The following is a 72,089-nucleotide window of genomic DNA, read 5'->3' on the forward strand; positions in this document are numbered from 1 at the left end:
TTTTTGTTCTTTTACCATTGTGTCATTCTTTGATTCATCTCTTCTATTATCATATCATAGGAATGCCCCAGCACTTCTTTGTCTTACGGTGACGTTGACACAAAAGTCCCCTGGTTGGTGGTTGAAAACAAGGGTGGTATTTTTAAATGTATATCATTCAGAGAGAGTAAGATTTCAGGTGTACAAATGTTTTTCTAAGCAATCTGTCACAACAATCTTCCCTTCATCATCTTGCCAACAGGATGGACATATTTAAAGATCAAAAGACTACGGTAATCAGAAAACACAACAGGAGAGAGGTTTGCGTCTGTAGACATAGGTAAGCTAGCTAAAGCCGCATGATCTGTTTTCATCTGATAGCATTGTGCTTCACAATCAGGTTATAAAAGGTTATAATCTCACACAGATTTAGAAGGACATGCTGTTTGATTAGCATGAACAAGTCAACACATTACGTTTTAGAGTTGTTCTTTTAAGTCCTTTGAAGTTAGTTTGTCTATTCAGAACCAAAGGAAACGGGCTTTTAAAATTGTATAATAAAGTCTTGTTTGCATTTAATACTACTCCACTGTATATTGTGTGGGGATTATCCACCACCATCTCACCCGTGTATTTTCTTACTTTCTATCATGGTCTGTATCTCCTTCCTATTTTGTTGGAACTTGATCTGTTCCTGTGAAACCATTTAAACTAATACCAAACGGCCTTCATTTGTAAGAGTTTCATTGAGAGTCTCTAGTAATTTTCTTTATAAGGGAAGCTGGATATGTCTGCGCAAGCATGTTATGTAATACTCATGGCAAAAAAAGGGGACAAAACAACCTACTCAGCATTCTGTGCAGGAATGAACAACACAGCTGATTGTGTGTATGAGGAAAAGTCAGGCAGGAAACTTTTTCCTTTAATAGTGCTAAAGCGTTTATAAAGCAGTTCATGTCGCCATTATTTAGTAAGTCCATTTACACAAAGCCTTTATGGCACAGGGCCCTAATATAGAGATGATGGATATGGTTTGACACAGAGGGGGGGGGGCGGCTAGCGGAGCGTGGATAAAAGGCAGGAGTGTTTCCCCCGCATGAGGATCAGCGGAAGACGGGAGCAGGTAGTGGCTTGTGCGCAGGACGCCCTGGGAGTCAACCAGGAGTCGAGAATCTCTCGGAGCACGGCTCCTGCCAAAAAACGCCGGAATCTTGGCGACCGCACACAACAGCTGTCGCTCACACAAGACCTGAGTTCACCAGGGTCAAACCTGACGTGGGGGAGAAGAGAGGGGGGGTAATCGCCACTGACAAAAATGCCATCAGCTCACAGTAGTGCATTAGAAGTTAAAGGCTATATGTTATCTGTGTGCTAAAACACACACAAACGTACACCCACATAAAACACGGAAGTAAATAATGCAGGCACACACAAATGCATAGCCTCAAAGCCTAACAAGGTGGCTAGGATGTAGCCCAACAGATAATGAGATTAAATGAGTGATAGTCTCCCTTGGCATTTATAATTGACGATTAGCTGATTAAGATATATAAGGGCTTAATGGGGCCAGGGCTATTTATATCTCACTACTACTGCTGGGTTTGGGCCATGTGTAGCCTTAATGCACCTCGTGAACCCTTCTCTTGTTTGCATTGCACTGTTCAAGGAGTGTCCAAACTCTGGTGATGAGTGTTGTGACAGATGGGTGGCAAACTCAAAGTCCCAGCGCTTCAAATTATCATTTCAAAAAAGAGAAAAAGACACATTGTATCAACATGGAATTCACTCACCACTTCTGAACGGAAAAGCATAATATTAAAGGTGCTCTAAGCGATGCTGGGTAACGTCACTTCTGTTGACTTTCAAACAAAACAGAGAGCTAGCTCGCTACTTCCTCCCCCTCTCTCCCGTGCTGCTCCCATGCAATTGAAACTCTCCTAAACGCGCATCTTGTCTGTGATTTGCTGGAACAGTTTGTTATGTGTTTATGGGCTAGGTTTGCCCAGGTTGTTTTTGTTGCCGTTTTTGGAGCCTGGGCTGTCCACAGAGATCGCGTTTTTTTACGGTGTATTCAGGCGACAGACAGCTAGCGGTCGGTTAGGTGATGTTTGCAGTAAGTGACATAAAATGTTTTAGCCTAAAAAACGTGTGGCATCACTTAGAGCACCTTTAAATATACCATGGTCAGAAGCATCTACAATGGCTGTCAAGCATTTCAAATTTGTATCAGATGTATTTGGAGAAACACATGCTATAGTACCTAGAGTTTTGTTGATTTATATGTTAAAATACAGTTTATTTATATATAAAATGACAGTGTATTTTATATATTTTATATTGCAGTTATATGAACCATGAAATGTACAGGGGTTGTGATCCACTGGAAAATGAATGATATTAGGCATCATCAAAGTGGCCTGATTAAAAGGGAGCTTGTGCTGAAGTCTGTGAGCACTATGTATGGAAAGGCCCCAAGCTACAGGATCCCTGGTGCCTTTCGCCCTACATTTTGATAGCTGAAGTCATGACTTGATTTAGGTTGAGAGGCTAACACTGGGACCAGTTACTCAACCTTGGCCCCAAACTAGGTCTACAAGCTCGTTGGCTGGGGGATTAGAGGATACTATTTTTGGTGTTCAGGGGCATTTCAGGTCACAGCCATCGAAAGATATGCATCCTTGTCCACAAGCGGAAATTGTCCAAGATGTGTTTTGTGCTTTGGTGCGGCAAAAGCAGTTAGCAGTATACCATAAGCCTCGTATTCAATACACGAGACTCAAGTGTGGTGTTGAAGTGTTGAAAAAAACAAACTTCTCGGTAGGTTTTCCTTAAACTCTCATCGTCACATTTTGAGTCACATGAGGCCTCAGTAACCACTTGTCAAACCGATACTACTGTTATGAGTGTACGCCGCGTCGCTGTGCTCTAGATGCGTGCACACTGTCCATTCAGAACGTGAACTCTTGAATGCCTCATCCCCATATAGCCTTTACCACACTAACAGACAGCAGACAGTCATTAAGAAAGTAGGGACCTTGAGGGGAAAAGAGTGATTTTTTTCCACAAACTTCATAATCCATAAGGAACCAGTCTGCATGGAGTCTAATCCTTATTATGACTTCATAAAATGTATAGCCCCACTTTGCTGCACAGACTACACTCTGTTCCATAAACAGACGGCAACTCACCCCACCCCACCCCACCCCACCCCCAGCCCAGCCTCACTCTTGCTGGGCAGACAGGGCTAGTGTCATCACAAAGGCCTCTTTATGATGATAAATTATGATTAGTCACAAGTCCAGAAAGACTAACCAGAGGGTCTTGGCAAGAGGCGAAGCAGCCAAGCAGCCTCCGTATAGCAGTCCGGCTCCTCTCCCCGAGACCAATTTGTGAATGAAGTTCTCTTCCTTTTATGGCATGTGTGAGGTTTAATTTGTCTCACTGTAAGGAGGAACAGCAGTAGCCTACTTCTTCAAAGTGTGTGAGGGAGTTTCAGTGCAAAGTTGTCTTAGAGCTGTTTTAAAAGAAAACGTGGTGAAAGTTTCTTTTAGCTTCTCCTGGGGTAGTTCATGTTTCTTTGACTGGAGTTTGGTTTATTATGCACACTGCAGGATCCGTTTCATCAGCTTTCATTACTGCATATTACAGAAAATAGTCTCATATAAATACTTTCATTATTATTATAAGTCTAGTTCATTTAACCTGCATAACCACAATGTGATGAATTCAGAATAACCTGATACTGAGGTTGAAATAGCATAAAACTGTTTAAAAACGCAGTTAGTTCCCTCTCTGACACAAGCCACATCATTTCTTCCCTTGTGGTGCAGTTTAATAAAGAAAGGCTCATGTATGCATGAAATAGTTTTCTGCTGCAGATATGGGGAACTGACAAGAGAGCATCAGGGGTCGTTAAATGACATGTTAGCAAGCTGCAGACGCTTCTGCAGGAAAACTCTTTTATTGTCACCCTTTTGCCTTCATGTTGTGTTCCGGTCAAAAATGGCCGCTTAGTTTTTCAAGTCAGCCTTTAAAAATCTTTTCTGTCATCATGAGGATTCGATATCTTTTCCTCTACCTACTTGAATGGATAAAATAAATGATAGTAAGATTCACAAACTTTTTAAAAATAATTTAACATTCTTAAATGTGTGTCTCCAGTCATGAATAGCCAGCCTTTAAAATGAAAGTCTACGACAATAGTAATGTGAGAATAAGTGTTAAAGTCACACTTAATGCAGTCACTTGGCATTTGAGGTTGGTGTGCCTTTGTCACACTCCTTTTTGACCAAAGACACAAGTGTGATTTTCTAAAACCAGTATAGCAGTATCTTGTTAGTTCTTAAATACATTGTTAAATACACAAACTAATGATCTTGAGATTTAGATATACACAAGTACACATTTGACAGCCTATTTTTGTGAATGTCCCTTATTATGAATAAAAATGAATGGTAGGCTACAAAAATGGTTAAAAATGAGGCTTCAAACCAGAAGTAATGACTTATTACCAAATATGGTAAAAAGATGATTATCTGCTACTATACCGCTGCGTCGACGTTTCTTCCGTGATTTGGGAAAAGCCTGTAAAAGTCCTGGCAGGAAGCAAGCATAAGGATGTAGTTCCAGGAATGCACTAATATTTTGTTCGTAGTCCAGTTTGCAATGATTAGTAGTTAACACTAAGTTGTAAACACTTCGGAAAAAACTGGATTTAAAACAGGATATACCAAAAAACGTTGATGTGATCGCTTCATGCAAGGACTTTTACCGTTTTTTCCAAATCACGGAAGAAACGTTGACGCAGCGGTATAGTAGCAGATAATCAGGCAAGTCTTATTTAAATAAACTTCTGGTGCACTTACAAACTTTCTAATGCCTCGTTATTGGACTAAAGGTCATAGTTGTACTACTGCAGAAGTTTCGTACCATTCAGGGCATTATTAGTGGGGTACTTTACGAGATAAAAGTTGGTTCCATCATGACTGCAGAACGTCATTAGTTTCTGACAGCGCTACTCGACCAGGGTTCGACCAAGGGAAAAAAGGTTCTGGGAGGGTGTTTGGCTCGGGGTCATGGTGCAAAGGACCCTAGGGTGAAATTACTCCGAACTATCGCTTTAACCGTTGTTACATACACATGCACTAAAGATTAGTTAGGGTGAGGAAACATATTTTATAAACCACTTCCTAATACTATAATTCATGATTAACTCAGGAGTTACAGTACAAGTGGTTAGTTGAGGACATTTTATGCCTTGCAACAAATGAGTTATAAAGTTTACATTTGCATTATAAGTGGTTGTTTCATTATTTATTAAGTATAAATCATGTACTTACAAACATATTTTTTGGATAGGCTTATATACTATGAACAAACCATGTATAACTGTGTGAACAAATGCTTTACTGATGATAAATTATGTATGAACAAGAAATTACTAATGATGAACAAACCATTAACTAATAAGTAACAAATGCTTAATAAATGATGAATTGTATGTAGTTATTATAAAGTGTTACCTTCATTTTTAATACATTCTTTTCATTCTATTTTGCTTAAAATGATTCTATCAATGATAATAAATCGAAACAGTGTATCACTAGCCTATGTACTTTCTAAAGGCCTTACAGTTTCTAATGCTGCAATGACTCAGACAGACATGCACCGCTTCCCAAGCCTGACACCATGGAGTGGATATTTAGTTAGATACAAAGAGCTCAGAAAGGGAGAGAAAGTGAGCGGAAAGCAGAAATTCCAAACAATCAAGATTGTCACCCTTCTCTATTGTATACATACATCACACTTGTGACTTGTGTCAATAAAACTGCTTTCATGACAAGCAGTTTTGAGAGTTTGCCCTATACGACAGGCAGTAGGTCATTTTAGCTTTGATAGCATGATAAATGTTTGTATTCATAGTGACTGTTGTTCAAAGACTTGAAAGCTACCTTCGTTGATTTTGGAGAAACCTTTGGCTCTCTAAATATTTAAGTTTCAATTAACATGCTGCCATGTTGTCTGGGGTCATTATCAGCTCCTGAGAGTGCAGCCCCAGCCCTTTCCAAACCAAACGACACTGACTCATGGCAGATAAGGAAAACTCTTTTGTCACTTTGTCCATTATGTCTACTTTTATAACTTCCTTTCAGACTTGCACTTCCAATGCATTGATACTGGCATGGTGGATTTTTGTAAAATGGTAATGTAAAAAAAAAACATCACCATATCACATTACTGTTCACAATTCCTCTGTTCGGTTGTTAATTCAACCCAGCATTCACTGAACTATCCTATAGCCTTGCTGCAATACAGAATTTCCCCCTGACACATTGAAAGTCATCATTTAACTTCTATACACACCAAAAGATGTTATTCTTGCAAAACCATACCCGAACACAAACCTCATTCACATACCTCCTCAGCTCAGACTGCTTGGAGTTTATATTAAGTTCTTCTTATGCCACCAGGAGAGTTGGGCACAGACATGATGAATGAGCCTGCTTAGACCAAACGATCCAGCCTTTCTGTGGGAAGGCCCACACTGTCACACTGTATCAAAAGCTATAGGGATCGGTAATAAGAATTATGCACCCTCGTCCTACAGGATCAAAGTGTGCAGGTGATAGCCTGCCGTGGGATATCCCTCTGGTTGTTTTAGATATACTTCAGCCCTTAAGCAAATACTTCTCAGGCCCCACGCTAAATCAAAGCTTTGTTCGGGCCGATATTTGACTTGGTGATAACACTAGACCAGTTGAGAAGTCGTCGGGGGCGAAGTCCTGTGCTATGGCTGCATGTTTCATGTAGCCAGACGGTTTGTGTGGCCCTGACTCCCAGGAAAACGTTAAGCTTGTTGCAATCCTCATCGCACCTCCCGCCCCCTCCATCCCCAACCTCCAAGGCCACGCATGGGAATGAGGCCAGGAGGCCCAGTCCACTGACCACACCCACCCAGCACTATCCTGATGCGGCCTCTCCCAACTAATCCTTATGCTATCAGAGAACAGGAAGGAGGGATATGGAGGGAGAAGGAGAGAGAGAGAGAGAGAGAGAGAGAGGGTGGGTGGGAGAGAGGGATAATGAAAACAAAGAGAGAGGTGAGGAAAAGCTTGAGGAGAAGAAAGAGAGAGATGGAAGATATAAGTGAGAGAGAAACTGAGGAGGAGGAGGAGGAGGGAAAATGACAAAGAAAAAGGAGAAAAGGGAGGCAGAGGTAATGCAAGAAAGCGTGAAAAAGAGAGGGGGCGAGAGAGAGAGAGAGAGACAGAGAGAGAGAGATTGCTCTGTGTGGATAAACAGACATGAGGTGATGGTATGAGGGGGAGAGACTGGAGAGGGAGTGGGGGTGTTGTGCAGCCAGACAGGTGGAGGGGAGGGATTGAGAGAGGGCTGCCGGACGCTGACACCTGTTTCATGTCACCGCACCGCCCGCGCCTGCTCTTGGAAGGGAAGTGGAAATGAAGGAGGATTTTCAATTTCCTGTGACCTGGGCGATTTCCTGTGACCTGGGGCCTCTGTGGCGGATGTGAGAGAGAGCGAGGGCGTGGAGTGGTGGAACATCCTCCGTCACACACGTCCAGGCCTCAGTCGGTCATCCTCCATCAATGCTTCGCTCTTCCCTCCCTTTTCTCTCCTCCCTCTCTCCTTTTCTCTCCTCCCTCTCTCCTTTTCTCTCCACTATTTGTCTGTCTGCCACATCATGACAAATGAGGCCTCAATGCCATAAACACCAGTACCCACCTGGCTGTGGTTTTTTAAAGGGGCACGTTTATGCCCACACATTACGCCTAGGGGCACGTCACACATTACGCCTTTAAGCACTGCTGTTAAAGTTCTGAGAGCCTGCTGACAACAGGTGGCTAATTTGAGGTGTGGGTGAGCTTTGCTGAATCTCCTCGTGATTTTGGTGTCCATGCGTGTGTGTGTGTGCATGTCTGTGTGTCCATGCGTGTGTGTGTGTGCATGTCTGTGTGCGCATGTCTGTGTGTGCAAGAGAGAGACAGTGAGCATGCATCTCTTCAATCACACATGTACTCCATGACCCTAACTTTGAACCTAGCAGTACTCGGTCCAGTTGATAGCTGACCACCTGTAACTGGCAGGAGAGGCCATGTTGGCTTACCAGACAGGCCATTTCCTCTGTTTTTCCACTCTGATGGCTTTATAAGGGGAAACGAGAGATACAAGGAGGAGCTGTGTTGACAGAGCAGGGGAGCTGCATCACATCCGCTGTGGATTGTGTGCTTGCATTTGTGGTCTCTGTACAGGTAATGATGTTGCTTCTCATGAAAGGTCTTCAAAGAATAATGGGTGTGAACTCCTGTGTATTTCTAAGGTGTGAACAGAAAGAGAGAGAGAGAGAGAGAGAGAGAGAGAAAGAGAGAGAGCAAATTGATAACTTCTTTATAGGGTAATGAAGAACAGCAACCAAGCTGCTCCAGCATAAATAAAAAAAGACATTTTGTACAACTGATCTATCTTGGAATTATTCTGAAACCCTGTTAATAAAGTTCTGGTGTATGTTACGTGCTAACATAGCGCTCCATGAATTTGATGGGAATTCCAAAGACAAACCATTTAATAAGACTTTCCTTATGGATGCTCTCTTGCCTTATTCTTGTCAGTTGCTGGCATGGTACAGCATGTTCCACCAAAACGAGTTTGACAAGTGGGGCATGACTCAATCCAAACATGGGCCTCCGAACTCAAACTGCCAACCAGACAGGAAACCCAAGTGAGATAAACCTCTCTGCATCATAGCCAGTTTAGTGTTTTGTTAACACCATCAGCTGCACCTTACCCATCCATACACACAAACACATATAAAGGCGCACACACATACACACACACAGGCACACACACACACACATAGGCAAACACACACACACACACACATACTGTAGGCACACACACACACACACCTTACCCTCCCACACACACACGCACACTTTGATCTCTATCAGATGTTCTCAAGGAAGTAAATAGACACCCACACATCTGGCCTTATCTCCTTGTTCGTTTGTTTACATAACTCCAGCCATTCTTTGTGCCCTGCTCCGCATATCAGAAGGTGATCATCTGCTCATCACTCCTTTTCGTCAAGGGGAGGATTTTCAGGACAGCTCTGTGAGAAACAGGAAACGGCCAATTTTTGTGCCAATCAATATAGAGCCTGTGCTGGAAAACCGCTGGCATGTCTAATGATTGAGACTTAAAGAAAGTCTGTAGCGTCACGTCGTGACTGGAAAAATACCGTCTCTGTGAGAAGGCTTACAGTAAGTCTGAAACCCCTCCTTCTAGTACCCCACCCAAAAAAAGCAAAAGAGAAAAAAGGAAAAAAAAAAACCTGATGACAATCATATACGTCTAGTTTCACTTTCATCAGTGTTCTAACTGTTGGGGACAACCCCACTCTCTGACCAGAAGTGCCCCGCCTGGTCAGAGCTTTCAATTAATTTGAATACTCAGTGATGGTATAGAGGAAGAGCTGAAGGGAGGATCCCTGTGACTAAAAGCTGCCTGTTATGCACAGTTGAAACTCAGAACAAGAGTAAGCTGTGGGTTTAACAGACATCTTATCTGGACTATGTGATTAAAAGAACAAGAATGTGCTTGTGCCTTGAGAGTACATCTCCAAGGCTGTGCTTATGTATACTGTCTACAAGTGGTGTGTGTGTACTGAAACCACTGATGATATACAGTATGTATGTAAAAATGTGTGTGTGTTTGTCTTTTGGTAAGTGTGTGTTCATGTATGTGCATGTCCGTGAGTGTCTGTGTAACTGTATACTTTGAAGCAGATGCCACGTTAGTGTGTCATACATATTTGAAACACTCCTTCCTGCACACGGCCACACACCGCCCTCACCATGCAGGCTCTTAAGGAGGACGTGGAGCCTCAACACCTCCAGTTGACCAGAGCAGCGGAGGTATGCGCGGCAGCGGCCGGCCTCTGCTGGGAAAGCCCGTCACCCACTTTTCCCAGTATGAGTATCAGGTGGCGGGCCCTCCGATGCCCACGCGGCCCCTGCGGCCCCAGGGAGGATGGGTGTAGGATGGGTGTCGCTCATTGAGAAAATCACTCAGCACGCTCCGGGGCCCCCGCCTCCCCTACAGCACCGCCGGCCGCCTCGCGCAGGGTGTGGGAACGTCAGCAGGGAATTCCTGAGCACTCCAGGAGGGAGCGGAGGAGGAGAAGCTGTTGTTACAAGACCTGCCGGTTGTTTATTTAAGTCTTAATGGGCCCAGTAGATGAGGGCGGCAGAGAGACAGAGAAAGAGAGAGAGAGAGAAACAGAGAGAGAGAGAGAGAAAGAGCAAAGGACGGAATTAAGGTATGTGTGTGGCTGTGTGTTTTTGTGTTTGCTTGTGTGCGTGCATGTGAAAACTGAAGAGAGAAGACATGCTGATGGAGAGATAGAGTGACGGTATAGATCAGCACAGATAACAACAGCGACGCTGAGGAAAAAGTTAATAAGACAGACAGAGATCTACCAAAGACAAGACAAAAAAAAATCTGATGTATCAGGTTGAGTAAGCGAACACGGCCCTGGTGAGCACAAGCTGAAAGTGAAAACCGTGTGTGGTTAGTGGCATGATTCACTCATAACCATACTGATGGATAGCCTCCGTGCTGCTAGCACAGGCTCCTGCCACCGCTGTAGAAATGCATGTATAACAAGCCCTCTTGAGAATGCGGTGATGGTGATGGTATGTGATGGCTATACTCATGTGTATGATGTGAGTGAAAGTGAACACAAGTTAAAATTCACTTGTCAAAGTCCAAAAATCCTTATTCACTGATAAAATGTGAGCATCAACATGCATTTGTTTTTGTGCACCAGTAAATAATCGCAAGTAGACCTTCATTCATATGCACCCATTTTTTGGTAAGTAGCTTATTTGTGTGTGTGTGTGTGTGTGCGTACATTAGTGTGTTTCTTTGTGTCACTGTGTGTGAATGAGGGTGTGCATGCTTGCCTGCCCGCATGTGTGTGTGTGATGTCCTGTTCTGCCTGGCAGCTAGTGAGAGTAGAAGAGCGGTAATGAATAAGCTCAGACTGCCCGCAGCAGCAGCAGTAAGAAGCACGCAAATAAATGATGACAAAGCGTGACAGAGGATTTACTTGAGTGCTCTGTGTGAGAGTATGCATGCATGCATGTGACATGAAGGGGGGGGGGGGGGCATTTCCCCAGACTCCAAGTGTGTGTATGTTTGAAGATGTGAGACAGACAGATCAAGTGGGTAGACTGATATGTGTCGGGGATGCATACGTGAATGACAGATGAAGTTTTGTGTGTGAGTGTGTTCCACAATGTACTGACAGTCATGGCTATCTGCATTTCATGTGCAGCACAAGGGCACGTGCTGACAGATGAGCTCGGACAGCCACTGAGACAGACACAGGAATGCATGGCGTCCCAGACATTTCCATGAGAAAAAGGAGAATGTCAAGGGCAGAAGCTTTATCTTTTTTTTTTGTGAGACCGCACACTGATATATTCACATATGTATGAATGTGAACACAAACATTTACATATGTGTGTACGCATACTGTATGTGCATGTATATCTAAATAAGAACAAACACACAAAAAATCTGAAAGGTCATCATTTGTTCTCATTTGTTGCTTCACAATACATCCCCTTTTTACATCCTGAAAATGCGTTTTCCTGAAAGCTCTAGTTACTCTTTACTGGAAGATTCCGCTTTGCTTCTAGCAAACTTGGACAATATCACGCAATACTGCCTGATCTAAACAATAAACATTGCCATTGTGCAATTTTAGCCTAGCAAAATGCATTAGACTGCATGGAAATGCATATATCACATATGGTATGTCAGCAAACTGAATATATATATAGAGAGAGTATAGTATTCCTGGTAAGCAATCTAAATGTGGTGATAAAAAAAACACATTGTGGTCACACAAGAGGTTATTATCATGTTCCATGGAAGAAGCAAGAACTCTAACAGCAAAGATAAATGATTATCACATTACCATGACAGATTCTCATAGTGATTACAGATCTATGTGATGGCTTTAGCTGTTACTTAACTACACATTATTAGTCATAGCTTTCGCACGGTCATTTCGCATGGTATGAATGACAGGTAACAAATCTCACTGTCACTACATCCACATTGAGGCCTGGGGGCCACAATTAAGATACTGAAGACAGGCATGGCGGTTATATGTTTGAAGACTTGTAAGTGTGCGGTGGATTAATTTAATGCAAATGTCAGCCTCCCTGTGACTTATATGCAAAACAGTCTCCTAAACTGCTCACGTTTAAACAGAAAAGAAAAAATAACATGGGAAAGAGGGACAGTAGCTCCTTTCCCACCATCATAGGTTGTTATGCAGAGGATGGTGAGGACCTGTGGCTTCTTGTCTACACGGCCTCTGTGGGTACAGAGTGTCTCTGCTCTTGGCTGCCGTTATTTGGGTTCTACCAAGCGGTCCAGACAACACAAGCAGTCAGTGAGTCAGACTTCCTTTCCACATCTCTTCCCTTTATTCAGATACAAAATGTTTTGTAGTTTCATTGCCAAAAGAATTTAAACAACATTCTCTTGGAGCTTCTAGTAAGCCACATGGACACCACACAAAAATTAAACAACACATTTAAAACATATTAACACACTGTCAAAATGTTCTCAGTGGTATGATTTAGTTAACCACCTCAGAAGCACTCAGAAGCAAAAAAGTAAGATATAATCGATTCAGTGCATTTGTAAGTTAGCACATATGACTTCCAGAATGTGTCATAGTAAGTTTAATCATACTCAGAGTTTTACTCAGAGTTTCATGTCTTGTGACCACTCGGCAATGTGGATGAATACCTCAGTAGAAATGTTACTATTCTGATGACCTCCAGTTGAATCGCACCAAAAAAGTCTGAAAAAATGCAGGAGACCACAATATCAATGTTGCACAGGGCCAACTTTCTGAAACCATAATTGTTCAGCCTAACTGACGTCTTTTCATTCTGAATCACAGCTGAGGACATTTTCTTTGGCCGCACGCTCCAAGGAACGTTATGACGAGCGTGGCAGGAAGTGGAAATGTATCATCCCCAGAACCAGTGTTTCTACCATCTGTTTTCACTGCCTCTGCAGGACATCTGAAAGACCGCTTGGATACTAACTTATATAATTCCAGATCCCGATTTGGTTTCTCAGCGGAAGAATGTACACTTTGGATAAATACTACTACGGAGCCCTTGAAGGGGGAGGCCAGAAGTTATTTCGAATAGGTCTCGGAACCAGCGAGTACATTTCAGTTCTGACATACGATGTGATGAAGATGGGAGGCCATGATGGAGTGTTTCCATAAGCCCTGTCTGCCTGTGCTCACCATTAGCATTCCCTAGCTGTGACGCGCTCTACTTAAAGAGGTGTCCTTACAGCCTGCTGCTGCTGCTCAGGAGCTCTCCCTTTCACTTCATACCATTATCTCCCGTTTGACCAGATGGCCCTGTGACAGACACACCACATCGCCTACTGCTATGTCCTTTCGCCTGAACAGCTGCTCAGCTGAGTGTTGTGGATATGATTGTAGCATTTTAAAACCACAGCAAAAAAATAAAAAATAGGTTCATAGTGTACGGTACAGATGGGGCCCTCCTGTCCGGGGTGGGTCTTAGCATCAACCACAGGATTGAAAAAGAAAGGAGGAACTAGACAGAGTGTGAAACTAGAGCTCTGAAAAAAAAAAAAAAACAGTTGTCGCTCACTAAAAACAAGTAGTGCCAGGCCAAGAGGAGACTACACCAGCCTGCTCATTAACTCATTAGCAGCCTGTGTTCCTCTGCTGTTTCGTTTTTCATCAAAATGTTCCGCTCTACCTGCAGACACACTCAATGTAGATTTGGTGGGATCAACAGTTTGAGGTCCATTACTTAGTCATTATAAAATAGCGGCACACCAACGTCTAGACTTAATCTAAGCCAAGTCAGTATTATGTTGACAGAGTAAAGTGCGGGGCGGTGGTGGGTTGGTGGCTATCACTGCAAACTTTTCAAGACAGGATTTCCTGTCAAAGAAAACATCAACAGATAAAATTTGCAGTAAATCCGTGTTGTGTATCAAATATCCTTTATGGAGGAAATCACTCTGCAGAAAAGTGTGATCATCACTTTCACTTTTGATTTCACCCCCAGGTGATTTTTCTAGCATCTGTCTGACCAAGTCAACTCGAATATTTAGATTAAGAATATTTCATGAAGAAACAAATTTAGGAAAAGGATTTCTCTCGCTCTAATGCACAATCTTTACTTTTATTGATGTTACGAATGCACAGCCTTTACTTTTGTTGATGTTATTTTTGTAAATCAAAATAAAGAATGTGCTCTTGAGCTTACTTTGCCACATGATTGACAATGTAGAGTTCAACCTGCCCCTTAGCACTTTCTGGTATGAAATATTCTGTGGTATGAATACAATCTGCTCTTTTTGTCAGAGCAGCTAATTGTGTTTTTAAAAGGATGGGTTCCCATGGTATGCCACAAGCTCACTTAATTGCTACCTAGGGTGGCCTTGTCACCTGTCAAGAAGGGAACAAGTGTTTGTTAATGAAAGCTCTGGATAATTGTGTTTTATGGGCTTTGTATACACACACGCTGCACACAATAACATCATTCTCCCTTCGGTCATAGTGGCTTAGACCGAGTCCAGTTCGGTTTGTCCTTTCCTGTCCTTGCATGGTCTTCAATTGGCACTCTCCTGTCTGTCAAAACTCAGCAGGAGGTGCTCAGGTGCTCAGCGATCCACCTGAAACAAATCACAGAAGAGGACCGAAACATAAGCAAGCATACGAGCGTAGCAGTGCAATAAAAACACATCCAAAACCGACATTACTGGGTTTTTTTAATTTGAAATGAGTTCAGAAGAGGACAGAAAGCGCGTAGGAGATGCTTTATGTAGCGTCACGCCTCACCCTTTCTTCTTTAATTGAGCACTAAAATGTCTCACGGGGGCTGAGGCAGAACCGAGCGTGTCGTGTCACGATAGAGCGATACAGAACTGCTTCAACAGGTTCTAAAGAGAACAAGATTATCAAACAGTTGAGTTTGTAACTTTCTCTCTATGCTCAAATAATACAGCACAGAAAGGGAAGAAGGAGCTAAATAGGAAAGCAATTAAATGTGAATCCCAACATTGCGTCCTTTTGTAGCAAAACTATCCCTGGGTTTTGTTGGACTGGAGCCAAGTCCTCAGAGGCGGAAATCTTTCTCAAACATTCCCGTGAGGTGAGCTCATTCTCCCACCAAGTTCCGATCATCGCGAGCCTTTAAGGACTACATGCCAGAAGCACATTTCTGTTCTGTGACTGAGACACGTCTCTGAAGATTTGGTAATGATAAAAGAATGAAAACGTGGACAAAGTCTCCAAATCAATGAAAAATAGTTACTTGAATGTAAAGATGTCTGAATTATGCAAATCATGTTTCTAAAAAAGAACAGCAATATGGAAGTCAAAATGAAGGACTACAGCAAAAAGGTCATGACCTTTCAGCACCTGGAGTCCATTCATGAATAAATGCACATGATTCATAAATGCCGAATTACTCTCTTCTTTGTAATTCATTACCAATGTACATTTTGGAGCTTGCATCGTTTACCATTTTAGAAAACAAATTGGCCATTGTTATAAATGCTTCACATTCTTTTTCCTTTCCCTCTTGTGTGGGAGGTATTCAAAGGCGATTGAAGCTCACTCGTTGAAAAGAGTATTTTCTCACCTCCTACACGCTGAACGGATTCAGCAGGCTAATCAGTGAAAAGCGAGGGTGAAAGAAATTTTGTGTGAATGTCCGTGCACTTACAAAAATCACTCTTGCATTCTGCATTCCGCATCAACCAAAGACCCGGCCTCTTTTCTCAGTCAGCTGAAACTGTTGTAAGCCTTTGGGGCTGGCATAAATACTCTTAATGTGAATGCCACTCAGACTTGACTCCGCGACTCCCACTACTCCGTAAAACCTTCTTTTCAACAGGCCGGGGTCAGATGGCTTCTATCGGAGGCTTAAGACCGCATTATTCCAGTGAATACCGCACACTCTGTTCGCTTCACACACTGGATGTAAGAGAGGTTGTTCAGTTGCAAATGCTCCCGAAGAAAAGGACTACGCTCTCATGGTTTTGCTGGGGTCTCAACTACGCACTGCATGCTCTGACTACATGCATTACTTTCACAACACTCCATGTAGTACCCAACACCAAGAGGAACACATCCGGGTTTTTTTACAGGTTCCATACTGTTTGACAGGATTGGTCTATTATTCTGCAAAAATGGGAAAGAGAATGGAACTTAACCAGTGGGGGAACTACACATTGGTGGGCTAAGCCTACTGTACCACATTCCTGCTGACGTATTACTGGACGTGGACTAGAGCCACACCACACGTGTTGGGCCCTGGGGCCCTGGGGCTGACTGCCACAGTCACAAACGCGGCAGCAGCACGTCAGCCTGCGGGGCTATTCGGGTGGATGACAGGGTTTAGCACTAAGCGTGTGAGAAGGGGAGAGGCCACAGTTTTTTAAAAAAGGAGAAAAGACTCAAGGCTCTATTTCTGGGTGTGGGTCGGCATTTGAACATCGTGCACAAGTTCACACAGCTGCCTCCATGTGTGTGTGACACTCATGTCAAGATTCTATGGCTTTTTTCTTTTTTTCTTTGAGGAAACTAGGGGGTGTTTCTTGAGCGCTAAAAATATATACCTGACACAAAAGGGGATATTCAATCTATTCAGACGAAAAGTAGCACTTGTATTGTTCAAGAGGGTTTCGCCCCAAAAATGTGTTTTCCATCCCCAAAACAGCCCTTTGGTCTTTAATGTGTGACACAGTCTTCACGGTTGATTGAAAATGGGGAATCCCGCAGTGTATGATGTTGTTTCACAGTATGTGGGCCTACGCTCCCTGGGGAGTAAAAATACTGAGATTGAAATAAAAATATGACAGTGAACTGACAGAGACAAGAGTGCAGACAGCACAGCAGACAGCATTATCAAAGCACGTAATACAGGACACTTCCTTCCATGAGAGATGATTTCAGACACCAGTTTGAGCCACAGGTTTGTTTTGACCAATTTACTATGCAATGAATCAAAATAAACTCTCCCATTTTAGTGTCTGACATAAGCCTCGGTTTGACAATCATGAGCATGCAGTTTAATTACACGTCTGCTTTCACACATGATTTGGCTTGGCCTTTTTTCCCCTAGCTTAACAACTCTTCAACTCCTCAATAGGTTTCAAATCCTTGCCACTCTGGGCAGTTTAGTTTCCCGTTTCTTGTTATATTTCTCTGGGCTGAACTTAACCCTGAAAGAAAACCTGGGCTTTCCAAGAACTTATGATTGCCAGAGTGGTAAACAGTAGTGTATGGGGTTGAATTCTGTTTCGATAATGATATGACAGTTTAAGTCCCCAATTACACCTGGATATTTGAATTGTAATTTTTCAACCTGTTACAATATCCTTGACCTTGAAAGTTTACCTTGCATAACATTTTGTTTAGGTTGCATAAAATACAGGTCACTTGTTAGACCACATGCTAGAACCACATTGGTCAAGTCCAACCCATATGTGGCTATTCCAAGCCTGCCCTTACGAGGGCAGTCCAGTCCAGTCAGGTCCAAGTTAGCTTGGTTGGGGGGGGGTCTAGTGGGTAGTGGGTTCATAACTCTCTGGGATGTTCCAGAAGGGATAGGAAGTCTCACTAATCTGGTTGCAGCCCGTTTGCTGAGAGCCGTGTCAGCTCCCCGTGACGTGTTGTTACTAAACCCATTGAACGCCTGGTGCCTTCGCACAGAAACGTGATATGGGAGGAATGTCCCCGCCTCTCCGCTCCAATGGAGGGCTGAACGGCTGTAACGGAGCACCATCAATGATCTGCAGACTCTCATTCATTGACAACTGACATGACGGAGCTGTTTAACAACCCCAAGCTCAGGCCATTAGGGAAACGATAATCCCATCACAGGTCATGCCACACAGGAGATTTCACAAATTTGCAAACCCTTTTACACAAGCCAAAACCATCAATTTAGGTGACACAAAGTGACAAGCTCCAATATGGATGAAATATATGCCAGCTACAGCATTCACAGCTCAAAAATGTAAAACCATAAATTTGACATCTGATCTGACTGATCTGTCATTAGTCCACACACAAAGTCCATATGAGTCCAGGGTAAAATATGGGTCATAAGCCAGGTGAGGGAGATATTCTAGTGGAGAGTTGAGTTTATTTTTAAATGGAGTCTGCCTTTCTCCCAGTCACTGGGACACTGGGTTAGCAGACCTGGCAGATACTCAAAGCAGTCCAGCCTTCTGCGGAGGTCTGACAACATCTCGGCCACACACGCACACACACACTTACTCTCACACACTCACACATCCTAGTCAACCTACCCACCCACCCACCTTAAAACTGTTGCTCCTGCCTCGGAGGTCACAGCCTGACCCTATTTCACTCAGAGGCAACAGGACGATGCCATCACTTCACACTGAAGCAGAGCTGGCCTTTGAAGCCAGTGGCCTGGGCCGTCTCCAGGGGACAGCTCTTTCCTGGAGAGGCCAGCGATCATTAGCGGCGCTGGCTCACTGACAAGCTGCCGGCAGCTGCTGCAGGAGCCGTGTTGAGTGCCATAGGGGCCAGAGGGGAGCATGATGATGGAGGACTCCTGAAAGCCAGTCAGAGGACCTCCACCCTGCCACCCTGAAGCAACCTCACTAAAGCACAGCTCAGTGGCTTACAGCTGTTCTCTGGGACTTACAGCATGGAATGAGAGAGCAGATCTGGCCCTAGGTTACAATAACTGTAAAAAGACAGCGGAGCATCAAAGACTCAAATACAAAAAAAAAGATCTGCAAAATTACAGGCAAAGCATGTCAGATCAGATCCGTGCATCTGTAAAAACTCTCTGTCATTCACCTCACTGTTGACACACTGTTGAGTGTACACGTCCATGCTTTTACAGTCATTGTTGTAAAGTGATGACAATTAATTAAGGGGGCTAAGTGCAATGATTACCACAAGCCATATGATCATGTAGCTTGGCATTTTGTTAATGTAATTTGTGAGAACAGATCTGACATGAGGCAATGTTAGTCAAAAGTGGTAAAAGAGAGGTCTGCCTCCATAAGTTCATGACTGCTGGTTTGGCCCTCTTGACACTTCCTTTGCTGGTCACTGATAGGTAGGTGGTCAGGGCAACCTATTATTTTGATAATTGTGCTATGTCAGACAATGGTGAGTATAAATGATTTGGAGAATGGTTATTAGAGGGTAAAAGATAATTGAGTAGGTTGTCCTTGCAAAAAAAAAAGCATTAGAAGGCAACACAGGGTAGCTGGAGGTAGCTGGTCTGAGTGTGAGGAGCTACACAGTGAGGAGCTACACAGCTACTCTGCCATTTACCTTCTGCTTCCAGAACATCTGCAATGAGAACGCACACTCAGCAAATGTCCTCTGTGCTCCTGGCCCCATGCTCTGGCATGGTGACTTTTTTTACCATCACACTGCCATTTACACACGATGGCATTACTGACCAGGAACCCTTGGGTTTACTGCTCCTACAAGGGTCGACCTGGTTTATCCATTAGCATACTGTGGCTAAACCTTTCACTGCTGCTGATACTTTCTGTGAGCCACACTGGTTGGACTGTCACTGGCCAGACCAGGACTGCACAGCTGCTACGGCTGCAGTACGGCTCACGCATGCAGCTGCAGCTAATAAATCAGTGACGTGGAGCTTTGACGGACAGCCGCTGAGCTCCACAGGTGCTGGGTTTGAATGGTGATGGAAGGGGGAGGGTGCTTGGTCTTGGCTTATGAATGAGGAAAAAGGGAAAGATGTGATGTGGTTGCATGGTCACTTTGCGTTTCAAATGGTAAGAAATTAGAGGAACGAATTACTACGGCTGGTATGATGTGTGTGTGTGTGTGTGTGTGTGTGTGTGTGTGTGTGTGTGTGTGTGTGTGTGTGTGTGTGTGTGTGTGTGTTTGTGTGTGTGTGTGTGTGTGTGTGTGTGTATGTATGTGCTTACATGTGTGTATGTGTCACGTGTGTGTGATAACATACAAACATGATAACATGATACACTCTTATCACTAGTGGTTGATACTCCATAAGGGGTGTTTAGCTCTGTGTTAGTGACATACAAATGTACATGAGTGAATTGAAACTTGGATAAACTGTAACATGTAGTGGTAATAAGCCCCTGATTATCCAAGGCCACTAATGGCATATGAGTGTATAAAGCTTTTTGGTATTTTCTGTGAGCAAAAGCACATTTAAAATGCAGAGTAGGATGCTGAACCATGTATCTGCTAAATAGTTTGTAATAATAATAAAAATTAGGGCTGTCAATCGATAAAAAAAAAAAAATCTAATTAATTACATACTCTGTGATTAATTCATCTAAATGAATCGCATATATGATTTTTGCTGTGAAAGTATTTGAAATATTTAAATTCAAATGAATCATTGAATAATCAGCATTAGTGACATTAAAGTTCAAAAACTCTTTTATTATTATTTTAATAATGGCAATAATAATTTATGATATGACCTAATATGCTGAGGAAATAAATTCAAAAGTGCTTCAGGAAGAAGTTTTTTTTATCACATACATTGCAGAGGACTTTATTTCAATCAACACTTTTATCTTTTTACATCTTTAACACCATCAAGCCGTTTTTGAAAAGTAAATGTTCCAATCAATGATCTAGGCAGCACATTTTCTTCTCTCTCCTTCATTTTACAGTCTAATGGTTACTGACTACAACGGCTCGGGGTCAAAGGTCATACAGAATCGATTAATCTGTGTTATTTTTTTAAATCAGTTATTTTTTTTAATCAGTTATTTTTTCTCAAATTAATTAATCGAAATTAATCAGTTATTTTGACAGCCCTAATAAAAAAATAATTTGCAAGAGTATTGTATTGTTTTTTAGGCTTCAGAACATTCAGTCTTAATTGTGATCATGACCAGATCACCACCATGATGGCATGTACACACTCCCTGGTGTCTGTTCAGTAGCCTACATGCATACAGACAAGAAAAGGACATACAGCTGTGTGCATATGTTAGGTATATGCACGATATACCATAGTACCATGTTCCAACAATGGTGGTCTCTGCAATTGAAAGCAAATTTGTACTTAATGCAATTTGTAATTTCTTAAACTGGCGTGTAGGCCTAACCTTCATGCACCTGTTCGATGTATTTTAAACGTTTTTGAATAAAAAATGCAGTGTGTTTATGACTGAAAGAAGGAACAAACGACTGAGTACATCAGTCTCAATGTGCTTCAAAACTGGCAGGTATAGCCAAGAAACGCCTTGCTGTCCTTAAATGAGTCAACTTCCACTACAGTTTCTCTATATTCAAATGTGAAAGGGGATTTACAAAAAAAAAAACCTGACAGCACATCACAACCAATAATCAGTGGGCATTGTGTAATACAACTATGAGTGACTTAATTACATGAAATTCCACTAAAACACAAACGGCCTTCTCAAACGGTTTCCTGTAACTAAAACGACACTCAGACTCATCAAATTGAATCAGCATATGACTGGAAAAGAACAAATCCTTATTGTTGCAGTTCCCGCAATTCTGCAGGTTTCAATCACAATATCTAATAGCCCTTGGGAGTCTTGTAAATAACAGGTAAGTTCGAAAATTGGTCCTGGCAGCCAGTAACATATTCAATTCAATATATATACTGAATTCAGTCAGGTGTAAAAGTCTTTCATGGGTGGGTTTGATAACAAATTATGGCTTATGACAGATATGCGTGGACTAAGGGTGTTAAAGCAAACAGCAACTTAATCTGTTGAACTGGATTTAATTAAACAAGCCCTTTGGATGTCATGCCCATTTTTAAGGGATATCGTAAAACGTTCAAATAGAATAATGCATAAAACATCTGAGCAGAGTATCTGAACTGACAAGACAAACTCTTTCATTCATCTGACTGAACCCACACTCTACTCCAGCCTCTGTGGGTCCTGGCTGCACTAACAGACACTGAGCGGTCCAGGCTACCACATCCCCCTCAGGGGTATGAATGAGGAAGTGATCACGCAGATCTCATGATGTCGCCCCGGAGGGAGATGATCTCACAGGCCCACGCTGTCCACCGCTCACAAATACTTGTCCAGTGATTCAGGAGCCAAAGGCAACACTGAGGCCACTCGTGCACTCCCCCGTCGTCGACCCTCTCCATGAGGGAGGCCTCTCTCTCTCTCGCTCGCTCTGTCTCATCTCATCCTCATGTCCGGCCATTAAGCGCATGTCCTGCGTAGATGCAATAAACACATGACATTGCTTTGCGTCGGCATGTGGCCTCTGGTATTCATTCCGCTGAAGGCCACCCTTGTTGCTTCGACAGATTAGGAGACAGAAAAAATGTACTTTTCCAATTTTGCACTTCGAACTGGACTGGAAATATACTGCAATTACCCTTTGGGGGGTTAATAAAGTTATCCATCTATCTAGCTGTCTGTGTACTCTATATATCTATCTTTATCTTTCTATCTGCAAGAGGAAAAGATGTTGATATCCACCAGTGGTAAATGACTTCAATACTATTCATGCTTCATCCAATTCAGTGTGGAATTCACAAATAATGAGAGCACATCAGGAGCATATTACTGACAAAAATCTAAGAAACTTTCAACCCCCTGCCATAGGCAAAACATTATGCCATATGATAAAGTCACACTTCACATAATATATCTGCTCTCTCATATCGCCATGTGTAATACATAACTGAATGGCTTGCCTTATGCTATCTCTCAAAGTGTTTCATATATTCGTTATTGCAGTCCAACAGAACAGCATGTGATTCAATAATGATGAAGGGGAAAAAACACTGAACAGTTTTCCCATAAAGGTACTGTACATGCTGAACTGGGTGTTAGGCAATCTATGCATGTCTTTCCAGAATGTTTCTTGGCACAGTGAGATGTGGTTTATCAAACAATGCAGATCAGCCTGAGGGTTCCTATGAGACGATATGACTTTCCAGAGAACTGCTCTTCTGACAGACAGTATGGTTGGTCAATAAACCATCTGCCACTCCAGATAATATGAGCGTCTTTCAGTATTCACCTCACCTCTGCGGCTTCCTTGAAGTCTCCCAAAGCTTTCCGATGGCCTGTTTCAAACCACCAGCGAGAGCAGAATAATATAAACAATGAAAATGCTCATGTCTGTTCTTGTGAATACATCTGCTGCATTTTTCTCTGTTCATTCATTTCTGCAAAGAAACCTGAGGAGAGCATTCCAGAAATTACTCAGCAGAACAACTGGTTCAAAACCTATGCATATCATCTGCCCTCTCAAAAGACACGGCTATGGAAAAGAAACTATGAACAATGGCCCACAAATACATTTGTAAATATCCACATGAATGGAATTAACAGTCTAGTTCTATATAGCGTTCAAGCTGTCAGGGGGGCAGTAGGAGTATAAATACCCAAAGCCCCCGCAAGGTTCCACAGGAACGTCTACAGGTGGTCTTCCATGTGAAGTGGCATAGCAAGCATCTTAATAAACAAACTCCCACACTAGAAAAGGGTGGCAGACCACAGGTGAAGTTATTTTCCTATCTGCTCTCTCTGTGTAGGTGTGTCTGTGGACGTGAACAAAAAGTGGAAAAATGACCATATTATATATAACATAAAACTAGGGGTGTAAGAATCGATGCACTTGAGCACTGCAATATTTCACTTGCAAAACATTTTGGATTTTGGTCTTTTTGTTTGCACCCACACCTCTATATGGGGCTTTCTTAAGAGCAAGGACTGATCACTGTTCAAGGTCTGAGGGTCAGAATATCAATGCCGGTGCTCAGCGCAGTCTGGCCGCCCACATTCTTCTCTGTGACCTTCAGTAGACGATACAGAGCTCCTGTCATCCCACAAACATCTGAAGTCAAAGTGGTTTATGTTATGAGACACTTTTACACTTCACACTTTTCTGGCCCACAGGCGAAGGGCTCATTTTCCCTCCCTGTGACCTGGACGTCCGGGTGAAAGTCCGGCTGTGTTAAACGGTCTGCCCTCTCTCCTCCCCCCGGTCCCACGCTGAGGCGTTTCACTCAGGCTGCTCAGGGAGATGTCTCCATGTGGGAAGTTTGTTTGCTGTGAGCTCAGCGCAGCCTCCACTGAAGCCTCATGCCGTCCATTGTTTGAGGGATTTCAGGAGTTGACAGAGACACACTGGCTGACTGAAATCATGTCATTCATCCGTAATGGCAGGGTTCAACCTTCTTCTTGACACAACCTGTTCTTTCACTGGGGCGGCTCTGCTTGAGTTATCCCATGAGGCGGTGGCTTGAAAGAGAGAGTTAAAGAGAGAGAAAGGGAGGAATAAAAAAGTAAGAGCGAGAGCACAAGGTTCGCCGCAGTGCAGTGCACAGCTTTGTTTATATCAAGGGCTGTGGGAAATGTATTTAGTCCCCACAGCGGGCCTTCTCGCTCCGAGGTCATTTATCTCCACCCATCCTTTGGGTTTGAGCGCTCGCCTGAAGCCGCCTCTACTCAGAGGTGACCAGGCCTATGCAGGTCCCCTCATTCATTTTCCGCAAACGCCTTTGAACGCTCCAAAGCCGAGCGCCAAATATTTACACGGGGTGCTGGTGTTTGTTTAAAAAGTGGGATGAGCACGGGGCTGTGGCGCGGACGCCGGGTGCGCTGAGCGAACGTCTGAGACAAAACACCTCCCCCGAGGCGCTGTGACGACTGCCAGACCACCGCGTCTCACGCCTTCGCTCCTCTCCACCACTTCAACCTTCCTTTTCAGGACAAAGGGAGCTGGGAGCTGTCTGGTTTGGGGGCATTAGCCAAAGACTCTGGATCATAAAATGCTCATGAGGCCCTAGCATACACAGCACCCTGTGTGGGCATTAAAAAGCGAAGATCAGTGCCTTCAAAGTGACGGGCTGATATCAATCTGATTGAAGATAGTTGTTGCAGTAGTGACATGAATTATGTAATTAATTTTTCTAATTAAAAACCTCTGGGATAAAACAAGCAAGCTTGCTTAAACACTGAAGCTGACTGATATGATAACAAAATATTTGGTTGTTTGGAGTTTATTGTGGGTGTTGCCAGAGAGAGAGATAGATAAAAAAAAGGGAAAGGGAGGGAGTGAGAAAGCCATGAAATGGCATGGCTACAGAGAGAGGCTGTTAGTAAAGACTGCTGCCACAGTGACTTGCTGTAAATCCTTAATCAGTTTAAACACACTTATAGCGCTGGCTTATTCCCCCCCTGTGCAATCCTGTCTCTCATTCAACATGAATGGGGATCAGGCCTCTTGTGTGTGTGAGTGTGTGTGTATGTGTTTCAGCCTGCATATTAGCAGTAAGACAAACGCTTTAACAATTTTTCATCAGCTTTCCATGATCCGCTCAATCATACACAATAAAGTTCAGATTAAGAAGTCACATGCTACAAAGCAAACTTAGGAAATACTTTAACACTCCTCACCCCTTACTCCCTCTCAATCTCTCAACCCCTGTATGACACCGAGGTCACGTTTCCTGTCCATGCGTCCGTTGTGCTAACCAGTGATTATCGGCCATCCCTTGTGTTACTGTCTTTTACAGTTAGGCCAGACTGAGACCACCATAACATCACCGCACAAACCATATAAACTGTAATCTGACAACAGCAGCACAGATCCTGCTTGGAGTGACTCAGCATTAACTGAACGCTGATCCTTTGCTGGTCTTCCTGATATAGAAGTAAAACGGCCAAAAAAACAGTAAAAGGAATGAGAGGTTCTCTAGTAAAAACCTGTCCAAGCTTGACAAGATTTTGACAATCGACAATACCATTGCTAAGTACAGTTAATGAGACATCTCAGTATTGAATCTGTACTGGTGTGTTCACCATAGCATCTAATAAATATAACTTATTATAATAAAAATAACTAAAATGATGACCATTATAGGTTGAATTCAAGAGAATAGTTTGAATTGATGTTTCTCTGAAATAGAGCCTAACAAGCCCACACACATGGGAGGCTGACACGTCTCACACACAATAGAAAATTGCATGACGGACCAAAACCTCATGGTAGCTAACACAAAATAATAAAGGGCTATCTACCCTCTAGCATGCAAGCAAAGAGAGCCTGTTCTACTTGGTCATCACTTGATTAGACTAGACTAAATTAGATTAAGAAAGGGCAATTTCTAAAGAATTCCTGCAAATAATACCCTAGTGTGCCAGGATGATACAGTAATTTAACAGGATAATCATTCCTATGTGACTCATCCATCTTGAACAGTTATGTCAAAGAACCTTCAGGGCAAATTGACCGAGCTCCAAGTCTCTCCAGCAACTCGTTGACAGAACAATGGACCCTGACCAGTCTCAACAAGACCCAAGAACCACGTTGTGGCAAGCTTTCAAGTTATTGTGCCATAGCATTTGTAAAAATACCAGCACCTACTTCTGTTGGAAAAAACATGACACATGACTCTCTTGATCTCACTCTCCGTTCCTTCACTTTTCCCATCGTTCGTTTTTGAGTTTACCCCCTGCAGTTCTTTTTTCATCCATGCTGACACCTCTCTCTGAGAGGACCTTCTGAGACTGAAGCCCATCCCTCAGATCCTGACCCTGGGATTCATGACCATGTCAGCCCCTGCTGAGTAACCTTTAAGCTTTCACTTGTAGCTTTCTATCATCTGAGGTAAAAAAAAAGACTTTAAGGGGCAGGGTCATTTTATTCTCAAGTAAGGGAAACATTATATATATCATTTTGATTAAAAATAGCCACCACATAAGACACTTGAAACCAGCTTCACCCAAATGGATTCTAGAGCTCAAAGCCAAAAGCAAACGAATAAAAGCAATCAGTCTTGGTCAGTTTTAGCAGCTCTGAGAGCTGAAAAGTGATGAGCATGATTTGGATGACTTATGTCAGCAGATGGAAAGGTTAAGACAGTACAAATGAGGAGTGACCTGCAGGGTCACCACAGAGAGAAGATTTCAAGTGAGATGTCCTGAGTGTGAGTCCAGCAGACATTCCAATAAATCTTCTCCAAACACTCTACCTCACCTGAGGGGAATACCTGGTCAGCCCCTACCCTGGTGCACTGAATTAGGGTCAGCTTACAAAGACCTGGAGATCTTACCTTGAAGACCAGTGAAGCCCATGTAGACAAAGCTGAATCTAGCCCTAGAGTGGCGTCAAGGGTCGTTGAAGGTTGTTAAAATGCTAAATCAGCCTGACCCCTTTTACAGCAGATGGTGGGGGTAGGGGTTTTGCTGTGTAGCTGTAAGTGCCTGCCCTTGTAGTTCAGTTATTCCAGTTATGCTCCTTTTGACTGTTTTCACAACTGTCGTCTACACAAGTTGTGCTGAGGATTTACGAAGGCAGAAGAGAGAAAGAAGGTGATTTACACTCTGTGATCTAGCCCTCAGGGTCAATATTTGCTTGAGGTTTGGCAATTGAAGGATAGGCCCATGAGTTTGCTGAGCAGAGTAAACATGTTGGCAGTGGTCAAAATATTTTGAGAAATTTTTCATGAAGGCTAGAATCTAGTGGAGTGATTTTTCCCACCATGATCAGAGCCACCCACAGCCTCAATTAACCATGGCCGTAGCTACCATAGAGGACACCGAGGTCATGTCCTCGGTATTTTTTTCTTCAAGTTTCGTTTCATTTATTAAGTAGGCTACAAATAGGCCTAGCCGACGAGACAATTATCTTTGCATCAACGGACCGTCACGTGATAGCCTACCTCTGACATGTCAAAACGAAAGTAGAGTTGAGTCGGCTATCGCGGAGTGTGTCCTAAACTAATTAACGAACGCAACGCAGCTCACATCGTTTAAAAATAAACTTCAAAATAAACTTGACGTCTTGTTAATTTCTGCCAGTAGGCTAATCTTAATTCACCTGACCTGAACAAAGGCTGTCACAAAGTTAACGTTTGGAAAGCCAGCAGAAGAGCAGACAGAGAAGGAGGAAATGTAGGCCTAATTGGTTGAATACAATAACTAGATGCGGCTACCAATGAGATGCTAAATAATGAAAATGTATGTTGAAATTCAGTGGAGATGCAGTTAGCTAACCTGCATTAAAACCGAAGCTATATCAATGTAATATAGGATGGATAATGTTGTGAAGGATATTATCTCATGGCACAAATATTACCTATTGTCAAATTATATCAATTATATTATTGTTCAGTAATTTAGAGACTTGTTGTTTTAAGAAATCCAACACAGGAGACAGGGGATAGAAATCAGGCAGTTGATAGGTGAAGGGCCCTCCTAAGTGAGAGTCAAGATGTGTCACTCACTGTGTCAGAAGGTAGCCTACAAGATCTGCAGCCTACGACCCTGCAAATTATGCAACATTTGCTACTCTGATGAGAAGAAGCAGCTCATTCTTAATAACAGATGGAGCAGGGTCCAGTATAAATATCCAAAGCCAATTTGGGAAAAGGCTCAGATATACAGGTGCATCTAAAAAAAAAAGTGGAAAAGTGTGTTGGTTCAAGTTATAAACAAAACATGTTATAATCTGAACAAATATATGGTTGTTGGCAAATTGGGGGGGGGGGGGGCTCCTAGCATTTCTAGCGACGCCCCTGACCTCGGTATTTGAAAAATCCTGGCTACGGCCTTGCAATTAACTACAGTATAATGAAAACTATGACCTGTTTATACTCGTAATCCTTCTTTTAAAGAGACACAGATCATTTAACTCAAGTGAGTTGCGTTGCAAATTGGGCAAGATTTAGTAAGTGACAACAAGTTCAATTTGATTGCAACACAGCCACATCCATGGAGGGAAATTTGCTGCAACCGAAACGAGGTGTTGGGGTGGGGATGCGGTAAAATATGTGAGTAAGTAGACATCAATCATGCTCAACCTCTCAAACAGTTGCAGAAAGTGGAGCTAAAAAAATTTCAGTGCCAGCTATGATGAGAGTTTAGTGGAAAAAGGTGGGTATCCACCATGGAAGTACAGGATTCACAAGCGGATAAGACAGACACCTCATTTCAACAGAGAAAAAAAGACAGAAAGTTAGCTGGAGAAAGAGAGAGACTCATGGGGGGTGGGGGGTGAACTGGAGCCATATGAATCAGCAGAGGTCCTATCGGTTTTTCCAGATGGCAGGCAATCTCCGATTGCTTTACACTGGGGGCCATCAAACTGAGCTGAATGTGAGTGAGAGGAACAGAGAGGGGGGGTTAGATCACAGCATCACCCTTCAAAGCCGACAGGACACTAATGCACTAAGTCCATTTCGCCCCCACAAAAGTGTTAGTCCCAAAGGAGATGGCAGGCATCCTGTTCCCTTTTGCTTCCAGCTTACCCACGGGCGTCTGCTGAGTGCGAGAGACTTGAGGGAACTGGCTGAACTGGCCTCAAGTCTTGCTGGTTTTTAAGCCACACTCTGGTATCTACAGTGGTATCTACAGCTACTTTCTTGAGATCCTATGGTGTGTGGGGGCTGAGGATTTCTGACTCCTAATCCACTTTGTCCCTTTTTTATCTGGGTGTGTGGAGTAGTGCTTTGCCATGTAAGTGTTTACCCAATAAATCATCCTATGGACATTTGCGCTCTCATGATAGATGATCCCAATGCACTGTGTTTGAAGAGAGATATTACTCTGCCCACTTCTGAACTATAGCCCTGTTGTATGACATAATAGTTGTAATATTACTCATCCTCATTTACTAATGATGCCAAAACATCCCGTTCCATTTCGCAATTCATTCAAGCTCAATATAAACCGGTGGCATAAAAAAACGGCATTGCTCTTGGTGTTTGGAGTAGCTGCTGATGGATTCTACACTCTGGGCCCTCTTCTGAAGATGCGCACTGGGGCACACAGGGTGGTGAACAGACAGAAATCAAGCCTCACCTCTACCAACAAGCACAGCTGGAAGGGGGTTGTGAGATGGATGAGTGTTGGTGAGCTGTGGGCCAAGGCTCCGGCATGGTTGGCAAGAGTGGCCAGGTTCAGGTGTGAAAGGCTGTCAATGAGGTGGCTCCCCCGACACTTGCCTGGTGTCCTGTCTGACACCATTTGACAGTGGAACAGCATCTAATGCCAACTGCTGTCACACTTGGTCCAAAGCCCTTTAAAATAGGCCTCAATGTATCCACACCAGATGGAAACGAAGAGAGAACGGGTAGGGTGGGATAGTGAAAGTGTGCACAGGGATCTCAGTGGAAGAGAGAAGCAAAAGCTGAATGAGAGAGAGAAGACGAGATAGAGAGAGAGAGAGCGCCTGTCACCTCTCAGCTGTGGCAATGCCAAAAACTGGGCTGGGTTCCCATCTTTATCTGCTTTTAGACTCCCTGTCCAGTTTCAGGTAAAAGTGACTTCTCTCTCCACTCACTCTGTCACAACCATGCAATTTAAAGAAAGAAAGAAAGAAAGAAAGAAAGAAAGAAAACCTTTAAACACCTCTTTAAAGTGCGAGTTGAGGAGGTATGTAATTGAATGAATCCAGAACAAAGGAGGTTTTATTTTACAAGACGCCTCCGCATTTGAATACCTCTAAGATCCAACCCACCCATAGGCTTCTACATACCTGACGCACCCGACTGGTAGCGCGACAATGTGACGTCAAAATGACGTAGATCTCTCTGGCGCGCCAGGGTTTTGGCCGGGTAGCACACGGTAGCGCACCACTCATTTTTTTTCAGACGAGCGCGACAAGGCGGAAACAGGAAGATGGACTAGTTTGAGGGCAAGCGAGAGTTGCAGTGTTTTGTTACAGTCGTGAATTTTTAATAGTTTGCTGGATAAGTTTACAAAGTTACCAGTGAGAGTTGCAACACATGGAATTAAGAGGAAAGAATAGAAACGATTTATTTTTAAACAAAGGATATCTCTTAAGGCCTGAACAAAATCTCTTTCCACTTCAGGAAATTACACAAACTCAGCCAGCTGCTAGCTAGCTAGCCAGCTAACTAAACTGTTTAAATTATCTATATATCTATCTATCTATCTATCTACCTGTGCACACACCATAAATTTAGATAGGGGTGTGACTTTCGAAACCGACGTCTCGAATCAGTGTCGAGGCTTCGAAGCACAAGTGTTTCGAAACGTGGTTCAAAACAGCCATGTCATGTGACCACTGCTTCGAAACATCGTTCAAAATCCCCATGTCATGTGACCAAAGTTAAGTGAACCTTCGGTGCGTTTCACCGGTGTCGGCAGGCGTGCCCGCGCGTTCAATTAACAGTGTAGCTTTCTCTTAAGCAATAACCATGATGGTGTAGTGGTTAGTGAGGGTGTTTTTTGCACGGTAGACCAGGCTGCTCAAATGTGGTTCGATCCCCGTTTGATTTGTAAGGTATTGTTTCAGATCGTATCTGTTTATGTTTTCTTACTTCACCATTAACCAACTAAACTCTCAGAATGGTCAAAAATCGAGAGTTTTTATAAGAAGAAAGTGATTTAGAGAACACATAGTGGCAGCAATAAGATTCTCTTTATTGTGACTTCATGTGGTCTCCCATCCAGTAATTGACCAAGGGCATGCTGCTTAGCTTTTGACAAAGACTGAACACAGGTAACACAGCAAGCCACGAACTTTAAAGACTACATCTCCAATACGAAGCATTTGACAGATTTGTTTCACCCTAAACAGCTCTGAGGTGTCGGAATTGTTTCAAAGCTTCGGAACAATTCGGCACAATTGCTTCGAACGTTTCAGTGTTTCATAAAGCCTCGCTTTGCCCATCCATAAAATTAGATGATAATGATGATGGTAGTTGTGAATAGTAGCAACCAAAGTCTGAAGTACCATCAGGCTAGCTACTAGTGTTTCTTACTGCAGCTTCTTCTGCTGTGTAACGTAGTTAGCGTTAGTCTTTTCACAACAGCGACACCTCTGTTCAGGAGAATATTGCAACTAGTGTCGCGACCACCACGCGCGAGTATAAATGGTTACGGCGCTTCTGTGACGTCACATTGTCGCGCTACTGGTCGGGTGCGTCGAGTATGTGGGACGTTAAGACTACGGCCTCGGCTACACAACAACGGCAGCGTTATGGCAGCGTAATTGTTTCTGACCGTCTTCACACCTTTCACAACCCCTTTGAAAAAGTTATTGCGTCCTCGCGAAGAGGTGAAAACGGTGTATGCTGTAGTGCATATGCCAGGCAAGTAGATGTCGCTGTGGCGGTGCATATGTTTCACGATTCACTATTTTATAGAATATAGAATTCTCTAAGTTATTTCAGTCCATGCATTCTCCAAAGCAGTCGTGTGAATAAAGCATTCCTGAGCACAATTCAGTTTTCGACTGTAAAACTAATAAAGTTCATGTTTACGGTTTGTAAAGGGTGCAGTCCAGTCTATTGGTGAACGCAGACAAATAATATCATTTGCTTCCTTTAGTCCCCGATTCACATTGTTGTCACTGCAAGTACATAGGCTAGGCTACTAAATGCTAGTAGGCAGGCTTGGAATTTCACCATTCTGGGGGCAAGGCCACTTGGCCTTCAGTTGGGCATATTTGGTGGGGGGCACAAAGGCCACATGTCAGGGCACCAAGGCCAAAGTTAACTATACAGTAGTAGGCTATAAAAATGATCAAAGTTGTATTTAGCCTATTCACTGCAGTAGACCTGCATCACTGCATGAAATATTACAAAAACATGAAACATGACATATTACATAGAACTGTAAATCATCTGATCATCTAATATTTACAGATATCTAGGCTATATATAACATTTATTTTATATTTGGCCTGTTATGAAATCATGTATTGAAAAATGTAAGCACAGCTCAGCTTTAAGAAACTCAAATAGCCTAGATGCATGCTTAGCATTTTGTGATCATTAAGGCTACTTTCACAAATAGGCTACTTCGCGAGTAGTTCAACTGAGAATGGGTGAATTTGGACGCACTTTCTTGCGCTGTCACTTTCTCCACTGCGTAAAAGACTAAATTAATTTGCGCTGTGAATGCTAAGATTATTTTGACAGGCCACAGGCAAAATCGCTATTAGTAGGACGCAAAGCAGAATATTGAAAGAAGGGGGCACCAAGGCCACCGTGGCCTGTAAACCTCTGATTTTCAAAGGGGCCTCACGGCCAATGCAAGGGGGCCATGGCCGTCGTGGCCGCCGTGAAATTCTTACCCTGCTAGTAGGCATACCCAAGTTCTAAGCTATTCCGTCGCCACATTTGTAATATTGCTATTAGGGGTGTAACGGTTCATGTATTCGTATTGAACCGAAACGGTACGGGCGTCACGGTTCGGTGCATGAATTTACACGGAGAATACACGGTATAAAAATACATAAAACTCGTGTGTGGATTAATTATTGTCATGCGCAATTACTGTTAAGTAGCGAGAGTTACGGGAGTTCTTTAGCGACACCTAACGCTAATCTGTAGCCTCGCCTTAGCTCTGATTGGCGCCTATGTTTTTTTTGTCAGGTCGTCGGTCGAGTCCGTCAGTCATTAGCAGCACTAAGGTTAGACCCACAAGAGTTAGAGGATCCGCTGGTCTCTTTAAGATCGCAAGTTTGAGAACTTCAGTTACAGTAACGTTAGTACAGGCGAAAGAGTGGTGGATAAGATGAAACTGTGTGTCGGCGTTGTTCAGCAGTTGTTGGGTATGTGAGTGGAAAAAATGCTACACATATTCGAAGCCATCACCCAGATGATGTAGTAGGCTACCAATCACTGAAACGAGGGGGAAAAACTTCCCCTGCGCTTCAGCAGCCTTTGGATACACATACAAATAGGGCCAAAACCTATGGCTTAAATTAAATAATTTCGTAATGACAGAAAGCTATGTAAATCGCGTGGTAATTACCTTTATGTTGGGGTGACTTGTAACTTCTCACATGAGGTTCTGGTAGTGTTAAGTGCATAGACAGTAAAATAAAGTGACAACGCTAACCAGGCTAATAAACAAACCATGCTACTGTACGGTGAGTTAACGTCAAAGGGCAAAGTCACGTGACTTCTAGTTGTAGTCTGTTTATGAAATGAAAGGAGCAATTTCATTTTTTTTAAAAAAGGCAAAATAGTGTGATATTTTCACAGTTAGTAGGCTAGATTATTATGACCGCCGCGCAGCGAAGCGGCAGTCATATAGGTTTAGTCAGAATTTTTTTTTTTTTTCTGAAAGACCGGGGTACACGAAACTTGGTGGGCATGTAACCCCACATGGATAGCATGGAACCATCGTTTTTCGTTTTGATCTGTAGCCCCCCCCGCTGGACTGGACCCCCGAAAGGAGGGTAGGGCAGACACAGTTTTCTGTGAATATCTCGAAAACCGTAGGGTTTAGGAGGACCTTTTTTTTTTGTATGTTGATCTCAAGGGGCCATGTCAACCCATTCCATAACCACTCATTTCATGTATAGCGCCACCTAGTTAAACACAAAAAAGTAAAAATGAGGTGTTGTAATTGAAGGTATCTGTGACCTAACATAGTCAAAACTGCACAAAATTGGAAGTGTAGGATCATTATGTCACCCTCTGTATGCATGCCAAATTTTGTGGAATTCCGTTCATGGGGGGAAACACAATAAATTATTTTATGTTACTATACACCAACTGGCCTGTAGGTGGCCGGAGACAGTTTTCTGTGAATATCTCGAGAACCGTAGGGCCTAGGAGGTCCACCTTTTTTATGTATGTTGGTCTTAAGGGGGCCAACCCATCCCATTACCACTTATTTCATGTATAGCGCCACCTAGTTAAAAATGAAAAAGCAAAAAATTAGGTGTTTTCATCACAATATCTCTGGCTGCACGAAATTAAAAGTGTAGGATCATTATGACACCCTCCGAATGCATGCCAAGTTTTGTGTACTTTCGTTCATGGGGGGCCTTACAATAAAATAATTTATGTGTACATTTAGTGACGTACACCAACAAGGATTCCCGGGACACTGAAAGACCGGGGTACACAAAACTTGGTGGGCATGTACCCCCACATGGATAGCATGGAACCGTCATTTTTCGTTTTGATCTGTAGCCCCCCCGCTGGACTGGACCCCCCGAAAGGAGGGTAGGGCAGACACAGTTCTCTGTGAATATCTTGAGAACTGTAGGGCCTAGGATGACCATTTTTTTCCGTATGTTTGCCTCCAGGGGTCATGTTAACCCATTTCATGTGCACACATGTGCACAAACAGATACACACACACACACACACATACATTCACAGTAATCATACGTATGACACATACTCACACAGTAGACATATGTACGCTTGCATGCACAGGCACATACGCAGGCACACACACAAGCACGCACACACACACCCACACACACACACACACACACACACACTCACACACACACACACCCACACACATAACATAAACATAACACAAACAATCAAGAATTTCTCAGAATTATCAACAGGCAAGATGGAGGTGGGGTTGTATAAAATTAATTTTACATGTGAAATCTATGAACTAATCATGTTTTGGTACTTGTTGTCTAGCAGATACCAGTGAGAATTGAGTGTGGATAATGCAATTTAGTGAGACAGTTAGAATCATATAGGCCTTTCAGCGTGATTTCTTTTTGTGGAAAAAATGTGCTGGACTGGGCGGCGGTCATATTTTGTACCGCTCTGCGGTACATCTAGTTACTTTACACATAATAAAAAAAATATTGAGGCAAATTGTAGACCCTTCCATATACAACTAAACACAGGTGTTGAAGGTCTTGCTTAAGTGGATTTTTAAAAATCATTTTTCTATGTAATTTGCACTTTCAGAAATAAGAGATGCTGTAGGCCTATTTTCAGTTTTATAGCTGATTGTCTTATTTTGTTTACAAGTTACAGATGGAGTCTGGGTACTTATTGTACTGTTTAGCCTACATCTTACACACTTCAGGCTGTTGCAGATAGCTCAGGGAAGAGACTGTATGACACTAGGTGGTACAGCCTGAGACATGTACAAAAAAAAATGCTTTCTGCATTTTTGTTTTGCTTTTCCCTCCATTGTACCGAACTCGTACCGAACCATGATGTCCGAACCGAGGTATTAACCGAACCGTGACTTCTGTGTACCGTTACACCCCTAATTGCTATAATGCCATTTAGCCTGCCTTCGTTACTAACAGTCAATACTTTTTGCCTACATCAAATTGCGCATTCGCAACTTCACTTTCTGACTTCACTAGACTATGTATGTATTTATTTATGTTGTAAGACGTGAAAGAAATGAATGACGCCGGCACTACGCACAAATTCATTTAAACTTCCATAATAACATCTGACTCGCGTCAATCACTGACAGTAGCATGTATCGAGAAAACAGGAAAAAACTGTTCACCAAGTCATGATAAGCTATTGGCTCTGCGCAGCACCCGTCTGTAATGTTTACTGTGTAATCGTAGGTAATGTCAGGCATGAAAACTAGTATTGCTAGACAATGCTATAATGACTGTCAAGTCGAGTGTGGCAGCTGGGTTTAAGTGTCAAATGTAAGGTGTGGGCCTATGTCGTCACTAAAACCGTTTTGGGGTGGTCACAAGGCACGACGAAAACAGGGTTTTCAAAAGTTCCCACCTTGGAACCAGTTTTCAAAAGTTACCGTTTTTGGTCAACTAAAACACCGTCGTCATGTGGAAGCAAGGCCAAAACTGTAACAAAAGTCACAGTTTTCACGAAAACCGTCATCGTGTGGACATGGCCTACAAGGGAAGCTCTGCCTCCTCTAAAATTACAAAAAAGTTTGTCATTAAAATATTTACAAACAGGATACACTTGTATTTAGATCAAAACTGCTAAACTCTACTGTGGTTGGCTTAAGTGTTTAACTTGGCTAGATTGTGAAGTACAAAATGCAAATAAAAAACAGAATGTGATAATATCCAAGTCCCGTAAACCCATATTCAGCAGGAAAAAAGGACATCAACATGTTGAAAATGAAAATGTGGACTATTTCATGGAAAATATATGTTCATTTTGTATTTTATGCCAGCAACATGTTTCAAAAAAAGTTAGGACAGGGAATGTTTACCACTGTGCTGCTTCACCTCTTCATTTAACAAAATTATGTAAATGTTAGGAGACCAGTTGCTAGAGTTTTGAGAATGAAATGTTGTCCCATTACTCCCCAATATAGGATTTTAGTTGCCCAACAGTATGAGGTATTCTTAGTCATGTTTTTCATTCCATAATGCACCTAATTTGACAAAAGTGGACTGCAGACAGGCCATTTTAGCACCTAGACTCTTCCTCTATGGAGAAATACTGTTTAAATATGTGCAGAATTAATTTTGGCATTGTTTTCCTGAAATATTCAAAGGTCTTCCCTGGAAAAGACATTACCTGGATAGCAGTTGCTCAAAACTCACTTTTGTGCTTCGCCAAATGTGCAAGATGCCCATGCTGTTGGCACTAATGCTCCTCCACACTGTCATAGATGTTGGGTTTCGAACTGAGCACTAAAACAAGTTGGATAGGTTGGATACTTGGATAGGCCCTCTCCTCTTTTGCCCAGATGAGCATGATTTCCAAAAAGAATGGCAAATTTTGATTGGTCTAACCAGGACTTTTTCCCATGATACCTCAGTGAATTTTAAACAAGCTCAGGCCCAGATAAGATGGTGTTCTGTATCATGTCTCAATACATTTTTGGGTGTTATAATAAGTTTTAATCAAACTGTGCACATAGACAATGGTTATCAGAGGTTTTCCTAAGTCCATCCAATGACAGGTCTGGAAACAGGTCTGGTTTTGATGCAGTGCCATCTAAGGGTCCAAAAGACCACGACCATCCAATGTTGTTTTTCAGCTCTATCCCTTGTTTGCAAAAAATCTCCCCAAATACTTCACAATTCACGTTAAAAAGCATTACAATTACATTGTTTCATCATTTGTGCACACAGGTTTACACAGAGTGATGAATACCCCTACATCTTTACTTCTAAGACACCCTGCCTCTCTGGGATGCCAATCGTGTGACCAGTTACCCTTATTAATTGTGAAACATTCCTTCTTGTCTTTTTTTCCAGCATTTTGTTACCCCCGTCCCAACTTTTCTTGAAACATGGTGCTTGTATCAAATTCAAAATTAACATATGTTCCATGAAATAGTCAAATTTGGCATTTTCAACATTTGATATGTTGTCTGTGTCCTTGCAACTAAATTTTTTGATTATTACCAGATTAAATTAGCAGATTATGACCTTTTTTTATTCACATTTTATACAACGTCCCAACTTTTTCTGATTTGGGGTTGTAGTAATTTCCCTAGTTGTAGTGATTACCCCTTAATAAACATGTGGCAGCATGGCCCATTGAAACTCATTGAAGTGCAGCTTCAAATGTTTTTTTTTCAGTGCAGAAAAGCTAAACTTGCTTGCTTTAAATGCTTTACAAACCTAATTTCCAGAGAAGCTCAGAGTCTCTGGTGAGGTATTTATTGTACGTAATTGTAAAGTGTGTGTATTTAAGATGTTTTAGATGTCAAGAGGGGAAATCTAGCAAGCTAGCTTTCAAGCTGTGTAAAGTGGCAACTAGACAATGAGAATGTTGTTTAGCCTATCTGATTTTTAAGTAATTTGATGGTTTTCCTTACAAAAGACTTTGAATAAAACAACAAGGCAGATCAATGCCAAGACCAGATTCAGTTCAAGTTTAAAAGTCACAGAGAAATGACCCAGACAATTAGGCAATCAAATAACCGTTCTTTTCAACTTCCCTGTTGAGCTGGCTGACTGGAAGTGCTGTGATTATGTAGCTGACTGTTGGCCATGTCTGTAGGTTTAAACTGGGTTTGGGAGATCTGGGTAACTTTAGCCCACATGGTAGCCTAATAATACTAATGAATAATTAACTGATTTTATGACAGCTTCCCCTATTTCAAAGAGCAGCATCCGCCACTGCATTGAGTTACTGAAGCTGGCTGTTAATCAGCCCAATTAACCCAGGGTTAGAGAGGGGGAGGGAGAGAGAGAGAGAGAGCAAGGGACAGGGAGGTAACCTCCGACATCTAATCCAAAAGTGAAGGAGAAAGCTGTTGCCCCCCTTGCTCGTATTACTCTAAAGGAGGAATGTTAATATTTCATTGTTGTGATGGATCATTCTCCTCCAGGAGAAAACAAACAAATGAATGCCATGTGCTTCATTACCTGAGGATGAATGAATTGCATGCTGACAGGGTGGGAAGTTTAATTTCCCATGGTGTTTTTTTAAGCAAAGGATAATTAATAACAAAAATAATTAACAGAATCAGTATCAGCGATAACTACAGGGGCCTGAAAGAAGGTCGCGGGCAGGAGAGAAAGTCAAGCGTGTCTTATGTTACTTACAATCTTCTCACTAATGAACCACACAGATTACCAAAACAGTTATTTTCCCTGTCACAATCTGCATTTGCCAGAGAGGCCTCAAGCAAATCTTAAATTACTCTTCAGTTGGTTGACTCCACATGAGAGACTGCTTATGTGTGTGTGTGTGTGTGTGTTTGTAAAAAGTCACTTATTCACAAACTTGTTGATCTTTCAATTAAACAATCCGGCCCTTGTCATTCTTCCAAAACATTCAACGGTGGCTTTGTTTGTGGTTTGAAAAGTGGCTCAGTCCTGGGGCACCTTGTGCACAGTCATCGGTCATACTATGCTCAAAGGTCATCTGCGCTGCCTCTAATCTCAGTCATGGGACCCAAGGGATTGTTTCCTGTTAAACATCTCCCTGCCCCTTGTTTATTTCTGCTCTCAGTGGCATTACATGTATGTGGGTCAGTTGTACAGCTCTCATAGCATGAATCAGCCAGTGAGTCTTTTTTTTTTTCCTGGCAGGAGGTGAACTGGCTGGAAAACAAACACGCTGTTTGTAGTAGCGATGACTCACTCACAAGCCAAACCTGGAAAATGGGGCAGCGGGAGAGCCATCCCATTCAGGTCGCCAAGTCCTGTTCTTCTCATCGCCTTCTCCTTCTCACCTCATCTCACGTCTTTTCTTTCTTTTATTTTAAAGAGCCTGGCAGCTGCCGACTCTCTCCTCTTGTTGCAATGACTCCTCAGTGAGTCATTCAGTGGCTGGCCCACTGTCCCTTTCTCTGTATGGGAGAGTGACACCGCAAGGCAAGAGGTTCAGCTGTCCCGACGCATGTTTGACGGCCCATTCACCCTCCTTGACTTGCTCTGTCATATCTGTTTCCCCGACTGCTGGCAGTGTGCTTCAAGCCTTCTTGGGTCACCCCAACCTCAGCCCTATCTCCCTCCACAGCCCCTCCCACCACCACCACACACATATTTAATTCTCTCCATGACCCAGTGAACATCAACAACAATCAAAAAAGCAGCTTCTCGGTCTTGAATGTGAGTGAAGCTTTAGAGCTAAGCCAGTGAACACAGCACGCTAGCGCAGGGATCAGTGATGCCAGCACGCAACCATGCCTTCGCCTGCCTGGCATGCTTTCAGACCCCTCCTGTGCCCTTAGCAACACAGACACCCAGCACGCTCAGACAACCACATGCCACCCCTCTCCATCATAACTCCCCACTCACCCCCTTCCCTTACCCACAGTCAAACCTCTAGAGATAAAAATGTTTGATCCCTTTAGACTTTTATTGGGTGTTACGAGGAAGTGTGTGGATTTGAGTTGCTTATGTCTCTTCCATCTGATTCTAAATACCATGTTTCCATACAACCCTACCGGTGAAGATGAAGGGAAAAAAGACTGAGCCTGAAGAATGCACGTACAGCCACAGCCAGGAGATCTAAAGCACTGTTGGGGCCTCTATTTCTATTAACAAGTCCAATGAAAAAAAGAAAAACATTAAATCAGCCTGGACAGTCAATTTACTGTGTCTGAATTACATAAGGCATTGCTGTTACTGCACCATTTGTCAGGGGTCTGTCAGGGCGTATCAGCTGTTTGGTCCACCCATGCTATCCCCTTATAACACCCACGCCCCTCTGATGCATTTGCTGTCAGAGGACGGAATCTCTGCAGCAGCTGCACGCTAAATCCAGTGACAGTCACCTGATTTACTCATTTACAAACACATAGAAGCCATTTAAGTGGCCCTGTAATTTACAGGATCACAGAGAGCAGAAATCAGACATTCTAACTCATCTAACCAAAGGGAGACAATTAATGGATTGTGTGTTTGGATTGAATTCTGACTGTATTTTGCAGAAGGGTATGTCTGACCCTGAGATGCACTGACATCCACTGACTGACTCAGTTTTATAGGTTGTCATTCGCCATATATGCATTATGAGAAAAAGCTTGGGAGTGCTTTTTTCACGTTATTTTGATAGTCCTGTTTACAGCCTAGACCAGAGGAGAAAACAGAAACTTAAAAAACACACGTAGGGAAATTGATTGGTGATTAGATACTCAATTACTTTGTACACATCTCCAGGCTTCAATGCTGTGGCAGCTGAAGCAGCAAGAGACAGTCAGGAAGAGATAACTGTAGAGAAGAAGAGTACCTATTATTGGGGTGTTGTGAAAACTTTTGGGTGCACCTAAATGAAAAAATAGGGCACACCAGCACAACCAATGTAGAAAGTAAATCTGGAGCCCTGGGTAACTTCGTCAGATCGATCAGAGCGCCCCCCTCCTTTGATGCCACTACTTGTTCTCACTCTCCCCCCATCTCTTCGCAAGTCACTAGCGTCAACCTTTTCACTGACAACAAAAACAGAACCTCTTAGGTATCACTTTCTGGCATATCCCTCACTTCCCTTTTTGTAAAGACTGAAAAGCAGCCTCTCCTCCCATCTGAAACTGCAGAGCAATGTGCCTTTGGCCAGACTTGGCAGTAATTAGGGGGGTGGGGGTGGGGGTGGAGTGGTAGTGAGCTGTTACATAATACCCCCGACGTGCCTGTGACCGCCCGGCACGGCAGTCTGCATTTATCAGTCATCCTGAGATCTCCCCATCCCCCTACCCCTCACAACACCCTCTCATTTGGGGCTGAGGGAGCATTAAAAACTCTAACTAATAACAGGCCCTGATACAACAGTGTAAACAGGGAAAGCCTGGAAACTACCCACCCACCCGACACACACACTCTCTCGTCTAAAGACTGGTGTTTTTGTTTAAATCCTTCCACCACATTCCAGACTTACTCGGAATTCGAGTTGGGGAGTGTGTGGACCTCGAGTGCATGGAGGAGATAAAATATCTTCAGACTCTCAGAATCCTCATTCCTTTGAAAGCATTGTTAGAGCGGCGGAGTTGAAGACCTGCTGGTGTAATTTGTTGGTGGACATGCTTTATGAGCTCGAATGCTCGTCTGTTGAGTCTCTCTGAGGGGCGAGACACAACAAAATGGGCTTGCCTTTTTTGGTTACAACTGAGACATGACACATAGCATTGGATTTCAATATGAAGAAGCGGACCAAAAAATGAATTACAAATAAAGTCTCCTACTATAACAAAAATACAATAAAAGAGGTAAACAACATTTAAGCTATAGTGAAGCATGTTACAAAGTATTATAAAAAAAACCTCTGTAAATGAATTGTAAATGATAACTGAAAACATATATACGTGTTTCTGACAGCTCATTTGACTCCAAACATAACCCACCCTTCCGTGTTAAGATTTGATTGACACACTCCTGCCCTGTACTCTCACTTCCTGTATTTTCTTCGGACCTTGGCAAATAACTTCCAATGCCAACCCTTTCTCTACACATTTGAACAAATCTTTTCGCCTTATATTATCAAACATTTGAGGGCCAAGTGTCCTGTATAGCAATGTATTGCATGCTCATATTCTAATACTACTTCACTAAAAGAATTACATTAGTAAATATACATTTTATGTTTACTTTTGTTTGGGAACAACCTCCTGTATTTTATTATTTATATTTCCTGTATATGATGACAATAAGATTCAAATTCATTGCCCATTTTTTGGTAATTGTTATTAGGAACACTGCTTTATGGAGTAGTCTATTTTTATCCATAGTACTTGGAATTGCCAAGTACACACATTACAGGGTCTGGATAATGTGGCAATAGTGCAGTAGTCCTGTAGTTTGCTGAAACTACATGTCAGTATCTGGAGACAATGACATAACTCTGGAATTATGAATTAGAACCACTGATTTTACTGAACATATGCTCTTCATGAATAATGCAACAAAACATATTGAAACAATACAAAGGACAAAGCCGGGGGGGGGGGGGGGGGTATTATGATATATGATATATGAGAGTATTCTGTGTGGCAGCAGTATTTTCCAAACACTGATTTATTGGGTTTTGTAAATAAAACTTTAGCCAACAGTTTAGGTTCTCTCAGCTGTGTTTTAATAGCACAGCGGGGAACTGATGGGATCACATTTGTGGGCTATTCCAAAGAAATTATGTAAGAGAAACAGCCATGATGCTATGGGTGGACGTTAAAAAAAGCAGAACTTTTTGTTTTGCTTCTCTCTGGCTCACTGAACATCATCCTTCCTTCTAAGTGCGAGTGTAAAAAAAAAAGCAAGTTATTTGCTGAACAGCTGTTCAAGAGTGTGTGCTTGTGTGTGTGTGTGTGTGTGTGTGTGTGTGTGTTTAGGAGCCTTTGACGACACAGCAGCACAAGCTGAAGGAGGCTCAGATTTCTCCGCCTGTGACCATGAGGCCATCCAGGGGGAGCGCTTGGCCACTGATCCACTGAAAGTTTGACTCTTTAAGTGCTTAAATCAGGGCAGCCTCTTGGCTTTTTCCACAACTCTATTTTCCTAAGCGCTGGCTGCGCCTCTCTGGCTCCAGCTCACAGACCAAGCTACATTGTGCAGGAGAGCACTTGGCAGCCGGACACCGTCGGCCAACGCAGGCCAAAGAAAACACAGACGCAGTCTGATGGAAAGCGAAGGATTGAGGGAGTGCGGGGAATGCGAAAGAGTGAGAAAAAAGAGAAAAAAGTACATAAAAAAAAGAAAAGAAATGAAAAGGGGGATTCCAAATGCGAAGGAATGACAGCAAGCCAAAAGGTGGAGAAAATGTATTGTGTAGATGTCAGAAAACAAAGAAAATTAGAAATAAATTTGCAGAAGACTCTGAAAATAACATGTGAAAAGCAGGGCAAAAATAAAAGTGACAGTTGTGGCTACACATAACTTGCAGGTAGGAGCATGATGTCAGCAGGAAATGAGGTGAAGACTGGAGGTAAAATCAGGCCAGCAGGGTGTTGCATGTTTGTGTGTGCCTGTGTGTGTGTGTGCCTGTGTGTGTGTATGCATGTGTGTGTGTGCCTGTGTGTGTATATGCCTGTGTGTGTATGCCTGTGTGTGTGTGTGCAAATGCATGTGTGCAGAGAGAGGGAGGCACCAGACAGGGCTCTGTCATGTCTATGTGGATACATCTGCCACTAGGTTTTGCTCAGCATGAATCTCCGCTCCAAAAACAGGCAGATTACGTAACCTGCATAGCGCAATCCAAAGAACAAGAAACAGCCGGGCTGTTGTTCACATGTGTCTGAGCAGATCGAAATGGGCCATGTGTGCACAGTATATGTGTGTGCACAGTGTAGGTGTGTATATGTGTGTGTGTGTGTATGTGTGTGTGTGTGTGTGCCTGTGCCGTGACTTGGCACGGCGCTAGGCTAACAGCTCTGATTTATTTAGGTTTCAGCTGGAGACTGAGAGGCTGAAACTGGGAGACTGAGAAGCACTGTGTAGTTGCATTTACTGTGCCATGAATGTCCTTTCAACCACCTACGCTACAGTCTGCTGGCCACCGTTCTCTACCAACCAACTTTGCTTGTCTCAGAGACTGGGTTTTACAAAGACGGACATTATGAAAAGTGCCGAGTTCTGAAGACAGTTTGCTTGGATTTGGAAAGTCAAATGCCAAAAAGTTAAAGGAGGAGCATGGATATTTAAATCTGTTTCCTCATAGATGTAAAACTGAGATCAGCAATCTCATCAGATTCATTTAGGTTTGTTTGGTTTGCACCCTGAAACTTTTGAGGTGGCAATAGACAAACATGTCTGATTGCCGTGTTGATGTGACTCCCTCCTGATGGTCAGACCTGAAATATGACCCTAACATCTAACCTTTTTTTTGGGGGGGGGGGATGCAGACGCAGAGACATATCCTACACATAGATGGGGAAGAGGCATTAACTCTCTGCTCTCCAGAAATCTGCTCACTGTTTGAGGACCTATCACATCAGAATGGACATTAGTGTTTGATGGCAAAACATGTTATCCAGCTGTTACGGAGGATAAATAATCGTTGGAGTTCTATACTCGGATCAGTCGACAAGTCTTATATGTGTTTACGTACAGCGATAAGAGCTTTATTATTTTGACATGGTCAGACAAAAAAGAGGCTGTTCACAACAGAACAAGGACCTCACAAGCTGCAAAAAAAATCAATGTTGCATGATCCTTCATGTTGCATTAAATAGTCACAACAAAAGTAAGATATAATCTCATCGTAATAAAAATACAGATTGAGGAGGGTATTAGGTGAACAGTCCAATCTATACTTCTGCACAGACTCAAACTCAGCACTGATGTAGCTCGAATGAAGCGCTGCACATTATATTATATAATAATGGGCTACTATAAGATCAATATAATAGTTTGTACATACAAACATATCATGACAAGCACAAAAACCTGTCAGCTTTCCAAAATAGAGCACAGACTGCTTTAAGGGCAGAGAGCACATGGTCAAATGTTAACAATATGAATGTTCCAAACCTCTTTGTTAGACCTGTTTTTTAACATGGGAGTGTAGGGAAATCTATTCTAAGACAGCTATTTTGCATTAGGCCTATATAAAAAATCAATTTAGGCTATGAGATGGGAGAGGTCAGCAATGAGGGGCATAACTATAAATTTAACTTATGTATTGTGCATTGCCATTTGACTAGCAAGATACTGGTACTGCCTCATGGAATCAATATGTTTATAAAAGATGCACAAGCTCAAGATCTCAATATCATATCACTTGCTCAAATGTCTAGATTAGAACTTAAAAACAATTGATCAAAAGTCATAAAAATACACATGTTGGATGTCTTTGTTCAATAGATAAATATGAAGGAGGATAAAGGATGTTCTGCAAGTATGCTACATCAAGATATCATTTCAGCAATGTAGCTTGTTAGCTTAGCTAATAAACAATTGTTTTTTTTTTATTGCATCCAATCACTTGACATTAAAAAGCATTAACAACGCGGATAACACATTCAAAGCCTCTTTGGACAATCAAACGTATGACCTTTATTACCATCAATGTATTCTACCTGGGTAACAGAGTATTTCCATAAGCTAATGTGTAGGCAATGACATCAAACAGCATGAATAGATAAGGCATAATTGGACAGGGAAATAAATAAAGTCCTTACCCATTTTGCTTTGTTTGCGTGGTGGTAAAATTATATTCCTTTGAGGTGTACAGGTATTGCTTTCTGGTTGCACTTCACATAGTCGCTAAATCTCGACCCCCTTTTCCATGTGCTCAGAGCACGCGCTCGCCGGAACATTCTGCATACAGTCAGATACAGTTGTGACGTCACGGGTTTGCAGCGCTTCCACTGCGAGGTTGCTGGAGAAAACAGTGCCACAGAAATGGATACATACGCGTACAAAATTCAAATGTAAGGTCAAGAGTATGGGTATTTACGTTTGAACATAGAATACCCGTACAACGGCTGTAATTGTGACTAGTTTGGTGGTTTGCCGAATGTGCTGTTCCTTTGATGAAAATCTAGGATCGACATTGCAAAGGGGAGGTGGTTGCACTAGCAGTGATTTACCACGGCAGTGTGGTTGAAAATGAAATCGGTGCATTCTTCACGTTGTTCTTCCACCTTCATACTATAATAAGATAAACAGGCGTTTTTATAAAATATTAGGTGGGCAGAAACCCGTCAGAAACATCATTACAGACTAATTGAGTAATATATGGTGTGGCATGTCTACAGTGTAGGTAAGTGCGGAGGGTGTGGTTGGCCGATGTAGTCCACGCACAGACCTGGTAATTCATCTTCCATTAACAAGATGATGATATGCGTAGCAGGTGGCATAATGTAAATAAAACTGCACCAGACTTTAGGAGAGATTAGATAGACCAGGGCACCGGTTGGCTCACTTTCAAAGCAGGGTAGGGTATATGAGTGGCACAGCCGAGCTTTATCTCATCTGCCAAATGCTTTCTAACTCATCCTAATTAGAGACAGAGAGGTGTTAAGAATGTACTTCACAAGGACCATTGACTATGCATATAGTCAGTGACTGAGACAAGACACTTAATGCTACTCTTGAGACATGCCACTAGCTGTCTGGTAGTTGACATCTTGGAATTGTACAGCATCTAAAGTTAATTTGCATCAGACCTTATTAATTAGAAAGTCACCTGCAGTGTATAGAGGGGGCCTAAGTTGAATTCTACGTGGCCTGATGTACTATCTATCAAAAGTAAGACTGCATGACAAGGTTTTTATTTTGCTGCACTCATTTCTGGTATGCAGCAGACACTTTTAGTATAACTGGTGCCATAGAGTGCATCTTCAAGCTCTGTGTTCCTTTGTAGACCCTATGTATGTGGGTTTCAGATCATCCAAGGTCACTATATTTTCTTAAAGTTGTTTGGTTGTAACTCATTGGAAGTAATACAAGAATCAAGCAACAGGATTAAGTTGAAAGAGAAATGTATTTGATTCTGGAACATGGAAATAACATAGTGAAACAAAGTTTGAACACTCACACGATCAAGACCAAAAAAATACACTTCTTATGAAATATTAAATTCGTTATATACAAAAAAAAATACAAAACTGAGTATTTATTTTCAAGGTCTACACAATTAGCAGCCTTATTTTTTATATTTTATTAATAAAAATAAATGACTTAAATACAAATTATTAAATTTTGCCACTTTTAAAACTTTGTGGCAGTTGAACATGTAAATCAGACAAGATTAAAAAAAAATTGCATTTGCATGCAACGTCAACTATACAGAGCAACAGTCTTGCATAAAAAATCCGAACATTTAAATGTCTCTTGTTTTGATATTTCCTCCGGTCAGACTTCATACATGAGAGTTCCGTAGCTGTTCCAGCCTTAGTCTCAACTGTTCACTTTTCCTCCTCAGCTGTTCTTTAAGTGACAGGAGCCTCTGCTCATCTGACTGCATGCTAAAGATGCATTCTGTGGCCTTCTTAAGGATCACCACCTTGGCAGCCTTCTCGTTGTTGGCTACCTCAGGGATCTCGTCCCGCAGAGCGAAAAAGCTCATCTTGAGTTCGTTGCGCCGCTGGCGCTCGAGCACGTTGTGAGTCCTGCGCTTGTCATTGTCCTCAGAGTCTGATGTCCGTGGACTCGAGCACTTGCGGCTGCCACCCGATTGCCTCCCGGGACGGTTGCTGTTGCTGGCAGTGACCGGCTCCAGGCGCAAGCGCTTGACAGCGGGCTGCTCGTGACGGGTGGAGGGCGGGGCGGCGTAGTTGTGCTGATGGGTGGAGACATGGCACCGCTTGAGCACCAGGGGGCTGTGCTGGCGCAAGTTTGAGGGGTCAGAGTCGCTCCGCCTCACAGCTTGCCTCCTCTCCACGGTCACTACATCAATCTCCTCCTCTTCTTCATCATCTTCGTCATCCTCATCATCTTCCTCCTCTTCCTCATCCTCGTCCTCATCCTCTGCAAGGACAAAAACAAATAAATATAAGTTTTCAATACTGTGAATAGAATCAACAACAACAACAAAAAAAAACAAAAGCAAAAAAAAAAAGAAACTGGAAAAGGAACTGGAAGAGTTAAACCTATGTGCCTCTTTACACTTCTGTTAGAAAAAAAATCTCTGCATTCCAGTCCCCGCCCCCTTTCTTCGTCAGCTGATGTTTGAACACCGCAGTGTTACAGTCTAGCCTACAGTTCATGCCTGTCTAGAGGCTGGAATATAGCAGTGGATCGGGATGGGGAGGGGGCCGAAGGGGCGGGGGAGTTGCTTATGCAACTACCACTGGTAGGCTACGGATCATCTAGTGCAAATTTTCACGCTTTCCACCCTTGACATCAAGGGCACCCGTGACCGATATCATCCCAGTTTCTCAATGGAGAGATTATCTTGCACAGTGCATAGATTCTAATGTCAATTGGAAACCATTTTTGAAACCCCCAAAAGAGGGACCTTCAATTTAGGTATGCACGGCCAATCTGAATTATTTTGATAACCACTTTGATACCATTTAAGGGAAACATGCTTTCAGTAATAATATAATTAAAACATAAGCAAATTCAAAATAACAGAAACGCACCTGAATCACTACCGCTGCTACTACCGCTGTTGGGAGGAGTTTCCATTGACATAATTGTCAACTGTGTCACCTTGCTGGGTTTGGGATTTTCGGCCAGGGGATAAGGAAAGACCACCGAAGGATCGATGCATTCCGAAGCAGAGGTGTTCAGGTCTTGCAAATAGTTCGCATTCAACCGGCTGCTATCCGTGCGGTCGCTTGAAGATTCTCTCCTAGCAGCCTGGAGCGATGCAAGTCTTTCAGAAACCACTTTCTCCAACTTGGCTGCAGCAGAAAAGCCGCTCCACATGCAGTCCTGTATAATGATAGACTTGGAGCTGTCTGCGTCGCAGATAAAACTCTGGTTGACAACGTCGTCCCCTAGAAACTCTGACACCATCTCTAGCTGGTCTGCTGTTGAGGGGTAGAAACTGGAGAGCGAGGGTCGTCGGCTTGGTGACAGAGGCGGAGTGGGCAGCAGTTCGAATTTCTTCCAAATGTCCTCACTTGGAGCGGGCGGTTGAAGCTGTCCTTGTTGCTGGTGATAGAAATCCTCATCGTTTTCAAAATAGAAGTACGGCTGAACCATGTCATAATCGTAGTCGTAGTTTTTACTCGCCAAACTTGAATTTAGCGGCATTTTGGCGACCTAGGAGATACAAAAAATTCCACATTAAATTGACGTCGGCCAGTTGCAACAGCATCACATATTTACATAGCTGCTAAAAGTAACGTTAAGTTGAGGTTACCCCATGTCTACAATATGCAGTTTGTAAGGAAACCCTACGCAATGTTTCCAGTTTCCGTTACTATCTCCAGGCTTTCACTGTTGGTTCATGACCGTGGAGATCGATAACCATCTAAATCTTTATTTAAGTATCACATACAATGGAAGTTTAAGTCGTCTATTGCTAGAGTAGTCGTCCACAAAACAGACTTGCAAGCAGGAGAGCAGCTGACAGCAAACGCAAACGAACTACAGCTACAACAGCCGGTATCTCAGTGTTGCTAATGGACATTTAAACGAAGCATGTTAGGGGAAATGCATGCAATGGGACGAATGAAAATAGGATCTTTAACAAGCTTAACATCAACGTATTTTATAAACCTTAACATTTCACGAGGATGCTAATTCTCGGTAAAAAAAAATGCATGCTTATTTGTGTTGGATTTCGTTGCGCTACTGATGGACGAAAGCGTATCAAACCAAAATCCTTACCGTGTGTTCAACGGAGGCAATAAGGGAAAATGTTCCGTTTGCGTTGAAAATGTTAATGCTGCCAAAAACACGCACTCTGAGTAAGTAATATCCAGAGAGAAATAGTTCCTGCCAGCCTAGGTGGCAATAAAAATCTCTGCGACTTTTTCGAAGCAAGGAGCAGCTGAGTCCACAGAATGTTCGCACCCCGGGCTTGCTACTCGAAATGAAGTGTAGACTGTCATTTGGCGCATGAATAAGTCCAGTGTGTTGTTGTATTACTCCGCCCCTGTATTTTCCCGCCAAAGCGTGCTGGCCGTGTGTCAGTAGGCTATGACGGGACTATTTCCTATGGAATATAGCGGATGCACATACGACCAAGACCATTTTCAGGAGGAGGGGTTGTAGAATTTTTACTCACGACACGACGTGTTTATCAGTTAAAAGAGGGGTGCCATTCGGTGGGCATGCCTTTACTGTGTGATCAGCGCAAACGGGTATGCACACATCTACAATGTTATGCAGAAGCTTTCATATCAGTCCTTTCAAAAGCTCTCCGATTAATGCCTTTTTTGCAACACAATAATTATTTATCATTGCATTGGAACGTATTACTTAAATATCAACAAGCTTTATTTGATAGAATAATTTATGCAAATGTAGCTAATCATTCCCTAGCCTACTCAAAGTTCAATACATGCGTTCCATCTTGTCTACATCTGATTTGTGTACTTGGATTAATGACCTCCAGTAGTGAATCGAACGAAACCTGTAGTCTGTCTATAGATATAGGTATGGTAGTGAACATATTCAAACTCTATAGTCATAGTTTTGTCGGAATATGGGAGAACCACGTATGCAACCCTGCTCCCTGTGCCCCTGTTTGCTGCGGAGTATACCGTGGGAACCCATTTGCAAGACCAATCGAATGTAACAATCTGTATCAGTAACACATAATCAGCAGCACTATTGAGTGGGTGGTATTTTCCCATGCTCCCGTTTGATGCTGTAATGTATGTCTTGCACATCTGTTATCAAATTTACTGTGGTGGTGGGTGTGACAGGTAGAAGGCTGCAGTAGCCTACGTGGGTGGAACACTTGTAGAAGACACGATGCCTCATCTTTCATCAAATTAATAATCGGGCAGCGGTCCAGTTTAAGAAAAAGTGAGGAACTGTTGGAACTTTTAGATGATATTCTTCATGATAATTGGTGATGTAGCCTAGAGAACATAAATTCCGCTTAACATCATAACCGCATAACATGTTTGAAAAAGGAGGAACATTGCACAACTGTAAAAGTATTGCAGGCACAAATAATGCAAATTCCCGATGCACACTAGATACATACTTGTTTTATTCACAATCAATGCACGATGCTCGTTTTGACAAAAATGCATAGACTCATACACAGTGAGCATTTCCGGCCAATAAAAAACAAATTAATATCAGTATTAGACCAGACACACGTATTCACTCGTTCATTCATTCATTCATTTGAAACCCCAGGTCAATGACTAGAATAGCCACCTGTTAAAGTATTCTAACGCTGGACGCAGTCATCATGTCTCAAGCAGCCGCCTAGCATTTCACCTCCACGGGCAGACAAAATAGCAAGTTAATAGTAGGGATATTGCGCCATCTACTGTTTGGTCCAGGCCATAGCGTGGTGTCGCCGACCTTGAATGTGTTCGAGGTTATTTTAAGGTCAATATTTGTTTGAGAGGATGAAAAGCAACAGGCTGTTTTCCACAACTTGTCTTAGATTCATTAAACTATAAAATGTCTGAAGAATTTGGTTCCAAATCGCTATAATCTCCATTTTAAGGAATTTTCATAAATCATTTTTTTACATTTTGTTAGAACTGTAATTCAGTTCTAAGTAATTTCAGTAGGCTAGAACTGTAATTGGGTAGGCCTACTGTTATTTTATTGATTTTCACTCAACAAAACAACACAACTGCAATTTCATTGATATTACCTGAAATATACAATTAAATAACATGACTTATTCATGTTTTTTTTTTAAATGGAGATATAGCATTTTGGAACCAAACTCTTAATTTTTTTGTTGTTGTTGTCTTGTGTTGATGTTGTGTTATGAAATATGAGTTCATGTTAAGGCCTGTATTTAGAGACATTGTTGACCTGGTTGATGCACTTAAGGACGTAAGCCTGCTTCACATATAACAATTTTCCCTTTCGCGTTTGATCAAAATGAATAAGTTAAAGTTCAAACATTAAGCTGGCCATGAAACAGCTGAAAAAAAGGCAAATATCTATTTGGCCAAAGATCAGGTGGTAGACAGGTCATTGAGACATTACATATATTTGAGAGGGGAGTTAGGGCAAGTACAGAGTCAATAGCCAACTAAACACTTGATGGATCCGAGCTAAGGCAGAGTAAGACTGACTGTACACATGTTTGTGAGTCTGAAATGGCCATTATGTTGGTAATACATTTATCATTGCAGGCAAGATTAATTTGTCTGTATTCACTGCCAATGTCTCCAACATGAAAATATCCTAAAGAAATGTGCAGAGCGAGTGATACCTGTACGTAATGTCAACACTGTCTAGGCCTACTTCTATTGTGTCCTTGATTATAGTGTAAGGTTAGTTGATATTTTGGTTCTTATTGGTCTAAAATGTATGGTCTGAAGTGTATGGTTTAAGCACATTTAGGGCATGTTCAGTCCATTTTTGCTATCTTAACGGTGAATAAGTCATCAGACGCCAGGCGCAAAAGGGTTTGTTCAAAAGGGTTAAACTCATAGTAAGGACAAAACAAAGTCTTACACTTAGTTATTTCACTATTGACTGACAAGGGGTTACAATCCTGAAAAAAGCAAGACCACAATATTATTGGAATGACTGCATAAAAATCCTAAGGACATTCATCCAAGCAGACGGGTCGTTACTTGAGTTGTTACCACTTGTTGCTAAGGGCTCACTTACATTTCATGACAGGGCGCCTTATTGTACTTTACATGCACTGTTCACTTTAGACCAGGTTTTTCTTGGTGACCATGCCTCCATCCCACCATCCCACACCTATCTTTTTCATTGACATAACCGTGGGTGCACAATCTTCATTTGATAACTTGTGAACTCGAGCGCTTGGCGAAAAAATCATCACTGCGTTGGGTGTAAGATAGTGAACAAGAATTATGTCGCACTTGGCGCCATGACGCGCAGGTAGCAATGTGTCAAGTGGCCTGAATACAGTATGGGTCAGTCTGAGCCACGTTGTTTCCCATATATTGTCCATCCCAAGACTGCACACAAGCAGCAGAGCTTTTTTGAGCGCACACAACAAGCAAAGCATCTAAGGCATGTCCCCAATATGGATTCTAGGCTCTTGGAGTAAGAGAGGCTTCTGACACTGTGTTCCTCAGTTTGTGACTGCTGGCTACCTTCAGGTTCCCTGTCCTGCTCTTCTTGTACTACAGAGAGTCTGAGAGAGGTCAAAGCTAAACATTCCTGACTTCAGATCATGCAGTGTCTGCTGTTTGGTTGTGAAGGAGGGCTTTTACAGATTTTACAGATCACATATCTTGCATCCTGTTGTGTAATTTTAGTTGGCAGCGCATGTTGTGCCATGATGGAGTGCTTTTATGGATCCCGGGTATATATATAACTATAATAAATATATAAAAATAAGTCCAAATATTGGGGCAAAGTTTAGCAAGTTTTATGTAAAAACATAGGCCCTTTTGGGTATGTGTAGCCAGATTACCATGGTTCAGTGTGATTGTGTAATCAGTATTAAAGCCAAAAACTGTGGCTATGACTCTTTTTAACTGGATAAGTTCTTATTTCCTCTTTGCTCCTAATTTCCTCACTCAACCTGCCAATCAGATTTTGTATTGGTTTTTCTCAGAAATGCCAGTGTATGTGTGTGTGTGTGTGTGTGTGTATGTAGCCATTTAAGCAATAGTTCTTGGTCAGAAAAACATTTGTTTTACCACAATTTTTACAACCTTGCATGGGCCCATACTCACAATGCTTTTTATGTTGCTGTACTCCTAGTCTTAAAGTTTTTAATGGAAGTTTTGTCTTAAAAGCTTTTACAAAATTAGCCAAAAGTCAGGTTATTGACAAATCATGAAAAAATACTGGGTTGAGTTCAAGCCAGGCAAAAAAGTTGCAAAGTGTGTAGCCTAATTTAAATAAACAGTGGTTGTGCAAGTGCAGCTGAGAAGGCCATTGACATAACACAAATTTGATGAGATCAAGAATTAGTAGGCCTAATATGTTTCCTTTTGTTTTCAATTTTTCATTTAATCTTTCATCTGTAAATAAGTGAGCTGTGCACACTTTCTCTTCAATACGACATTTTTAGTATACACATTATTGCTGATAGGATAGCTCCTCTGAGACACCCACCAAATGAGAGAAAACTACTCTAAAAGTCTGATGCCCATCATTGCACACCATTGTAACCAAACATGGCGTTCAATCAGGAAACCTTAGCAGAACTGTGCAAAACGTTTTGACTCTGAACTTGCCCCTGATGGCAAGCTTCTGAATGACCTGATAAGGACCACTAGATGGCACCAAACACTGAAGCAAATGTTGTTTAGTAAATAAAGTAAAAAAAAAGTTGCTTAGTAAATACATACTTGGTGTGATGTTGTTATACTACTTACTTATATTATAATAATATAAACATTATATATTTTTAAGATCTTTGTAGGCTACACCGCATATGTATGAATGGCATGAAGTAGCCTAGACTAAAACTTCAAACTCGAAGTTCAAGGCCCTTTAATTGTCAGCACGAGGACAGTAGGCTATGACGTACGTGAGGGTTGGTATAGTGTAGCCCCACGTGTGCTTGAGGGATAAATGTCATCGGACACATGAAACATTCAGATGCTGTGAAAGCTGTCCTGAAAACAGTCCTTGGCGTTTCGCAGTGTCCTTCATGTTGGTTTCTGCTCATAGCACTTAACGTCTCGGTAATTGAAAAGCAATGGCAGAGCTCCCGGCAGGAACTTTAGGGAAACTGTCTTCTACAATCGGGTGTTGATTCGAGTAATGTGATTCCATGCGTTGTTTACTAGAAAAGTGAACTAGCTACTTATGAATGTGAGGTAGTTGTTTCGTCCCGTTAAAGTCGGTAAGAATATCTCCTACCATTGGCCTTTAGTAGCCTAATTCTAACAGTGAAGACCAAAATCGGCACTTAAAACCATTCGGCACACCGACAAGTTCAAGCCGATGCATTGCAAACCATCACTCAGGTGAGATAATGGAAGACTCCCAATCTCTCAAGTCCTACTGGCCTCTCATCCGTTTTCTGGTGCCATTGGCTATCACCAACATAGCCATCGACCTTGGGGAACAGGTAAGTTGACACGTTGTAAATTATTTGTAAAATCTTTGTTGACTGTGCATCTGTTTAAAAAATGTACAGCTGACTGTCTTGAGTGGCCAGGATCAAATCAAAACACCATGAACTAATCTATCAGCATTAAATGAACTGTTCGTCCTACAGGAAATGTTAGCCTATCTTTCCTTCATTGATGCCACTACAGTTCAAATGTAACGTGTTCCACCTGTTAGCCTTATAACGAGTTGACATCCTTTATTAAAAACAAGCTTTGGAAAGCTTGCCTACAAAACAGGCTAGGCTACATAGGGTGGTGTTGAGCTATGGTCAAACGCAGACACGATTATCAAAACAAACCTTACAAAAAATAGATAGGCTTACTTGAAAGGTCTTGTTTTCACGTGTTAAAATATGACTAACGGTGGTTATGAAAAATCCTAAAATATGAATTAGACTAGGCTAGTTCTGCACTGTATTTCACAACCCTGTCACATCATCAGATTTCTATTGTCACCCTGTCCATAGGTTCATCTCATAGCATCTTATGACTACTTTAGCTTAAATGGTTCAATAGGCTTTTTTGTCCCTAATCACCCATCGGCTGCTGTATAACCATGGATCCAAACCAACTTGTATATATACTGCTCAAAAAAATTAAGGGAACACTTACAGTTTCCCACAATTGTTAAAACACATTTTTTCCCTTTCACCCTTTTCTCCATTCTTAAACTATATTCACAGAATGCCTGACAGTTCTTGCAAAATAAAACACTCACCTCAAAAGTTTTACTTGTGCTCAGAACCAAACAGTTTCAGAATACCGATCCAGTGTATGATTGAAGTGTTCCCTTAATTTTTTTGAGCAGTATATATATATATATATATATATATATATATATGATTTATTTCAGTAAATTCCATTTAATATGACCAGCACCTTTACAGCGGGGAAAATAAGTATTGAACACATCAACATTTTTTTCAGTATACTACAGTATACTTCCAGAGAGGCTATTCACATGAAATTTTCACCGGACATTAGTATTAACTTAGGTAATCCACACATATATAAAAATCCAAACATTAATGTCTAAAAGTAGAGTTATGAGTAAAAAAGTGGAATGGCACAGGGAAAAAGTATTGAACACGCTAAGAAAAATCAGTACACAAAGGCCAGGAATTGCAAGGAACAAACTGATATCTATAAGTATTTAAGATAAATTATCCCTCCTATCTGTGCAAATTGATATAAACTGGGTTAGTACATACTGGTGGGCTATAAAAAGGTTTTTTGTTACCAAGGTGTCACACAAGAAACATTGTATAATGGGTAAAAGCAAAGAGCCCTCCCAAGACCTTTGCCTTATTATTGCAAAACATGTCAATGGAACTGGTTATAGATGCACTTCAAAACTTCTGAATCATCCAGCAAGCAGTATTGGAGCCATTATCTGCAAGTGAAAGGAACATCACTGCATCAACAACTGGCCATGCACAGGATCTCCTTGCAAGATTTCTGACCAGGAAGTCAAAAGGATAGTCAGAATAGTAGCCCAAGATCCAAGGACCACTCCAGCTCCAGAAAGACTTGGAGGCAGCAGGTACAATTGTTACAGAGAAAATCATAGGTAATGCACTCCACCGCCATGGCCTCTATGCACGCTCATATCGCATGACTCTATTGCTGAAGAAAAACATGTCAAACCTTGTTGAAAGTTTGCTACACAACATTTGGACAATCCTATGAAATACTGAGATAATGTATTCTGGTCTGGTGAGAGCAAAATTGAACTTTTCGGATGTCATACTACACACCATATTTGGAGGAGAAACGGCACTGTGCATCACCCTAAAAATACCATACCAAAATGAGGTTTGGAGGTGGTGGCATCATGGTGTGGGCTATTTGTCATCTCATGGTACTAGCATACTTTATACAGTTGAAGGAATGATGAATGGAGTCATTTTGTTCCAGGAGAATCTTTACATCCACCAGGACGATGAGGATGAGACATGACTAGACCTTCCAGCAGGACAATGATCCAAACCATTCAGCAAAGGACATTTTCTCAATTGGTTTCAGAGAAAGGAAATCAAGGCCCTGACTTCAATCCAAGTGAACAGTTTTAGAAGTAAACTAAAGATCAGGATTCACAAGAGGGACCCCTGGAATCTTCAATATTAAAGGACTATCTGTTTAAAAGAATGGGCCAAAATCACACCAGAATACTGTGACTGATTAGGATCAGGAAATGCCTTGAAGCTGTCATTACGAATAAAGGCTTTTCCACAAAGTTTTTTAAAACATTTCAGCAGGCGTGTTCAATACTTTTTTCCTGTGTCATTCCACTTTATTACACATAATAAAGTGGAATAAAAATTACATTTTTGGATTTTTTTATATGGGTGGATTATCTTATAAGTTAATTGTAATATCTGGTGGAAATTTCATGCAAATAGCCTCATTGGAAGTATACTTACTGAAAAAAATGTTGACGTGTTCAATACCTATTTTCCCCGCTGTATATGTATGTCTCGAGGCACATTTTGCTGCTTAGCGGTTAAATGCTTATCATTCTGGTAAGCAGGTGGATTAAGATGTAGCTGAGCTTAATTTTTCAGGTGTAGGCCTAGTTATTCATCATGTTTAGCACTACTACTACTAAGGAAATGAGTCATAGATTTTGACAGGCTGATACGTTTTACATATTGTCTTTTAATATTAACCATGTTACGTTCTTGTTTACTTTAGTTTAGGGGACGTCCTGGTACTCTGACTGGGGTACAGCAACACGGCTCCAGTGCTAATTTTTCCCTGGGCTCTGGCACAGACAGCACTATAAATAACAGCTCTTAACTCAATGACGGCACATTTAAATTTAGGCAGGAGAATAAGGGGAGACTTTTATTTAGGCATTTTGTGGGGTTTCCTTAGTCATTTTAGAGCGACAGTACCCTGATACACTTACAACTGTTGCCTTATTTGTACATCCTCACAGCTCCATACTCCACCCTTCTAAGTCATTGTTTTTGTTGGTGAGTTTTGCATGAAAGAAGGGGAGAGGGCCCTTGGTGAATGTGGCATGTTTTTGAACCATACTTATCCATTCAAGTGAGGGAAAATATACACCAATCAGTGACAGTTCATTCATAGGTTTAGTTTTTCTTGGGGTTCTGTTGTTTGTCTGATGTCCTTAACCACCAATTTCACTTGAGTGGGACTTGAGTCCTGCCAGCTGAACTTTGGCATTTCCCCTTGTTATGAGCAAACAATCACAACAGTATTCTGTAGTGTCTGCCTAAAGTGACATCTGATGAGTTTCCCTTTCAGTAGCTTTTACTTAAAGAAATGAAATTCATGTCCCACCTGGGCTGAAGTGACTTTATTAGGCAGAGAGGAAACTTGAGCAGCACTGACTGTAGTGTATAGCAGTGCTCACTGACCTCTGGGCCAGCCTGACATTCATTGTCTTCTGCTGGTAGTCTGCCGGTCTAGTGAAGGGTAAGAGGTCCAATTAAACGGCAGTGCGAGGTGTAGGGAGACCAAGGATTAAGCTTGCATAACAGCCGGTTGAGGGTTTAAAAATAGGCCTCCCCTTGCTCATTGTGCTCCTGCAGCTGTGTTTGGTTGTAAAGTAAATCTTATGGGAAATGGAAATTATATTCTCGCAGTCACCCATGGCAAGAGCAGGAAGTGAGGTTGTGCATTCATCATTCTGGTGACTCGATACAAAAAAATGTGCCAGCAAGTGACTATGTCGCTTTATCTTGAACCGTGTCGTGTTGAACATCACATTAGTTTTGGCTAAGGCGTGTTTTGAAGGATTGTACTGGTCACTCATTGTTTGTTCCTTGAGTGTTCGAGTTCTATATTGGACTCATTCCCATGGACTCCCAGATGACTTCACATCTGTCCCACTGTGATATTTTTCGTTTGCATGCCACATGAGGTGACACCAGTGGCATGATGATGCCATTCAAGTTGATTGTAATATCAAACGGATGCAATATTAGCAGAGACTTGATGGGAGATGACCAGTTTTTAGAGTTGGCAGCATTTTATTTCATGGAACTGAATGAATTATTGCTGGGATGAAACCAAAATCCAGTTCCTGTGATAAACATTTGCATCAATCCAACAGCATTGATCTGAGAACCTGTGTTCAGATACAGACAGTTTACCTGCTGTATGTTAAGGGTTTCTTGAAGCAGACAGGCAGGAAGAACTTTACAAAGCTTAGAGGAAAGAAAATGATGAGATTCTTAGTGAGATCATTCTTCCAAGGTCAACTAACTCAACCTCAAATTCAGATTCTGTAGATGCTTAGAATCCCATATAGTCTTCATGGTGGTAATCTACCATTAATTATTACATTAAACTGAGTTTATACTTATATGGACAAGCAAGAGTTATTGAAGATAAAAAAGACTGATCTTGAAGCACATAATCTGATACTAGCTACAGGAAGTATTTTCTCTTTGATTAGCTTCCTCACTCCAATGGCATCTGTGCTTGTCCCCGCAGGCTCTGAACAGGGGCATTGCCACAGTAAAGGAGGATCGAGTGGAGATGCTGGCCAGCTATGGGCTGGCATACTCCCTCATGAAGTTCTTCACCGGGCCAATGAGTGACTTCAAGAATGTGGGGTTGGTGTTGACGAACAGCAGACGGGACCGGCTCAAGGCTTTGCTCTGCATGGGCGTTGCGGGCACCATCGCTTTTGTTTTGCACATCCTCATTGGTAGGTGTGTGAGTGAGTGTAATGACCTGTTTGAGGTTTTTCTTTTTCCCCCAATAGTATGTGTGGGTGTTTTTAAAACGGAAATAGTGACACCAGAGAGAGGGCTCTAACTAGTAAGAAATAGACCAGGAGACAGGAAGAAGTGAGTGTGTAGGAGAGATTTATTCATCACGCTTCACAGAGTGGGAGCCCTGGTCCAGACACTGTGTATCTGACTTTTCTTTACTTGGAAGGCAGTAAGTCAAACTGATCTTATGTCAGCAAACCTACGCAAAGACGCTTCCTGAATGCACTGCCTGGGCTCAGAGTCCCAATTGCCCTTTGGAACAGAGCAAGTAGTGTGAACCACAAACAACAAGACAATTCTCTGTGAATGTCTGCTTTATGAGTAATGTAAACCAGATGTTAGCCCATTTGACTGTGGTTCTGATGGACATTGTGGTGGAAATCTTTACTGACTTGTGACTAATTTTAAATAAGTCTGAGTTGTTTTTAGGTCCTTTCTGTTTCCTGAGGAAGAACCCAATTTTACTGTACACATTTAAATTTTTTCCTTGACTACTCTCAATCTAGCTTATACAGACCTTGGGTACTACATAATTAATAAGCTACACAATGTGGATGAATCCGTGGGCAACAAGACGAGGCGGGCCTTCCTCTATTTGTCACTGTTCCCAGTTCTGGATGCCATGGTGAGTTACCTGGGTCTTGCTTTAGCCTTAAAGCATAGCTCCATATGTCAAAACCTGTGCAAGAGTTTGAAATTCTGCCAGCATAATTGATCATAACTATACTATGATTACGGCCGTGATTGAAAGTATACTATTATTCCACCTTAGAGGTGAATTATTATTTATTTATTTTAAATTGGGTGGATGGAATCCTTGTTATTAGGTATTTTATGTACTAAATCCTTGGTTATTGTGTGTGAAACTGTTCTCTATTTTAAAGGCGTGGATCCATTCTGGTATTCTCCTCAAGCACAAACACAGCCTTCTTGTTGGCTCAGCCTCCATATCAGATGTTGTTACACAGGTAAACTTTGTCTTTGTAAATTATATAATTTGTGTTGTCGAACTCAACCTCTCCACCAACGCATTTGGTTGATTGTGTTTATAAGTTGGTGGCGGTGCAACTAACTGATGTCTTCTCCTGGTTAGATTGTATTTGTCGCCATCCTGCTCCACAGTAACTTGGAGTGTGTAGAGCCTCTCCTCATCCCCATCCTGTCGCTCTACATGGGTGGACTGGTACGATTCACCATCGTGGGAATGGGCTACTACTGCAACGTCCATGAAAACATTCCTGACTCCAGTAGCATCGAAATTGGGGTACAATACCAAAATCTACTGCTTTGAAGAACTATGACTAGTTTTTGTGTAGACTGGTGATCGTTTTCGTCTTCATGGTTCGGGCTTCTTGGTCTTTTATCTGCTGGTGTACGAAGTCGCAAATTTGGGAGTGCCAGACTGTCTTTTGCTTTCCCTTAGATTACAGAGCTTTTGTAAGGTCTATTGTTATGTTTTGTTGCACAGAGGACAAGAATGAACCTGAATGGTAATTGAGTTTGTATCTTTGCCTGCTGGCTCTCTCCAGGGGGATGTTACCATTAGGAAGATGCTGAATTTCTGGTGGCCGCTGGCCCTCATCTTGGCCACACAGAGGATCAGCAGGCCAGTCGTTAACCTCTTTGTGTCTCGCGACCTCAACGGAAGTGAGGAGTCTACTCAGGTCTGTTATTGCTTCACTTTCTGAGAGGGAGCCTCACAATGGCTGGTCAATGGCTGGTGTTCATTGATGTGTGTGTGTGTGTGTGTGTGTGTGTAGGCTGTTGCTGTCCTCACCGCCACGTACCCAGTGGGCCACATGCCTTACGGATGGCTTACTGAACTTCGGGCTCTCTACCCCGCTTTTGACAAGGTGAACCGCCGTGTCCTTCATCTGTCGTTGGAATGTAATGAAGTTTCAGATAAGCCTTATTATCCTATTGGCATTGCTCCCGAGTTCCGAGGCATTCGAAATCAACCTTCACCATGAAAAAATAAAATCGATGCTTGTGGTCAAATCGTTAATTGCAGGATTAAACACTTAACGGTTACCTGTGACTCAATGAGTGGCTACCCATAAGTCATTTTCAGCTCAAACTCAAGACAGGAAAATATGATAACCATCTTGGTAAATTTCCACTGCATGGACTCTTAGTCATTCTGCTTGTCATCAGTTCACATTAAGCATGTAATTAAGCCGTGGAGGTAAAGTTGGGATTTTCTTAGCCACATATCCTCCTAGGCATCTCAGCGCCCCAGGAGATGACCAGATGTTTTGTCATTGTGCAATTCTCTTCAAAACCACCACGATGTTACTAAAAGAAAACAAAAAAACATTTTACTTGGTGTGTGTGTGTATTTAGGTAGTGAATATTTAGTTATATTTCTCTTATTCAAGTTTTTCTCTACCAAAAACACAGAATGGCTGTTTATTTTTTTTTCCGACAGAACAATCCCACCAACAGGCGGACTGGTGACGTCTCAGTCACCAGATCTCACATAAACAGATTCATCCTCTGCTGTTTCCTGATTTCAGTCACGGTAAGCTCTGTTCCACAGTAGGTAGTATGGCCCACTGTCACTTCAGCTGGATCCTCTCCTTGTACAGTAACTGTGGTCTCTTAAATAAACAAAAACATCTACTCTACTTACCATATAACTGTTGCTAAGAGCAGAGCTACCATACTTCATAGATACACCATACTATAGGCAGCTCTCTAAGGGGAAGTTGGAATTTGCTTGCTACAATGTATATGCACAGGTCAGATCTCATGTACAAAAGGCCTCTTTAGGTGAAAGTTCCACAGCAGAGATCCAGGAGATCTGAGGCATATGCTGTCACTCGGCGCCCTGCCTGCCAAAGGGGAACATGCTTGACGTGCCAGCCGGTGACTCATTATGTCACAAGTGACATTGGGTGTCAGTTTTTTTTTTTTTTTTTTTTTTTTGTGCGAAGCACAGGGGAACCTGAGTACTGGCTGTCATTGGAGCAGAATGCTTGTCTGCAGTTCAGTTTGTTCTGATATGAACCAGGCAAACCAGTCTCTCTCTCTCTCTCTCACTCACACTCACTAGGGTGGTCCTTATTTTTTAACTTTTGAAATTTCATGCTCTCACCCCACCAATATGTTTGAATAAATAAAAAAAATAATTGGGCAAAATTTTATCAATATTAATCAATATTTAGAGGTTGCTTAAGACCTTTGAAGTTTACCACATACTGTGCAGTGTGCATATTCAGGATTTTTCGCATATTATGTGATACATTGTGCTAGCATGTATAATTGTTTAATAATATATGCTTATGGCAGCAATGGACTTATTTGACCATGCAGGCAATGACAATGTGTATTGATTATTGGTGACCACATTAAAATTGGAATTCCATATTGTCCATGCAAATTTGCAATGCTGATTTGCTGATCTCATCTGCTGATTCCGGTATTTCCCAATAATATGCTGTTGTGAGCAATTCATAGCAACTCCTGTTTTAGTTGTGGTATGTCTTTCAAAGCATCAATGTGAATGAAGCACAATAGACAATATACACTGAGACAATGGCTGAAGCAACACAAAGCAAATCCGCTATATGGTTACTCGGATCAGAAGAGACTGAAATAACTGGAACAAAGTTACCCTCCAAGAAGCAGGTTTTATGTTTGTTGTAATATCACCATAAAACATTGAAAAAAAAATTAATGAAAGTGCAACAGCGGTGATCAGAAGAAGTCTTGGTATTCTAGGACAAGGCTAGGATTCCCCTTTATCCCCAACATCATGCCATAAAACAACTGGAAACACTTCACGACAAATGGAAAAATGCCAAGAGAACTTCTGAGACTCAGCAGTGCAATGTAGAGGCCTTCATAGACCAGTTGGGAGACCTGTTTGATATCGCACATCAAGATGCACTCATTCATCTCAAGAATCCAGAAGATAGAGACTTTCTTCTGGCCCAAAGAGAAAAAGGACGTTATGGGTGTACAACTGTACAATATGATGATACAATTTAAATCTCTCACTTTCGCCTTTGGCCTTGAACACTGACTGGATCTGCTCCTTGTTATTTTAATTCAATGAGTCATAAATGCTAGGTCAAATTGAAAACTCTTTTCCTCAGTGGTTCCATATTGGTGGAATGAGTTGCCCAGTGCTCTCCGTTTCTGTGATAGTTTTGGGTCTTTTAAGAAGGGTCTAAAGGCATATCTGTTCAACATACACTTAGTTCATTAAGCGCTTCTTATTGTTTTATTTCCATTAGGCTGTTGATTAATTTGACATTGTTGTTTACTATTGATATTCTTTTTAATGTAGTCTTACCATGTTATAGTTTTTATATTATTGATTGAATGGACATTATTATTTATTATTGCCCCCCCCCCCCCCCTCATTTTCATTGCTTATTTTATTAGGCTATTGATTTAATTGACATTATTGGGGGCCAAGCAGCGAAGCTCCGAGGACCTCATTGTGTTTCTACGTTTTCCTATTATTGGGGGCCAAGCAGCGAAGCTGCGAGGCAACCCATAGTGATTCTACCTATTCCTATTATTATGCAACTTTCTTCCGCAATGAGAGTCTATGGCAGCCCATAGAACCGTACAGTAAAAAGTTGTAAAATTTGGCACATTGATTCAGGACAGTATAATAATTAATTTGACCAAGTTTTATGCCTGAACCACAGACAGTCTAGCGCCACCAATGGGTCAAAGTTGACATTGCATCCATGCAATTAACTTTTGAACCGTATGCCCGATTTTGAATATCGCAACATATTTGGAAGCCTTGGATGAGGCTGAACTCAACGCACTCAATTACGTCAATTTCCGCCATGTTGGATCTTCCGCCATATTGGATTTCATCAAAAACACTTAAAAGTTTTCACAGGTCACAAAGTTCATCCGATTTTCACGAAACTTGGCACAGATGATCTTCAGACCATGTCTCATAAATGCATTGCCTTTGACATCCATACTCAAACCTGGTCGCCAGTCACGACCAATCAAAATTGGCGGCGAAGCCGCCAAACAGGAAGTGAACTCAGATCTCGGCAAGGCTTTCACATATCAAAACCAAACTCAGTACATGGGCTCACGACCCAATTAAGAGGAGGCTCAATGAATTTGATGACTTTTGACCTACAGGTGGCGCTATAATTAACAAAACTACGTTTTGGCCTCTATAGGGTGACGTGTTTGAAATGAAAACATATTAATGATCTCTGTTCATACTTTGGGAGGTCCTTAGGCTGACACATATCAACTTTTGACATTAACATAATTGATTGGACCACCATATTGGATTTCATCAAAAACACTTAAAAGTTTTCACAGGTCACAATGTTCATCCGATTTTCACAAAACTTGGTTCAGATGTTCTTCGGACCAGAACTCACAAACGCATTGCTTTTTGGACCCATATGCAAAACAGGTCACCTGTCACAACCAATTGAATTTGGCGGCGAAGCCGCCAAACAGGAAGTGAACTCAGATCTCGGCAAGGCTTTCACGTATCAAAACCAAACTCAGTACGTGGGCTCAGGACCCAATTAGGAGGAGGCACAATAAGTGAGATGACTTTTGACCAATAGGTGGCGCTGTAATAAGCAAAATTACGTTTTGGCCTGTTATGGGTGATGTGTTTGGAATTAAAACATATTAGTGATGTCTATTAATACTTTGGGAGGTCCTTAAGCTGACTGATGGCAATTTGTGACGTCAGCATAATTAATTCTACCGCCATATTGGATTTCATCAAAAACACTAAAAAGTTTTCATAGGTCACAAAGTTCATCCGATTTTCACGAAACTTGGCACAGACGATCTTCAGACCATAACTCACAAACACATTGCTTTTTGGACCCATATTCTAAACAGGTCACCTGTGACAACCAATCGAATTTGGCGGCAAAGCCGCCAAACAGGAAGTGAACTCAGATCTCGGCAAGGCTTTTAAGTATCAAAACCAAACTCAGTACATGGGCTTAGGACCCAATTAGGAGGAGGCTCAATAAATTTGATGACTTTTGACCACTAGGGGGGCGCTATAATCACAGGAAGTCGGCTCATATCTCAGCAACAATTTCATATATAGAAACCAAACTTGGTGTATGTACTTGTGAACCAATCCTGAGGACACAGGATACATTTGGGGACTTTCAACCACTAGGGGGGCGCTAGAGATACAGGGAGTAAGCTCATATCTCAGCAACGCTTTCATGAATCAAAACCAAACTTGGTATATGTACTTGGGACCCCACGGTGAGGATGCACAATACGTTTGGTGAACTTTGACCACTAGGGGTGCTATAATTAGCAAGACTTTCTCGTATGAACACCAAACTTGGTACGTGGACTCATGAACACATCCTGAGGACCTACAATAAATTTGGTCTCGTTTGAACACTAGGGGTGCTATAATTAACAACACTTTCACCTATCAAAACCAAACTTGGTATGTGGACTTAAGAGCACATCCCAAGGACACACAATCAATTTGTTGTGCTTTGACCACTAGTGGCACTATAATCACAGGAAGTAGGGTCATATTTTAGCAATACTTTCACGTATAGAAACCAAATGAAGTTTGGAGAAATGGAAAGCAGAGGACAGATACAATGAAAGAACTTGGAGTTTAGAGAAATGGAAAGCAAAGTACATATACAATGACAGAACTTTGAAAGCAGAGGACAGATACAATGAAAGAACTTGAAGTTTGGAGAAGTGGAGAGCAGAAGACGGATACAATGAAAGAACTTGAAGTTTGGAGAAATGGAAAGCAGAGTACAGATACAATGAAAGAACTTTGAAAGCAGAGGACAGATACAATGAAAGAACTTGAAGTTTGGAGAAATGGAAAGCAGAGGACAGATACAATGAAAACTTTGAAAGCAGAAGACAGATACAATGAAAGAACTTGAAGTTTGGAGAAATGGAAAGCAGAGGACAGATACAATGAAAGAACTTTGAAAGTAGAGGACAGATACAATGAAAGAACTTGAATTTGGAGAAATGGAAAGCAGAGGACCGATACAATGAAAGAATGAGTTTTGAGAAATGGAAAGCAGAGGACAGATACAATGAAATAACTAGAAGTTTGGAGAAATGGAAAGCAGAGGACAGATACAATGAAAGAACTTTGAAAGCAGAGGACAGATACAATGAAAGAACTTGAAGTTTGGAGAAATGGAAAGCAGAGGACAGATACAATGAAAGAACTTGAAGTTTGGAGAAATGGAAAGCAGAGGACAGATACAATGAAAGAATGAGTTTTGAGAAATGGAAAGCAGAGGACAGATACAATGAAAAAACTTTGAAAGCAGAGGACAGATACAATGAAATAACTTTGAAAGCAGAGGACAGATACAATGAAATAACTAGAAGTTTGGAGAAATGGAAAGCAGAGGACAGATACAATGAAAGAACTTTGAAAGCAGAGGACAGATACAATGAAAGAACTTTGAAAGCAGAAGACAGATACAATGAAAGAACTTGAAGTTTGGAGAAACGGAAAGCAGAGGACAGATACAATGAAAAAACTTTGAAAGCAGAGGACAGATACAATGAAAGAACTTTGAAAGCAGAGGACAGATACAATGAAATAACTAGAAGTTTGGAGAAATGGAAAGCAGAGGACAGATACAATGAAAGAACTTTGAAAGCAGAGGACAGATACAATGAAAGAACTTGAAGTTTGGAGAAACGGAAAGCAGAGGACAGATACAATGAAAGAACTTTGAAAGCAGAAGACAGATACAATGAAAGAACTTGAATTTGGAGAAATGGAAAGCAGAGGACAGATACAATGAAAGAATGAGTTTTGAGAAATGGAAAGCAGAGGACAGATACAATGAAATAACTAGAAGTTTGGAGAAACGGAAAGCAGAGGACAGATACAATGAAAGAACTTTGAAAGCAGAGGACAGATACAATGAAAGAACTTGAAGTTTGGAGAAATAGAAAGCAGAGGACAGATACAATGACAGAATGAGTTTGGAGAAATGGAAAGCAGAGGACAGATACAATGACAACTTGGAGTTTGGAGAAATGGAAAGCAGAGGATGTTCCCAGTCAGGACAGAAAGCAACAAGTGGGTGCATGATGTGAGAGAGGATAGATTATACAATTATTATTATCATAAACAGAAGTAAATGACTGGCATCTGTGAATAGTCTGTAATATGTTAAGGTTTTAGTCAAGCTATAGGCTATAGGGGGGCGCATCAGACATTTGTGCTCAGGTGTCTATGATCTGGTAATCCAGCACTGACTAGGACGCCATAATTCAGTATCCTGATGGCTTGTGGATAGAAACTATCACAATGTCTAATGCTAACTCATGCTTAAACTGCTTGGCCCCCACATTGCTTGCAGCTATATTTGGGGGCCAAGCAGCGAAGCTGCGAAGGCACCCATTGTGTTTCTATCTTTTCTTATTATTATACTTTCTTCCGCCATGGAAGTCAATGGCAGCCCATAGAACCGTCTGGTGAAAAGTTGTGAAATTTGGCACACTGATTGGGGACAGTCTCATGATTAATTTCACCAAGTTTCATACCGGCACCTTGAGCGCTCTAGCGCCACCAACAGGCCAAAATTGGACTTGCGTTCACGCACGTAACTTCTGACCTGTTTACCCGATTGTCAAAAATGAGGTATCATTGGAATCCTTGGACCAAGCCGAGTTCAACGCACCCTATGACGTCATTTTCCGCCATGATGGATTTTCCGCCATTTTGGATTTCATCAAAATCCCTTAAAACGTATCAGAGGTCACAAATTTTATCCGATCGACACCAAACTTCACAGATATCATCTACAGACCATGCCTCATTAATGCATTGCTTTTTGTCTTCGGAACTAAAACCGTTCGCGCGTAACAGCCAATCGAAATTTGCGGCGAAGCCGCCAAACAGGAAGTGAGCTCATATCTCAGCAACCCATTCGTCTATCATAACCAAACTTAGTCCATGGACTCAGGACCCCATCAGGGGGAAGCTCAAGAAATTTGGTGACCTTTGACCTCTAAGGGGCGCTTTAATTAAGAAACATGCCTTTTGGCCTGTAGCTGCTGTTGTGCTTAGAATTAAAACGCACTAGTGGTGTCTGATAATACTGTTAGAGGTCCTTAGGCCGACACAAGCCAACTTGTGATGTCATCGTAATTTATTCGACCGCCATATTGGATTTAATCAAAAACATCAAAAAGTTTTCGCAGGTCACAAATTTCAGCGGATCCTCACCAAAATTGGCGGAGACCATCTTCAGACCATGCCTTATCAGTGCCTTGCTTTTTGGAACAATTGACAAAAGCATTCGCCCGTAACAGCCAATCGAAATTGGTGGCGAAGCCGCCAAACAGGAAGTGAGCTCATATCTCAGCAACCCTTTCATGTATCATAACCAAACTTACTACATATATTCATGACCCCAGTAGGAGGACGCTCAAAAAAATTGGTGACCTTTGACCTGTAGGGGGTGCTGCAATTAGCAATATTGCATTTTGATGTGTAGTTGTGTTTTATCAATCTTTTATTTTTTGATGTGAAACTGATGACAACATGTTCCATCCAGTTAATTCTAATGCGTGCGTGCAAGAGCAGGGCAGGGCAGGACGGGGTGGGACGGGCTGGCGTGATTAGGTGGGGGGGGCTGGCTGGCGGAAGCAGTGGCAAAACTCAGCCCTGTTTCAGCCCTACAAAGTCAGTTATGTTTTGATGTGAAAGTTGTTGAAAGTGTTAATCGCGGATGCCTGCTGAGTTCTATCTTGTCGCCGTAGCTACTCCGGCCTATTCTGCTTGGCCCCCTCATTGCTGCTTGCAGCTATATTTATTATTATTATATGCAATGGAAGTCAATGGCAGCCCATAGAACCGTCTGGTAAAAAGTTGGGAAATTTGGCACACTAATTGGGGACGGTCCCATGATTCATGTCACCAAGTTTCATGTCGGCAACTCGAACCCTCTAGTGCCACCAACAGGCCAAAGTTGGAAGTGTGTTCACTCACGTAACTTTTGACCCGTAGGTCCGATTTTCAAAAGTCGGGTATCGTTGGAATCCTTGGACCAAGCCGAGTTCAACGCACCCTATGACGTCATTTTCCGCCATGATGGATTTTCCGCCATTTTGGATTTCATCAAAAACACTTAAAATGTATCAGGGGTCACATACTTTCTCTGATTCCCACCAAATTTTACACAGATCATCTTCAGACCAAGCCTCACAAAAGTTATCACTTTTCGTCTTCGGAAGTATTACCGTTCGCCCGTAACAGCCAATCAAAATTTGCGGGGAAGCCACAAAACGGGAAGTGAGCTCATATCTCAGCAACCCTTGCATGTATCAAAGTCAAACTTGGTGCATGGACTCAGGACCCAATCAGGGGGACGCTCAAGAAATCTGGTGACCTTTGACCTCTAGGGGGCGCTGTAATTAAGAAACATGCCTTTTGGCCTGTAGCTGCTGTTGTGCTTAGAATTAAAACGCACTAGTGGTGTCTGGTAATACTGTTGGAAGTCCTTAGGCCGACCCAAGCCAACTTGTGATGTCATCGTAATTGATTCGGCCGCCATATTGGATTTAATCAAAAACATGAATAAGTATTCGCATGTCACAAATTTCAGCTGATCCTCACCAAAATTGGCAGAGACCATCTTCAGACCATGCCTTATCAGTGTATTTTTTTCTGGAACAATTGACAGAAGCGTTCGCCTGTAACAGCCAATCGGAATTTGCGATGAAGCCGCCAAACAGGAAGTGAGCTCATATCTCAGCAACGCTTTCATGTATCAAAACCAAACTTAGTACATGGTCCTCAGGACCCACCAGGAGGACGCTCAAGAAATTTGGTGACCTTTGACCTCTAGGGGGCTCTGTAATTGGCAAAAATGTATTTTGGCCTGTAGTTGCTGTATTATTCTGCAATGGAGGTCAATGGTAGCCCATAGAACCGTCTGGTTCATCCTGATGATGCACAAATAATTTGGTGACCTTTGACCTCTATGGGGGCATTGAAATCACAGCAAGCATGATAATATTTCAATCGATCTTTTATTTTTGATGTGAAACTGATGACAGCGAGTTCCATCCAGTTAATTCTAAACCGTGCGTGCAAGAGTGGGGCAGGGTGGGACGGGCACGGGCGATTGCGGCGGTGGGTTGGCTGGGTGAGGGGGCGGCGACACTCAGCCCTGGTTCAGCCCCACAAAATCAGTTCTGTTTTGATGGGAAACTTGACCTTGTAACTCAAGCAATCTTGGGTTGTATGGCATGGAACTTGCTGTGACTGCTTAAGGCTATATGTCTGATGCAACGGCATTGACTTACATGGCAAATCTGGCCTGCTTGGCCCCCTCATTGCTGCTTGCAGCTATATTATATTATTGCTATTCTCCTTATTATATAGTCTGACCAACAAACAATATTGCATTTTATTTTGTTGTGTGTTCTTAAATAGTACAAAAATGGTGCAAAAATTAGCAATTCTGGAAATATTCAAAGGCCTTGAGCTACCTCTAGATATTGTAGGAACAATTCAAAATTTTGCACAGTGTGTTTTTA

At 42.0% G+C, this 72,089-nt stretch overlaps 2 protein-coding genes and 1 long non-coding RNA gene across 3 annotated transcripts in view; 1 reads left to right on the forward strand and 2 right to left on the reverse strand.

Annotated features, from left to right (window-relative positions):
• Nucleotides 1-12,268: 12,268 nt before the first annotated feature.
• LOC143131765 (uncharacterized) lies at nucleotides 12,269-46,673 on the reverse strand. The gene is made up of 2 exons (XR_012988202.1): nucleotides 46,318-46,673; nucleotides 12,269-14,757 (listed from the first exon to the last, which is right to left on the reverse strand). It is a non-coding gene; the product is annotated as an uncharacterized LOC143131765 (long non-coding RNA).
• A 932-nt stretch (nucleotides 46,674-47,605) lies between these two features.
• On the reverse strand, nucleotides 47,606-50,629 carry myca (MYC proto-oncogene, bHLH transcription factor a). The gene is made up of 3 exons (XM_076290944.1): nucleotides 50,426-50,629; nucleotides 49,228-49,855; nucleotides 47,606-48,610 (listed from the first exon to the last, which is right to left on the reverse strand). The coding sequence occupies exons 2-3, from the start codon at nucleotides 49,844-49,846 to the stop codon at nucleotides 48,003-48,005; spliced, it is 1,227 nt and encodes a 408-aa protein (XP_076147059.1). The 5' UTR covers nucleotides 49,847-49,855; nucleotides 50,426-50,629; the 3' UTR covers nucleotides 47,606-48,002.
• A 4,616-nt stretch (nucleotides 50,630-55,245) lies between these two features.
• LOC143131358 (progressive ankylosis protein homolog) overlaps nucleotides 55,246-72,089 on the forward strand; it is a 32,927-nt gene continuing 16,083 nt past the window's right edge. Inside the window, exons 1-8 of the mRNA XM_076290953.1 lie at nucleotides 55,246-55,757; nucleotides 60,268-60,484; nucleotides 61,058-61,176; nucleotides 61,436-61,519; nucleotides 61,645-61,815; nucleotides 62,081-62,215; nucleotides 62,312-62,404; nucleotides 62,980-63,072. Of these exons, the coding sequence (XP_076147068.1) occupies nucleotides 55,662-55,757; nucleotides 60,268-60,484; nucleotides 61,058-61,176; nucleotides 61,436-61,519; nucleotides 61,645-61,815; nucleotides 62,081-62,215; nucleotides 62,312-62,404; nucleotides 62,980-63,072 (1,008 nt within the window). The 5' untranslated portion in view covers nucleotides 55,246-55,661. The remainder of the gene's footprint in view (nucleotides 55,758-60,267; nucleotides 60,485-61,057; nucleotides 61,177-61,435; nucleotides 61,520-61,644; nucleotides 61,816-62,080; nucleotides 62,216-62,311; nucleotides 62,405-62,979; nucleotides 63,073-72,089) is intronic.

This window comes from Alosa pseudoharengus, unplaced genomic scaffold, assembly GCF_046254945.1.
Source record: "Alosa pseudoharengus isolate Yale_2024_CS ecotype anadromous, Long Island Sound unplaced genomic scaffold, YU_APseudo_1.1 YU_APseudo_1.1_scf_18, whole genome shotgun sequence".
Lineage (NCBI taxonomy): Eukaryota > Metazoa > Chordata > Actinopteri > Clupeiformes > Clupeidae > Alosa > Alosa pseudoharengus.

What these genes read in the sequence shown, in the direction of transcription:
- myca (XM_076290944.1), bottom strand. Translation starts at nt 49,846, where the DNA reads ATGCCGCTAAATTCAAGTTTGGCGAGTAAAAACTACGACTACGATTAT. An exon ending in TAGCAGCGGTAGTGATTCAG is followed by an intron (nt 48,611 to 49,227) that starts GTGCGTTTCTGT and finishes TTGTCCTTGCAG; the next exon opens with AGGATGAGGACGAGGATGAG.